The 72,089-nt window shown below is 46.8% G+C and overlaps 1 protein-coding gene across 1 annotated transcript; it reads right to left on the bottom strand.

Annotated features, from left to right (window-relative positions):
- Window positions 1–15,671: 15,671 nt before the first annotated feature.
- On the bottom strand, window positions 15,672–45,353 carry LOC123435585 (xanthine dehydrogenase). The gene is made up of 14 exons (XM_045115581.1): window positions 45,020–45,353; window positions 42,884–42,983; window positions 42,136–42,244; window positions 36,601–38,103; window positions 35,840–36,082; window positions 35,409–35,723; window positions 34,005–34,244; window positions 28,446–28,730; window positions 28,150–28,371; window positions 21,392–21,553; window positions 21,128–21,262; window positions 17,216–17,452; window positions 16,940–17,113; window positions 15,672–16,100 (listed from the first exon to the last, which is right to left on the bottom strand). The coding sequence occupies exons 1-14, from the start codon at window positions 45,159–45,161 to the stop codon at window positions 15,858–15,860; spliced, it is 4,110 nt and encodes a 1,369-aa protein (XP_044971516.1). The 5' UTR covers window positions 45,162–45,353; the 3' UTR covers window positions 15,672–15,857.
- Between the last annotated feature and the right edge of the window lie 26,736 nt (window positions 45,354–72,089).

Below are 72,089 nucleotides of genomic sequence, written 5' to 3'. Positions count from 1 at the left end.
GGTCTATTTTGACAGATTCTGTTTTTGTTGAGTTGGTTCCTTGTTTTGATGAAACTATGGTTAGTATCAGGGGGTACTAGCCATGGAAAAGTGAGAATACAGTAACCCAACACCAATATAAATAGAAATCAAGATTTCTACAGTACCTAAAGAGGTGGTAGTTTGTTTTCTTGTGCTAATGTTATCACGAGTTTCTGTTTAAGTTTTGTGTTGTAAAGTTTTCAAGTTTTGGGTGATGTTCTCATGGACAAAGAGATAAGGAGTGGAAAGAGCTCAAGCTTGGGGATGTCCAAGGCATCCCAAGCCAAATTCAAGGACACCAAAAAGCCTAAGCTTGGGGATGCCCCGGGAAAGCATCCCCTCTTTCGTCTTCAATCCATCGGTAACGTTACCTTTAGAGAGAGACATGCACTCATCGTGATTTTGCTAGAATGCTCATTGTGCTTCACTTATATCTTTTGAGCTAGATAGTTTTGCTCTATGTGCTTCACTTAGATCTTTTAGAGCACGGCGGTGTGTGACTTGGTACTTGTCTTATGCTATGAAAGTAGTCCCAAAGGTGATAGGTACCCAAAGAGGATACAAAAACCTCCATCTTCATGTGCATTGAGTAGAAAGAGAAGTTTTGATTCCTCTCAATTAGTTTTGAGACGTGGATTTGCTAATATTAAGAGTTATGTTAGTAGGGTGTTGTGAATCTAGAAATACTTGTGTTGAAGTTAGTGATTCCTGTAGCATGCACGTATGGTGAACCGCTATGTTAGGAAGTCGGAGCATAATTGATCTATCGATTGTCATCCTTTTTGTTGCGGTCCGGATCGCGCGATGGTTAACGCCTACCAACCCTTCCCCTAGGATTATGCGTTTTGCACTTTGTTTTGATTACTAATAAAAACTTTGGCAACAAGTATGTGAGTTCTTCATGAGTAATGTGAGTCCATGGTATAGATGCACTTTCACCTTCCACCATCACTAGCCTCTCTAGTTTCGTGCAATTCTCGCCGGTGCACAAACCCACCATATGCCTTCCTCAAAACAGCCACCATACCTACCTACTATGGCATTTTTATAGCCATTCCGGGATATATTGCCATGCAACTCCCACCATTCCGTCTCATGACTTGTGTCGTCACTCTCATATTGCCACTGCATGATCGTAAGATAGCTAGCAAGATGTTTCAACGTCATACGCCAAGCTAGATCGTTGCACATCCCGGTACACTGCCGGAGGCATTTCCTATAGAGTCATTTCTAAGCTTTGAGCTGTGGGTAAATAAAAGTGAGATGATCATCATTATTAGAGCATTGTCCCATGTGAGGAAATAAAAAATAAAAAAAGAGGCCAAAGAGCCCAAATAAAAAAAAGAGGCCTAAGAGCCCAAATAAAAAAAAGAGAGAGAAAAAGAGAGAAGGGACAATGCTACTATCTTTTTCCACACTTGTGCTTCGTAATAGCACTATGTTCTTCATGATTGAGAGCCTCTCCTTTCGTCACTACCATATGCTAGTGGGAATCTTCATTATATAACTTGGCTTGTATATTCCAAATGATGGGCTTCATCAAAATTGCCCTAGGTCTTCGTGAGCAAGCAAGTTGGATGCACACCCACTAGTTCTCCTTTTGAGCTTTCACATACTTATAGCTCTAGTGCATCCTTTGTATGGCAATCCCTACTCATTCACATTGATATCTATTAATGGGCATCTCCATAGCCCTTTGATATGTCGAGTCAATGTGACCATCTCCTCCTTTTTTGTCTCACAACCACCACCACACTCTATTCCACCTATAGTGCTATATCCATGGCTCACGTTCATGTATTGCGTGATAGTTATAAAAAGTTTGAGAAAGTAAGAGTGCGAAAACAATTACTTGGCCAATACCGGGGTTGTGCATGATTTACATTAGTTGTGTGAGGATGATGGAGCATAGCCAGACTATATGATTTTGTAGGGATAACTTTCTTTGGCCTTGTTATTTTGAAAGTTCATGATTACCTTGCTACTTTGCTTGAACTATTATTGTTTTCATATCAATAGCAAACTATTGTTTTGAATCTTACGGATCTGAACATTCATGTCACATGAAAGAAGTTGCAAAGGACAACTATGCTAGGTAGCATTCCACATCAAAAATTCATTCTTTTTCACTTCCCTACTCGAGGACGAGCAGGAGTTAAGCTTGGGGATGCTTGATACGTCTCCAACGTATCTATAATTTTTATGGTTTCATGCTATTATCTTGTCAAACTTTGGATGTTTTGTATGCCTTTTATATATTTTTTGGGACTAACTTATTAACTCGGTGCCAAGTGCAAGTTCATGTTTTTACCCCTTTCAGAGGAGGATTTCAAACGGAGTCCAAACGGAACGAAACTGCCAAAAAGGTTTTTTCAAAACAGAAAAAGATCGGGAAGCCTGAGAATCACGGCAGGGGGCCACCAGGGACCCCACAAGCCCCCTAGCCGCGGCCAGGGGGGCCGCGCCTCCTAGGCTTGTGGGCTCCGTGGGCCTCCTCTGCCCTAGGTCTTTCGCCTATAACCCTAAAATCCCAGAAAAAATCAGGAGATCATCGAAAGTACTTTTCCACCGCCGCAAGCTTCTGTCTCCGGAAGATCCCATCTGGTGCACGTTCTGGTGCCCTGCTGGAGGGGGGGGTTGGATACGGAGGGCTTCTTCATGAACACCATGACCTCTCTGATGATGCGTGAGTAATTCACCATAGACCTTCGGGTCCATAGCTAGTAGCTAGATGGCTTCTTCTCTCTCTTGGATCTTCAATACAAAGTTCTCCATGATCTTCATGGAGATCTATCTGATGTAATCTTCTTTTGCGGTGTGTTTGTCGAGATCCGATGAGTTGTGGATTTATGATCATATTATCTATAAATCTTATTTGAGTTTCTTCTGATCTCTCTTATGCATGATTTCATATCCTTGTAATTCTCTTCGAGTTGTGGGTTTTGTTTGGCCAACTAGATCTATGATTCTTGCAATGAGAGAAGTGCTTGGTTTTGGGTTCATACCGTGCGGTGACCTCACCCAGTGACAGACGGGGTAGCGAGGCACGCATCGTGTTGTTGCCATCAAGGGTAAAAAGATGGGGTTTTCATCATTGGTTTGAGTTTATCCCTCTACATCATGTCATCTTGCTTAAGGTGTTACTCTGTTCGTCATGAACTCAATACACTATATGCATGCTGGATAGCGGTCGATGTGTGGAGTAATAGTAGTAGATGTAGAAAGTATCGGTCTACTTGTCTCAGACGTGATGCCTATATGTATGATCATTGCCTTAGATATCGTCATGACTTTGCGCGGTTCTATCAATTGCTCGACAATAATTTGTTCACCCACCGTGATATTTGCTATTTTGAGAGAAGCCTCTAGTGAACACTATGGCCCCCAGGTCTACTCCACACCATATTTTCAGCCTTACACTTTTTCTTCGTTTCACTTTCCGCCTTCAGATCTCACTTTGCAATCAATCTTGAAGGGATTGACAACCCCTTTATAGCGTTGGGTGCAAGCTCTTTGTGTTTGTGCAGGTACTCTGGACTTGACGAGATTCTCCTACTGGATTGATACCTTGGTTCTCAAACTGAGGGAAATACTTACTGCTCTTGTGCTGCATCACCCTTTCCTTTTCAAGGGAAAACCAACGCAAGCTCAAGAGACGACAGAAGGTTTCTGTCGACGTAGCACTCCTCAATGTATTTCTTGCCCTCAGTGGCAATAGACATGATTTCCAAGAAGTTGGAACAAGCAAGTTTATTCTTATAAAGATATTTAAAAATAATTTCACCCTTAATTTTTAAGGATGCAATAATATCACTCTCTTCATCATTATTCTCATCCTCATTATCATCAACATCATCATGATGAGATACATTGGGATTCAAAGTAGGAGATACCTTTGAAGCCTTAGCCATAAGGCAAAAGTGAGTAACAATAGATGATGACGTAGGATCCCTTGAAGCATCATTCAAGGCCACATCTTGTTCCATGGAGTGATGAATTTCCTCTACATTGTTAGCACAACAATTCGAGGAAATATATACATTTTTATCATGGCAACAAGATATAGGAAGCATATCATCATGAGATTTAGTCAAGCAGTTTTTACATGATATGCAAGGACTATCAACACAAGCATGTAAAACATTTAGAGTGGTCAAAGTGTTAATGCCCAAAGATGAAGCATTGCAATAATATAGTGAAGAAGGATCATCAACAATAAACCCACTATCATCATTGCAATGATCACCACTACTCACCATATCATTATCTTGTGGCAATCCACATGTAGGTGAAGTAGATGAAGTTGAGAAGAGCACACGACCGGAGGTGGAGGGAGAACAATCATTCCCTCAAATCTTGGACGTACCATATTTATCTTGAAGCTTTGTCCACAACTCATGAGCATCCCGGAATGGCATGAGTTGAAATATAACTACATTGCTCAAAGCATCAATAAGCACATTAGAAGCTTGAGCATCGAGATAAGAGTTTTTCTCATCCTCGAAAGATATATTTTGAGAATCCTTTGGAGGAGAAAAACCCATATCTACAGTTCGCTCTAAATTTGGGTCCAAGACCCGAAAGTGATTAAGCATGCGAATTACCCAAACATCAAAATTTGTGCCATCGAAATTAAGAGTGTCAGTGAATCCTAAACCCCTAGTCGACATCCTTACTCTCTAAGTGGTTAAACCTAATAAAGAGATACCTAGCTCTGATACCAATTGAAAGGACGTGGATGTCGCCTAGAGGGGGGTGAATAAGCGCTTTAAAATAATTACGGTTTAGGCTTGAACAAATGCGGAATAAAACTAACGTTTAATTTATCAAGCACAAAACCTAAAACAACTAGGCTCACCTATGTGCACCAACAACTTATGCTAAGCAAGATAAACAACTAAGTGATAGCAAGATATATGACAATAAACAATATGGCTATCACAAAGTAAAGTGCATAAGTAAAGGGTTCGGGTAAGAGATAACCGAGGCACGCGGAGACGATGATGTATCCCGAAGTTCACACCCTTGCGGATGCTAATCTTCGTTGGAGCGGTGTGGAGGCACAATGCTCCCCAAGATGCCACTAAGGCCACCGTAATCTCCTCATGCCCTCGCACAATGCAAGATGTCGTGATTCCACTAAGGGACCCTTGAGGGCGGTCACCGAACCCGTACAAATGGCAACCCTTGGGGCGGTCACCGGTACCCGTACAAATTGCTCGGGGCAATCTCCGCAACCTAATTGGAGACCCCGACGCTTGCCCGGAGCTTTACACCACAATGATTGAGCTCCGAGACACCACCAAGCTTCTAGGACGCCAAAGCATCCACGAAGAACAATCTCTAGGGTACTAAGTACCAAAGGGTAATAGGCTTCTCAACTTCTCACTTCCACGTATCACCGTGGAGAACTCAAACCGATGCAACTAATGCAATGGTAAGAACACACGAAGTGGTCAAGTCCCTCACACTCAAATGCCTCCACAACAACAAAAGCTATGGAGAAATATGGGAGGAAGAACAAGGAAAGATCTAGATCCAAGGGGTTCCCCTCACATAGAGGAAAAGTGATTGGTGGAGATGTGGATCTAGATCTCCTCTCTCTTTTCCCTCAAGAACTAGCAAGAATCATTGGAGGGATTGAGAGTTAGCAAGCTATAAGAAGGTCAACAATGGGGGAAGAACACGAGCTCAACGGATAAGAAAAGACCAAGGGGGAAGAAGGGCCCCTTTATATAGTGGGGGAAAGAATCAGACCGTTACCTCCACTTACAGCCCGAGCACAGCGGTACTACCGCTGCCCCCAGTGGTACTACCGCTCAGGGAGGAGCGGTACTACCGCTAGCTCCTGGCGGTACTACCACTAGCGCTGGAGGTACTACCGCTAGCCCCTGGTGGTACTACCGCTAGGACTGGAGCGGTACTACCGCTAGAGAAAGTCTTCGCAAAAAGTCCGACGGAGAACAACCGCTCAGAGAGAGGTACTACCGTCCCGAAGCGGTACTACCGTCCACCCGAAGCGGTACTACTGCTACCCTTGGCGGTACTACCGCTAGGCCCCTGGCGGTACTACCGCTAGGACTCGAGCGGTACTACCGCTCGCCACTAAAACAACCATAACTTTCGCATACGGACTCCGAATTCCACGAAACAAAGTTTGTTGGAAAGATAACGACATGGGCTAACACAATATTGATAGAAATATCAGTAAGAAGCAAGTGAGAAAAGTCCCATAATAAAATGGTGAGAACCCTTCTTCTAATAAGACCGGTAAAAACTCCCAACATCGAAAACATCATAGAAGATGCATATGGACTCCGTTTTCGATGAACTCGAGCTTGTCATGAAGATGACCATAAGCTCTAAAACTCTCAAAGAGAAACACCAAACAAGAACCAAGAAGTATGATGAAAGGATGCAAATGGTTTGAGCTCTCAACGAACGATACGATCAAGCTACTCACTTGAGAACCCCCCTTGACAGTACGACAATCTATCCTAAAACAGAAAACCTATCAAGGGCAAACCTATACCTTGCACCTCGTCCTCTTGAGCTAGATGACGATGATCTTGGCTTCCTCAAGATGGACCACCTTCTTGATTGCGTTGGCTTGATGAAGACTAGTTGATTGCTCCCCCATACACAACATGGGTGAGCCTCTCTTCAGCATATCTTCACAAGTCCATTGCCACCACAATGGACGGCAAGCTTCAAGCATGATATCTTCGTGCTAATCCACTTGAACTTGCACGCCGCAATCTTGATGACGATCACCACTTGACGTCATCCTTCATGGGTTGTATGAGATCTTCCTCTAGACGCAAGCCCATGGAAACACACCTAACCCCACATAGAACTCTCATGAAGACCATGGGTTAGTACACAAACACGTAATGGACAATGCTTACCATACCATGGGATCACTTGATCCCTCTCGGTACATCTTGTACGCTTTATGTGTTGATCATCTTGATTTACTCTTTGTCTGACGATCTTGATCAACCTTGTGTCTCTATGACCATTCTTTGAATAATACCTTGAATGTCATCTTGGTCATCATATAAACTCCTTGAACCCAAGAGATGGACTTCAAGAAGTGCCTATGGATAAATCCTATAAATATAACTTAAGGCAACCATTAGTCCATAGGAATTGTCATCAATTACCAAAACCACATATGGAGAAATATGCTCTAACAAACACGAAGCTTCACGACAATGGCATATGGCTTCGAGGTGACCACAAATGCTCGGGGCAATCCCCACAACTCAATTGGAGATCCCCATGCTTGCCCAGAGCTTTCACCACAATGATTGAGCTCCAAGGCACCACCAAGCTTATAGGATGCCAAAGCATCCACGAAGAAAAATCACCAAGTACCCAAGGGTAATAAGCTTCTCAACTTGTCACTTCCACGTATCACCGTGGAGAACTCAAACCGAAGCAACTAATGCAATGGCAAGAACACACGAAGTGGTCAAGTCCCTCACACTCAAATCCCTCCACAACAACAAAAGCTATGGAGAAATATGAGAGGAAGAACAAGGAGCTCACAAAGAACTCCAAGATCAAGATCCAAGGGGTTCCCCTCACATAGAGGAGAAAGTGATTGGTGGAGATGTGGATCTAAATCTCCTCTATCGTTTCCCTCAAGAACTAGCAAGAGTCATTGGAGGGATTGAGAGTTATCAAGCTCTAAGAAGGTCAATAATGGGGGAAGAACACGAGCTCAACAGATGGATTAGATTCAGTGGGGAAGAAGACCCCTTTTATATAGTGGGGGAAAGAATCCAACCGTTACCCCCACTCACAACCCGAGCAAAGCGGTACTACCTCTGCTAGGAGCGATACTACCGCACGGTAGGCTCACCAACCACGGTAGTAAAAAATTACTACCATGACTACCACCGTGCATACGAGCTCCGAATCGAACAAACTCAAGCTTGTTGGATTTAGGACGACAAGAGCTATCAAAACTTCCAACATCTACAGTTGGATTCAGAAAATCTTAAGAACATGCAGTTGTGCAAATGCCAATGATATAGAGATGTGAGACCTCTATGAATGAAGAACCAGCAAAAACTTCCAACATCGAAAACATCATAGAAGATGCATATGGACTCCGTTTTCGATGAACTCGAGCTTGTCATAAAGATGACCATAAGCTCTACAACTCAGAGAGATAAACACCAAACAAGAACCAAGAAATATGATGCGAGGATGCAAATGGTTTGAGCTCTCAACGAACGATATGATCAAGCTACTCACTTGAGAGCCTCCCTTGACAGTACGACAATCTATCCTATAATAGAGAAACCTATCAAGGGCAAACCTGTACCTTGCACCTAGTCCTCTTGAGCTACATGACGGTGATACGGTGATCTTGGCTTCCTCGAGATGGACCGCCTTTCTTGATTGTGTTGGTTTGACGAAGACTAGTTGATTGCTCCCATATACTCACTATGGGTGAGCCACTCTTCGGCACAGCTTCACAAATCCATTGCCACCACAATGGATGGCAAGCTTCAAGAATGATATCTTCGTGATGCTCCACTTGAACTTGCACATCGCAATCTTGATGATGATCACCACTTGATGTCATCCTTCATAGGTTGAATGAGATCTTCCTCTTGACGCAAACCCATGGAAACACACCTAACCCCATATAGAACTCTCATGAAGACCATGGGTTAGTACACAAAAGCGTTATGGACAATGCTTACCATACCATGGGATCACTTGATCCCTCTCGGTACATCTTGTACACTTTGTGTGTTGATCATCTTGATTTACTCTCTGCTTAGTCTTCATCAACATTGTGTCTTTATGACCAATCTTTGGATAATGCTTTGAATACCACCTTGATCATCATATAAACTTCTTGAAACCAACAGATCGACTTCAAGAAGTGTCTATGGACAAATCCTTCGAATATTACTTAAGACAACCATTAGTCCATAGGGATTGTCATCAATTACCAAACCCACATATGGAGAAATATGTTGTAACACCATCACTGCAACTATATTCAAATATGTTACATCTGAACTACAGAGCTTCAACTCTAACCTGTCAGCAGCATCAAAATAGATCCTAACCTCCAAAATGTCATCATACAAACTGCAAAATGAAATAACACAAATAATGGTTAACAATTTAACCTAGGCTAATAAAAAATTACTTAACACATAACAGATAGGTTACAAAGGATATATCAAATATTTAGTACCCAAGTTTAACATAAGCCCTAATCCTAGTTACAAAAAATTAGTTAACAGAATAATGCTACCTAGTTAGGTTACACCTAATCCCAATTTAGACTACCTAGCACTAATCCTAATTACAGAATAATTTAGTAGCAAACTGAATAGTACATGAAGGCAGGAAACCTAATCCTAGTCCCTAATTTGCGTTTGCAAAAAAGAACTTACAACACTCTGGCAGCCCGAGACCAACGTTCCAGAAGATTCCCCTCTCTTTCCGTTTTCGTCGTGTGTCTATTTATATTTGTCGCATCATCATCGCATCATGCGCATCATCAGCATTGCATCGGCATCTCCGTTGCCACCCGTTTTCGAACTTGCATGCGTCGTTAGTTGCCGGTTCTCGTCGTTGTCCGTTCTGAGCCCGACCGCACACGCACGCGCCCGCGGCACCGTCGTAACTCTGTTTTTAAAGCGTGTATAAACCTTTCTCCGATTGAGCTGGAATTTTTCGTGCGGTATTATTTTTATATAGGTAGGCCGCCTGTCGAGTTTCGTCGCGATCAGAGACCGTCTGGTACCCGAACGGTTGCCCGTAGCGGCACCGTATTCGGTCTACCGTCAGACGTCTGATGGTGTTTTAAAAATTCGTCCTGCGCCGCCCGTTCTCCCTCTCGTCTCCGGATATCCCCTCTACACGGCCGCGTACCCATTCCCTCGTGCGGAATCGTCCGAATCCGACCCCGATGTTGGATCCGGAGCGCGATTCCGGTTAACCGAGCCCCCGTTTGTCTATATATAGCCCCCATGCCATTAATTAGAGAGCCACTCCCTCCTCCACCTCGAAATCCGTGCCACCGCGCCCGAAACCCTAGCCCCCTCTCTCGCTCGTCCCTATCTCCCTCCTCCAGCCATCGGCCCGCGGAGCCCGCGTTGGGCCCGCCCGAGCCCATCTGGGCCCGAGCTCCCCGCAGCCTCAGCCGCCACCAGCAGGGGGCGAGCTCCCGTGCCCGGCCTGGATCCGCGCTGCCCCCAGGCGTCCATGTGCCCCGCCACCGGCTGCAGCTCGCCGGAGAGCCAAGCCGCGACGCCTCATCGCCGTTCGCCGCCTTCCCGTGCGCCAGCGCCGCCGTTCGCTCCTCCCTGCCCCGACCTGCTCCGCCGCCATGGATGCGCCGCCCCAAGCTTCGTCCGCTGCGGGAACCGCTTCCCGGGGCCGCTTTCGCCCGAGGCCAGATCCAGCCAGTCGCCGCCCGGATCCGCCGCCTGCGCCTCGCCCCGCTCCTCCTCCCGGCGCACGCCTCCCCTGCAGAAGCGCCGCCGTTGCCTCCTCTCATTTCCCAGCGGACGGGACGAGGGGACGAGCTCGTGCGCCAGCGCCAGGCGTGCCGCGGAGCCCAGCGCCCGAGCGGAGGCCCAGGAGCCGGCCTCCAGCGCCGCCTCGGCCCAGCTCCTCCTCCCCACCAGGCCGGCCGCAGGGCCCAAGGTGAACAGCCCGAGTCTATCCCCCACCCCAGGCGCGACTTAGCTAAGTTGCGCCCCAATTCGGCCCGGTAGTTTTTTTTTATTTAGGTTTTTTTTCGATTTAGTTGTATTCCAGGAAATAGACGAATTTTATTTCGCCCGTAACTTTTAATCCGTATGTCGGATCGCGATGATTTTTATATGTTTTTCATGTAGTTTTGCGAGTAGAACACGATTCCCCAACTTGAATATTTAGTTGACATTGTATAGCGTGCCAAACGCCTAGTTTAGCGTGCTGTCCCAATAGGGGAACGTCCCGTATTTATTTTTCTTGCGGTCCGGATTGATCGAGTGCCTTAGGTAAAATGCCTATGTTTTAGGGATCATTTTTCCATGCATTTTAGAGTGGTCATTGGTATTTTTGCGTGTAGGATTTGCCGGTAGTTTATTTTCCCGTATATAGGTGTTTATCTCGCATTAATGTGTGGCATTATTTTGTGTTGCAAACCCCACATATTTTATATGTTTCCGGGGTAGAAAAATCTCATGGATTTTTCTGTGTAATTAGTTTTAGCTTTAGAGTAAGTTAGTTCGCGAGATATTTTGCTATGTTGTCCTTTTGTTTAATTCGTAGGATTTATTCCGTGCCTCGTTTGAATTAGTTGTCAACTAGGGAGTTGATCTTGGATGTTTTGTTTAGCCCCTGGTATTTTTAGTTGCAATAGATATGCAGGTTTAGGTGTGTTTTGATTGCCATCAAGTTGCTAGAAATAGTGCTGTTTTAGAGGAGCTGAAATATTTCTAAGTCTGGAATCTGTTATTATTTTGTTGCTGTCTTGTCTTGCTTGCATCTTGTGATCGGTAGCTCTTTTGAGGTTGGTCCAATGGAGTAAGTTGTAGCCCTTGTGTTTCTCTAACATGCTGTAAATTTTCATGCCATTTGGAGTCCTGTAGCTATAGGTTTTGCTGCTGTCAATATGGCTTCAGATCGAAAACTGCACTTTCATGAAGTGCTATTTTCACTAAGTCTGAAATAGTGTGTGCGATGCCTTTTTGTGACTTCTTTCCCTAGTGTTCCTTGCTGCCATGCTAGTTGTTGTTAGTTGTTTGTAGTAGTGCGTCTTGCCCTCTTTCATGTCATGCCTTGCTTGAGCCTATTGGGATTTTGTAGCTCGTAGTTGTGGGGCGTAGAAAATGCTATGTGGCTGATTTTGGCAGATTGTAGTGATTTCTTGTTTTGCCCGAAGTTGTTGAACCGTAGCTCCGTTTTGATCGTGTCCTACATGAAACTTGCTTAGAATCTCGTGTAGTTTTCATGTTCTCTTGCTGTTTATATGTTTTGAAGTGCTCGTGACCGTCGTTGCACACATATTGCATTCATGCCATCATATCTTGCGATACTTGTAACTTTTGACCCGTAGCTCCGTTGGAGATGTTCTTTATGTGTAGATTGCTTGTCTTGACGCGTAGAACCACGGGAACCTATTTGTTTTGCTGTTTAACAACTAATGAAATGCGTTAATTCAGATCTGGACAGAATTGTAAATTACCATGTGAGGTCGTTTCGGAGGTGCTATATGTCATTTCCGACCTCATTTAAAATGTCTAGATAGGTAGTTTAATTTCCGCTTCACCTCTTGCATGTTTGACAACATTAACATTGCCGTGTAAATAATCAGGATAGAACTAAATAGATAAACGTGGAGTTTCGTCAATATGCAAACTCGTTGCATATTGAACTTCACTTAATGTGTAGTGTTTGATTGCGTGAATTGTCATGCCGTGACTTGCATGTTTTCAGCTGCTCATGCATCATTTGTGTTGTTGCATCGTGTGGTGAATTTCGTGTGTTGATGCTTGTTTACGGTTTTCCCCGTCTCGATAGAGTTCCGCAAGCGTGTCGGATGTGAGGACCCGTTCGACTACGTCGGTTCGTCTGCTTCATGGAGGCATTCTTCTTCCAAGCGGGATCTCAGGCAAGATGATCATTTCCCCAGATACCATTACTATCATTGCCATGCTAGTTTTACCGTTGCTATCGCTTATGTCTCGTTGCCTACCACATGTTAAATACCAGCCTCTCAACAATGTCATGATAGCCTTCAACCAGTTCGACCTAGCAAACCACTGATTGGCTATGTTACCGCTTGCTTATCCATGTTGTTAGCGTTGCTAGTTGTAGGTGCAGTTGCTTCCATGTGAAAACATGGGTTCCTTGTTATATCACCCTATTAATGCTATTGAATTTAATGCACCTATATACTTGGTAAAATGTGGAAGGCTCGGCCTTTCTAGCCTGGTTTTTTGTTCCACCTTTGACCCCTTCGTTTTCGGCTACCGGTGTTATGTTCCATAAACAAGCGCTCCTAACACGATCGGGGTTGTTATGGGGATCCCCTTGATAATTCGTTTTAGATTAAAGCTGGTCTGGCAAGGCCCAACATTGGTTTTACATTTGCAACATAATAATTTGATAATACTGAAATGCATAGGGAGTTAGCGCTATCCGAGGAGTAATTTTACATAAACAGGAGGGGCCAGTGCTGATGGTGTTGGTCCCAAACGGTCTTCCTGCGGGGCCACCGCGGGGAAACTCGAGGTTTGGCACGTGTAGCTAGTTCCATCCGTCGTGTCCTGAGAACGAGATACGCGGCTCCTATCGGGTACGTCGACACGTCGGGCGGCCTTGCTGGATTAGTTTTACCTTGGACGAGATATCTTGTGCATCGGGATTCCGGTGATGCTTTGGGTAATCTCAGAGTTGAGGTTTTCCACTAGGGAATCCGACGAGATCGCGAGCTTCGTGATTGAGGATTTCTATGCGGCTTGTGGTAATTTGTGATGGACTAGTTGGAGCACCCCTGAAGGGTTAAATCTTTTCGGAAAGCCGTGCCCGCGGTTATGTGGCAACGTGGATATTTTGTTTAACACTGGTTCTAGATAACTTGAAATTAACTTAATTAAAACTTGCCAACTGTGTGCGTAACCGTGACTGTCTCTTTCGCGAGTTCCTTCTCCGATGAGGACACGGTGGGGTTATGTCTGACGTAGGTAGGTGTTCAGGATCATTCATTTGATCATCTGTAGTTCACTTCCGTTATGCGTAGATCTTCCCCCTCTTATTTCTGGTACTCGTAAGTTTAGCCACCAAACATATGCTTAGCCGCTGCTGCAACCTCATCACTTAACCATGCCTCACCCATTAAGCTTTGCTAGTCTTGATACCTTTGGAAATGAGATTGTTGAGTCCCCTGTGGCTCACAGATTACTACAACCCCAGTTGCAGGTACAGGTAAAGGTTACTAGACGCGAGCGCGTTGATTGTTCATTTGGAGTTGCTTCTTCTTCTTCTTCTTCTTCATCGATCTAGGATGGGTTCCAGGCCGGCAGCCTGGGATAGCAAGGATGGACGTCGTTCTTCTTTTGTCGTTTGTTTTCGTCCGTAGTCGGACCCTGCTCTTACTCTTGTTGATTATGTAATGTACTGATGTGACTCTGATGTAGCTTGTGGCGAGTGTAAGCCAACTCTGTATGTATATCTCATCTTTTCAGTACATGTACTTGTAACGATATCCATTCTTGCGACACGACGAGATGTGCTTCTATCCCTGACGAGGCCTTCGTGCCAAATTGAGGATAGAGTCGCATCTTGGGCGTGACAAACACACCATTGATTCCATGAGTCCACTGATGGGCGGTGCTAGGGTTCGCCACCCAAATATGCACCAGCCGCAACCTCTGCTTCGTCGACAACGCCGGCTTCGCAAAATCTTCGTCGTCGCTACAGTTCTCCAAGGTGGAGTAGGCGCCATTGTCGTCTATTCCTCATGTCGAGTCGTTGACGCTTGAGCGGGGGGGTGCCGATGCCGCCGTCCTCGCCGCCAACCGGAGTCGTTGCCACCATCACCACACAGAGCAGAGCAGCCGCGACGGAGAGGAGGGCTCGAGGGGAGGGAAGAGACGACCCGGCCGGACGAGAGACCGAACAAGTAATGGTTCGAGCCAGGCCTCGTCCGAGTCAGCACGCGGGCACGCGCCCATTGGCCAGGATGGCACCTGACGGACGGGCCCAACCGGTCAGATACACCATCAACTCCTGTCAATACGTATAAACTTCGGTTTTAGTCATTTTGCAACGTATAGCCCCAGACATGGTATTGACACGGAAAAACTACAAATCTTCATACCAATCTGCTTTCAATGCCCCAATTGTGGTACCTCCATACAATTTACTTACTTGGAATAGTTGCTCGGGCGACACATGTGTGAGTACAAAACATCAACAACAATTTTGGAGGTTTTCCACGGCTGTTCCGGCAGCCATCCTTAGGTAAATACTCCATCCGTCTTAAAATTCTTGTCTTAGATTTGTCTAGATATGAATGTATCTAGTCACGTTTTAGTATTTTTATACATTCATTTCTAAACAAACCTAAGACAAGAATTTTGGGATGGAGAGAGTAATTTTTATTATGGCCTTATGGGCAACAAAATTCGCCTCCCTACGAACCTAAGTAACATCAGACTCGACGAAAGTTTGGGGCAGGCCCTTGACGTCTTCAACAACCGGACCTGAGGGCGATCGGTTCTACTCTTCTGAGTTGAGCTTGCTCACCACTGTCTTGCAGTCGGACTCCAGCATGATTCTCTGGAACCCAACTTCCTTTCCCAGTGTTACAGCTTGATGAACGCCGTGGGAATTTGATACCACCTCAGCCTGACAGCAGACCCCACCGGCTAGAAATGATGTCAAACTGTGCTTATGCCATATTAGTGCTATTTAAAATTTAAATTTACTTTCTCTGTATCTAAATAATTATAGTTGGGGAGAACTATACTAATCTCTCCAACCATAATTATTTAGGTACAGGAGTATTACACAATATTGGCGCTTTCTTGTGAAAAAAAAGGCAGTTGTTATTTGAAAATCAAACACTAAATACAGTGACCTTTCAAATTCCCCCTCGCAGAAATGAACCCAAATTTTGAACTAATTGTTTTTGCTCGTATTCCAGGTTATTTGAAGTACAGTGGTATTCGTAATCCTATATCAACACTTCATCTGTACTTTTATCATGCACACAGCGTGTCCGGACTGTACAGTATAGTGCACCACATAACAGGTATACACATTTACGTTGCATGTATCGGCTACTCTGGCAGCAACCACTATACGCTAAGCTTGGGACGGTAATACACACTCGCAAATTTCTTCGTAATGGAGTCAACACACGCCATCCTTATCCTTTCAGGCGTTGCCGGGTTGTCGAGGGGGAACCAGTCGAGATGGCCCTCCTCCGCCCTAGCCGCCGCGATCGCGTCTTTTATCGCAAACAAGACGGCGGAAGCGAGGAAGAACGGTGGCTCTCCGACAGCCTTGGATGAGTGTATGGCCCTTGGATTTGGAACACCCTGCAGTGAAGAGAATAGCATGCAGGTTAATCAAGAGACACCAAGCAAATTCAGGAACGCCCTGTGAGAAGACAGCTAGGAAGTTAATATGTAGAATGCCTATGGCCGCTGGACTGGTAGAAAACACATCCTGTCTGGTATCAATTTCCTTTCCTTTTCACAGAAAGCATTAGTTCTGTTCAGGTCCTAAGATACTATTTTCATTTATCTTGATTTCTTCAACTTTTTACAATTTCATTCTTGATTTCTTTTGCACTTTGGGCTTTTGAGCTCTGTGGACCTAAGATACTATTTTCATTTATCTTTAATAATATGGCTGGCTGCATGCATCGATTGATGCAGAGGCCGGGGGCTCGTTTCCTCCTTATCAAAAAAAAAAATAGTTCTGTTCAGGTCCTAGTTACCATGATTCAATGATAAATTAGTTATTTATAGCAGAGTTGCATTTAAACACCGAAGGCAACACAAAGCATAATAGCAACAATTAACTGCTACGGTTATGGTTAATATAAGACTGATTAACTGGTAACAGGAAAGAAAAAGATGAAGGGCCAGATGTCTTCATTTTAAGATGATTTTTGCAGTAGTTTCAATGAACATTTCTTGCGAGGACTGGTGAGCGTGTTCCCAGTATGTGTATAACAATTTCAGATATGTCAAACCAACTGATGTTGTAGCAGCTCACTCCTACTGTTGCAGCACAAAACAACAGTTTTGTCAAAAACGCTCTTATATTATGGGACCAAGGGAGAAGTATTTTGAATCCAACTTCTTCAACCAGGTCTAATATCCCCCTTCAAACCATAAAGACATAATGCGTTTATATATTGGAATCTTACCTTCAATAGTGAAACCTTGAAATTGAGAGGTATATCATTTATAGAGGGTATTTTGTAAGAGCCAGGACCACAAGTGAAAAGGTGTCCAGGTCGAATCCACTTGTGGTTGTCATCCCCCCATTTTAGCTCTTCCATGGCAGCCCAACCCAGACCTTGAATGAAAGCTCCTTCAATCTGAAATAAGGCATCGAATCTGAAGAACAATCGAAAAGAAATTTATGGGAGAAGGATATCACCAGCTCCAGAATCATAATCCATCATATACTGTAAACATACCTGGCCAATATCAATTGCTGGATTAATCGAATAGCCGAGATCCATGACAATATCAGCTGTCCTTGTGTGGAAATCCCCAGTTAGGGTGTCAATCTCAACTTCTGCAAATGCGGCTCCATACGTGAAATAATTAAATGGACTCCCCTTGCCAGCAATCCAGTCAAACCCGATATCGGGGGTGATATAAAACCCATGAGCAGAAAGATCTACTCGTTCCATGTAGCATGCTTGAGCTAACTGAAAAACAAAAGATAGAAGGTCACACCAAAATTAATGGGACTGCTAATTTTCTAGTCATAATACAATATATTTTTAATTACGTTAATTATCCATAAGCATACACCTAGGTTAGGTGTGATATCAGAAAGCATAATCAAACCAGCTGCATCAATCAATCTAGACGGTGCAGCAAGAGTATTGTTTGCTCACATGCTCACAGCTGACTATTAAATGGAGGATAGGGAGGCAACTATAGCAACAGAGGTGCCAAAAAGCTTGAGCTCAGAGAAGCTACCAAGATCATATTGGCTCGAGCTACAACCCAGATGAGCTTGAGCATGGACTTAGTTGCGAACTTGAAAAGTTTGAATAGCTCGACAAGGTTTGCTTATATGTATAGCCCTGTAATTTTCACAACTTGCCAGGTTCAGCTTTAGCCTTTATCAAATGTCATATATTTCATACAAGTGAACATTATTCTTTTGATGGCACACTCACATAGTCGAATTTTTACCAAGCACGATCTCAAAGGGGGAGAGCTAGAGCTTGACTAATTGTCAGCACTAGTTGTGAGTTATCAAATGTCATTACAGGGAAAATATGACATCACTGCCACTTCCTTGGATGAAGGAGAAATTCAGTACCTACAACAAAGAAATGGATTGTTGTACCGCCACGGCCACAACCATCGGTTCCTGGCCGTTAGGCCTGGCGAGATCTAGACTAGCCCCACAGACCAACACTAGTCTTTCATGCACACTTTGTCCTCACTCGTGTGCACCGGGGATGATGACCCATCCTCAAATCGCTCCATGCCAAGCACGCTTAACTTTGAGGTTCCTTTGGGCTCCCAGAAAAGAAGAAATTCCTTGTTGATATGAGTAGTGCATTCATATTAAGCCAGTATCTCACATACACCCCCACTTAAAGCCGGTGTCATCGTCGGCCCAGCAGGAATGTTCCCTCTTAGCACACGTCCGTACGTTCAGTCCGACACATGTGCCATGCCGTGTGCCATGCGCCACATGACGGGGGAATAACCCCGGGGTAGGCCAATTCAGGCACTTCCCTCGCCTTATTTCGAAAACAATACGAGGCGAACAGTTCTCCCCAGAAGGTCGGCTGCTTCCGGTCAGCTACGCGGCCAGTCCGGCTCGGGGCAAAGCCACCCGCCATCCGACTCGGATACAACCCGTCCGCCTGCCGATTGACCCTAGTCACATCGCTCTGACAGGCGCGTCAGGGATGCATCATCAAAGGCATGGCTACAGCGGCCCAGGTACCGCTGACCTACCCACACGTGGCTACAGTGGAGGCGGTCGTACCACTAACCATCGCCGACTGCGATCAGACGAGGCGGCACAGTGACGACACGCCCCCATCCACTCCATTACCTGCCCCGGCGTGGCTACAGTGCAGTCGGCCGTACCGCTGACTGCAGCCGGCTGCCGCAAGGCGTCGCCGCACAGTGCGGCCCGTGCCGCTGCGTGATGAGCACACGCCAATAGCGGCGACTGGCCGGCGGGCCCCGTCTCCCGATGGGACCCTGCAGTCGGCGGGCCCTACATGCGACAAGACTCCTCAACCGGTGGGCCCCCTAGCCGGCTAGAGAGGCTGCCAGCCCCCCCCCCCCCCCCGTATCATTTATGCTTATTGTAAGCAGGGGGTTGGCCTATAAAACCGCCTGGTAGCGCCCCACGCAAGGAGTCGACCGATCACACGCGCACACACTCATATAGGAGAGGTAGAGAAAGCTTCCAGCTTCTTCTTCCTCCTCCGTCGCATAGCTCAAGGAGCACCATTGTAACTCCATCCAGTTCATCAACCAAACCAGCAGGACTAGGGGTGTTACCTCCCACGGAGGGCCCCGAACCTGGGTACATTGTGTGTCTCGCACTGCTTGTCCCCAATCCCGTTTCCGGAGCCCACTGGCGTACTTACGGCCCCAACCACTCTCGATAAGCCACCCCATGGCATCTGTCATGAGAAAACGCCGACACCACATGCCCACGCACCTGACCCGCACACGCCGGTGTAACCGTGAGAGTCGGCTCTGATACCAACTGTAACGCCCCAACCACAGTCACCGGTTTCTGGCCGTTATGCCTGACGGGTCTAGACTGACCCCACAACCAACGATAGTATTTCCTGTGCACTTTGTTCTCTCTCGTGTGCACCTAGGATCAAACTTCTCAATCGGTGACCCATCCTCAAAACGCTCCAAGCCAAGCACGCTTAACTTTGAGGTTCCTTTCGAATGGGCTCCCGAAAAAGAAGAATTCCTTGTTGATATATGAATAGTCTATCATTCCTATTAAGCCAGGATCTCACGATTGTATACCCCAATCTGGAGGTGGCAACTTCATGGCAGTAAGCACTCTCACAAAATGCAGCAAAGTATGCTAGGGAAGCACACAAAATTCTACAATATGATGAGAGAACATATATTTGGGTTTCTGGCTCAGAAACCAACAGCCTTTGGTTCTTGGCGATCAAGGTGAGGGACTGAGGGTTTCAAGGGATTTCCCAAAGGGGAAAGGATGATTTTAAGTGGCTAGATGGAGTTGCAACGTCAAGTGCACTTTGTGACACTTCTTTACGATTTTATTTTCAGAGTTAAAAGTCACTAGATGAAGGGGAGCCTTGGCGCAGTGGCAAAGCTGTTGCCTGACCATGAGGTCATGGGTTCGAGTCCTGGAAACAACCTCTTGCAGAAATGTAAGGAAAGACCGCATACAATAGTCCCAAAGTGGCTGGACCCTTCCCCGGACCTTGCGCAAGCGGGAGCTACGTGCACCGGACTGTCCTTTTTTAAGTTAAAAGTCGATAGATGTCAAGAAGATCCGATACCGCCGACGTGCTTCTATCTGTTCTCTCTGTCGCATTCATCTGAGTCAGCTATGCACCTATTTGTGAACTGCTCGTTCTCATGGTCTGTATGGACAGACTGCTTGCTGCACTTCGGACTGCACTACGCCCCTCGGAGCACAGGGCACAACCTTGATGATTAGTGGTTCCGTTCCATCGGCAATACCTGACACTGCAGCGACAATCTCTGGAGCAATGTCAACGGCACAGGCTCTATTTATCCATCCGTCCTTCCAGAATATGGCCACCAATCCGTCACCAACAGTGCATATCATGGAATAATGAAACAGCCTCGGAGGAGATGGGAACCTACAGACCAACTCATGGATGGCCACTGTCGAGGCACGAGCCAGGACCAGCAAACGAGGAGAGCAACATTCAGCAGATGCATATTATGGATCTTTTTCCTACTTTGTTTTGCGGCATGAATCTTTTTCATACTTTATGGTATCAGACGTTAAAAACTATTATGTGTGCTTACACTTCATTATACTGACTCCTGATGGTTTTACTAGTCCAAAGTGGTCTATTACCTGTACTTGTTACCCTGTCGTTGGTCCCAACATTAGATCTATACACCGGCAATATCACTAAAGATAATACGTTGTACAAGTGGAAAGAGCCATGACCAAAGGATTGCTAGGATAGCATAACAAGGTAGTAAGCATTACGAGGTGTCAATATAGCCCAATGAAAGTATTGATCATATTTAGTTGTCTCCGAAATAAAATAATCAATTCATACAGTTCACTAAGATTCTTCAAGCAAGAACCAATAATGTTGCCCAACTACTAAAGACACAGAACAGGATATTGATAGAATTACCTCTGCGAAGGACATATGATTCCCCCTACTAGCAATGGGTTCCATCCGAGCCTTTATTTGCTGACAAGCATCCAAAACTGCAGCACCATACAAATCTGAACTGGCAGAGGCTGCTGTCGGTGAAGCATTCGGAACCTAAGCACATGAAATATGTGATCATCCCATCGTTGCTAACAGAAATAGTATAATTAAAATAAGTAAAATATATCTTGTGTAGAGGGAGACTTGTTGGCCCCCTTACCACAAATGGGTTCCAAATCTCACCTTATCGGTACTTGTCTCTGAGATAAATACACAGCTTAGAGGGATATCTAGTGATGAGGCAGCAACTTGGGCTACCTTTGTGTGTAAACCCTGTCCCATCTCAACCCCGCCATGTGTTACCAGGACAGTACCATCAGTGTAAACTTGGACAAGAGCACCAGCCTGCAATTGTTTATACATCAAAACTTATGTTATATTGAATTACGATGTGAACAAACGCAATGCAACCCATAGCTAAGTTTTTTACATGTTTAATATTTTTCAATGGAACATCTATAATTAAACAGGGATTCAGAATATCGTCATGGTACTGGCAAGAAATGGCACAAAATACAGCATATCAATGAAATTTCGTCCCAATTCACAATACACACTGAGCAAGGTATATAGTCCTGCAAATGCTTCCTAGTCCAAAACCAGCAACTACGATGGGCTTGTGACATGGTACACACTGTTGGCAGGTGTTCTGCGTGATGGATAAGTCTCTCTACTAAGGTCTTTGTGGGCCTGTAGCACATGGTCCTTGTGTCCTTGTGGCTGTTAGGATAGCACCCTTGACCATCAAGGACTGGCAGTTAGGATAGCATCTTAACAGCATCTTAGCATATGCTTGGCTGGCTAGCAGCCTATAAATATGTATCCCCAACCCCTCAGGTTGGCATCGCATTGTGTGAGAAATAAACCAACGAAAATTATCCCAGCTATTCCAGTGTCATCCACAACTAACAATGCTCAGGCTGAAACAACTAACAAGTGGTATCAGAGCCTCGTTGTCTTGTACCCTGAGCATTTCCTGCTCACCTCTCTCACCGGGAGCTAAGCAGCCCAAGCCGGTAGCAGCAGTTGTTCCGACTGCCCCTGGTTACCTCCCTCCCTCCGGACTGTCGAGCAGCAGCTCGTCAGAAGCAGCCTCTTCTTCATGCAACAGCCCCCTGCAGTGAGCCATGTCTGGAGGTCACTCTCAGCACACGGCTGCCTCGAGCACACGACGCCGGCAGGAGGCCGAGCGCGCCGTGCCAGAGGAGCGTGAGCGAGCGGCTGCAGCAGCCGCTGCTGCGGCAGCAAGGGCGTCGAGGCTGGCTGCGGCGGAGCTGGCAGCAGCCAGAGCGGAGGTAGAAGCAGCCCGGGCAGTGGTAGAAGCAGCAGCAGCACTGCAGCGCACGCAACACGTGAGGCTACGGCGGATGCCAAGGCACTCCGTGGCGGCTCCGGCAGCTCCAACGGCTCTGCGCCTGCAGACGACGACGCGCAGACCGCGCTAATGTGACGCGAGAACGGACAGCGCAGTGGGCAGCCGAGCACGCCCGCGCACATCGCGACGGCGCTCCAGGTGGAGGTGCGCACAGCGACGGCGGCTGCGACGACCAGGTCCGCGGCCTCTACGAGGTCCGGACTGTGGTCAGGGATGTTGGTCCCGGTGTTGGGTGGCCTACCCTCACCAAAATCAACTACGTCGAGTGGGCCGCGATCATGAAGATCAGGCTCCAGGTGCGGCACATGTGGGAGGCGGTCCAAGACGGCAACATCGACCACCATGAGGATCGACGGGCGCTGGACGCCCTCATCACCGCAGTCCCGCCCGAGATGCAGTTCTCGCTTTCCAACAAGCGGACTGCCAAGGAGGCTTGGGACGCCATCGCCGCGGCACGCATCGGCAGCGACCGTGCTCGCAAGTCCACACTACAGGCACTTCGTAAGGAGTGGGAGAGCCTGGCCTTCAAGCCAGGTGAGGACATTGATGACTTTGCTCTCCGTCTCAACACTCTGCTGCAGAAGATGGTGAAGTTAGGCGATGCCACCTACACCGCGCTATGGAACTCCATCATCAGCTTGGGACAGCTGGATGAGAACGGCTCACGCATGTTGATCTAGCATGGGGTCCTACGCATCTAGGATCGCCAGCATCGCCTTCTCGCCAAGGTACCCAGAGGAGAAAATCGACTCTACGTCCTTGACGTGCAGGTGGCACAACCCGTCTGTCTAGCTGCCCGTCGGGACGACGAGGCGTGGCAATGGCATGAGCTCTTTGGGCACCTTCATTTCGAGGCCCTGAAGAGTCTAAGTGCCAAGGAGATGGTGCGAGGCCTGCCGTGCCTCGACCATGTGGAGCAGTTCTGCGACATCTGTGTGTTGACGAAGCAGAGTCGACTCCCCTATCCCCAACAGGCGAGTTTCCGGGCCAAGGAGAGGCTTGAGCTCGTGCACGGGGACCTGTGCGGTCCGGTGACGCCAGCCACACCAGGAGGTCGACGCTACTTCCTGCTGCTCGTCGACGACCTCTCGCTACATGTGGGCGATGGTCCTCGGCAGCAAGGGAGAGGTGGCAGACGCCATCAGGCGTGCGCAAGTTGCTGCGGAGGCGGAGAGCGGCCGCAAACCGCGCGTGCTGCGCACTGACAACGGCGGCGAATTCACGATTGCTGAATTCGCATCGTACTGTGCCAATGAGGGCATCCAGCGTCAGTACTCCGCGCCGTACAGCCCGTAGTAGAACGACGTCGTCGAGCGACGCAACCAGAGGTTGTCGGGATGGCTCGGGCTCTCCTCAAGCAGAGAGGGATGCCAGCTGTTTTCTGGGGAGAGGCGGTGCTAACAGCCGTCTACATCCCCAACCGCTCGCCTACTAAGGCACTCGACGACAGGACGCCATACGAGGCCTGGCATGGGCGGAAGCCGGCGGTCTCCCACTTGCAGGTCTTTGGCTGCCTCGTGTTCGCCAAGGAGCTCGGCCACATCGGCAAGCTCGACGACAGGAACACTCCTGGAGTTTTCATCGGCTACGCGGAGGCCTCGAAGGCCTACTGCATCCTCGACCCAAAGACACGGCGTGTGCGCACGGCGCGAGACGTCGTGTTCAACTGAAGGCGAGGGTGGGCATGGGACACGGTGAACGACGGCTCGACTCCGACGTATGACGACTTCAATGTCGAGTACGTCCACTTCAAGGAAGCGGGGGGAGCAAGCAGCTCCTCTTCGCCGAGCACGTCTACCTCAGTTCCCAAAACTCCATCAACCCCGGGGTTTGCTACGCGGATGGCACCGTAACCGGCAAATCACGTACTCCAGCACCGCAGTCACCCCTCCGGGCACGTCTTCACCAGCACCAGCTCATGCCGAGCACAGTCCGGTGGAGTTCGCTTCCCTACTCTCTCACGACAAGGAGCGCATCGACGCATATCATGGCGGCGAACCGCTATGGTATAGTACGATGGAAAACCTACTCGGCGACCAGCCGGTGTTGGGACTGGTGCCACGCGACCTGGAGGCGCAGCTACAACTCGCGTGTGAGGACGGCGAACCTCGGTCCTTTGCAGAGGCCGAGAGAGACGTGCCATGGCGCGCCGCAATGCAGTTGGAGATGGATGCGGTCGAGCAGAACCGCACCTGGGAGCTCGCTAACCTCCCTCGTGGTCATCGCGCGATCACCCTTAAGCATAGTTGCCATGTTTTCGGTACGGTGGGAACGAGGAACGGGAACGGGGGATGAGAGTCGGAGGCTGGAAAAAATAGGGTACAACGGGGGTATACATCTCTAGAACGATTTTTCTAAAACGGAAACGCGATCCAATCAATTCCGGTACGATGAATCCGGTAAGGTATCATGAAACGAGGAACGTGAATCTTTACTAGCGGGGAGCAATTGGCTGGGAGGGAGATGGACCGAGGGAGTACTTATACAGGGAACTGGTTGGGCTGGGAGCAACTGGCTATGTCGTCGATCCATGAAGACTAAAATAAATCATCTCCTTCCCAATGGAAAATTTATTAGCAGCCTTGGAGTAATTGGAGAGCAGAACAAAGAGTTATTTAGGAAAATGGAAAAGAACGAGGCAGAGAGTAAAAGGAGGAGTTCGTGATTGATATGGCTGACCTTTTGCTTACTCGATCGATTCAAGAACCAAGGTTGTCGAGTCACCGAAACTGAATCGACGATCCGGCTGCGGAAACGCTGAATCCGCATCGAATCTTACCGAATCGACCCTCGTTTCCGAATCTGATTCTGGGACAATGAATCCGGGTCGAGGGACGGCCCACCGTTCCCCGTTTCCGGCTACTATGCCCTTAAGTGGGTGTTCAAGCTGAAGAGGGATGAAGCCGGCGCCATCGTCAAGCACAAGGCTCGCTTGGTGGCCCGAGGCTTCTTGCAGCACGAAGGAGTCGACTGCGACGACGCTTTCGCTCCCGTGACACAGATGGAGTCCCTGTGACTTCTCCTTGCGCTAGCTGCCCACGAGGGTTGGCGTGTCCATCACATGGATGTCAAGTCGGCGTTCCTCAACGGCAACTTGAAGGAGGAAGTCTACGTGCATCAGCCGTCGGGATTTGCGATCCCCGGCCAAGAAGGCAAGGTACTTCACCTGCGTAAGGCTCTCTATGGCCTACCACAGGCACCTAGGGCGTGGAACGCCAAGCTGGACTCCACGCTGAAGAAGATGGGCTTCAAGCAAAAGCCCGCATGAGGTGGCCGTCTATCGACGGGGCAATAGAGGAAATGCCCTGCTGGTAGGCGTCTATGTTGACGACTTGGTGATCACCGGCATCAAGGATGCAGAGGTGGCGGCGTTCAAGGAAGAAATGAAGGCCACCTTCCAGATGAGTGATCTGGAGGCTCCTCTCCTTCTATCTAGGGATCGAGGTGCACCAGGATCACTCCGGGATCGCGCTTCGACAGTCTGCCTACGCCAAGCACATCGTTGAGCTAGCTGGGCTCACCGACTGCCACCCAGCCCCCAGTCCGATGGAGGAGAGGCTGAAACTGAGCCGCGACAGCACGACGGAGGAAGTGGACGCTACGCAGTACCGGCGCCTTGTGGGGAGCCTTCGCTACCTCGCCCACACACGGCCGTACTTGGCATTCTCCGTCGGCTACGTTATTCGGTTCATGGAGCGACCGATGATGGAGCACCAGCAGGCAGTGAAGAGGATCATCCTCTACGTGGCGGGGACCCTCGACTACGGCCTCCACTACCCTAGGTGTCCGGGGGCGGCACACTTCGTGGGGTACAGCGACAGCGACCATGCCGGATACATCGACATCAGCAAGAGCACGAGCGGGGTCCTCTTCTTCCTCGGCAAGTGTCTCGTGAGCTGGCAGTCGGTCAAGCAGCAAGTGGTGGCCCTGTCCAGCTGCGAGGCCGAGTACATAGCAGCCTCCACCGCCTGCACTCAGGCGCTCTGGCTCGCTCGACTGCTTGGTGATCTCCTCGTCCGAGACACCAGAACAGTGCAGCTCGTGGTGGACAGCAAGTCCGCCCTGGCTCTAGCAAAGAATCCCGTTTTCCACGAACGGAGCAAGCACATCCGACTGAGGTACCACTTCATCCAAAGTTGTTTGGATGAAGGGAGCATCGAGGCGAGCTACATCAACACCATGGACCAGCTCGCAGACCTGCTCACAAGCCCCTTGGTGGGATCAAGTTCCTCGAACTTTGGTCCAGGATCGGGATGATTCAACCCTCCCACAAGACAACGCACAAGACTTAGGGGGAGAATGATGGATAAGTCTCTGTACTAAGGTCTTTGTGGGGCTGCAGCACATGGTCCTTTGTGGGGCTGTAGCATATGGTCCTTGTGTCCTTGTGACTGTTAGGATAGCATCCTTGACCACCAAGGACTGGCAGTTAGGATAACATCTTAGACTAGCATCTTAGCAGCATCTTAGACTAGCATCTTAGCATATGCTTGGCTGGCTAGCAGCCTATAAATATGTATCCCCAACCCCTCAGGTTGGCATGGCATTGTGTGAGAAATAAACCAACGAAAATTGTCCCAACTCTCCCAGTGTCATCCACAACTATCAATGCTCAGGCTGAAACAACTAATATTACGATACATATGAGATGACTACAACACCACCCACACTGGGGATGCCTGTTATCCTATTATCCGTTTAGCTATTAGGTGGAGGGCCCAACGAGGACCCAAATTCGAACGAATTTGCGCTAAAATCCGTACCTTTGTACAATTTTGTTTTAACTTGCTTTATCATATATCTAAGTAGAAATAAGTATAGTTGCTCATACAAATGATGCTGACATGATAGAAAATGAGTTCTAGAAAGATTACACAAATGCAAGGTTAGAACAAAAATTCATGCTTTTAAAGTTTAGGCAGACAGGCGCACCAATAGCATGTACTGCAAGTGTATATCAGGAGCAAATGACGAAAAAGGGTTTCCCCCCACTTCATATTATAAAGCAACTATCAGGAGCAAATCAGGGAGCGGGGTTAGTGAAAGCATTACCATCCATATCGACAGCAAGAACAAATCATCCCAATGTGCTAGACATGTTTGTCATCCCTCGCCAAACATTCACCACAAAGCAAATAATGTAGTACTACATCGGCATTGGGAACAAACCATCACAATACACTAGACTCGTTTGCCATCCCTCCCCAAACATTCACCACAGAGCAAATAATGTAGTAGTACCTCGACAGCGGGAATAAATCATCACAATGTGCTAGACTCGTCCGACATCCTTCCCCAAACATTCACCACAAAGCAAATAATGTAGTACTATATTGACATAAGCTCAATAAACATTTAAGCAGAAAAACACGAAAATATGTGCTCAGAACAGACATCATATATATGGTATTTGCAACTGGAAAAACAGAGCATGTGGCCTGTATAGTTTTAACCTATGTTGAATAACTTGTAGTCTTATGGAATTCCCAAACATTAAATAGCCAAAACTGATATCACAAATCTAGCAGATCTTTCTATGTGTAGTCTGTGAGGGGAAGCTATTTACCTGATTCATAAATTTTGCAGTGAAGGATATGCCAAATTTTGTGGGAACCATAGCAATGCCTCGCTTCCTCCAACGATTTTCATTGTTGAAAACATTTACAGCTTTGCGAGCCTCCAAAAGATTACAAGATGCCTTCAGTTCATCCCAAACCGAATGCATTGTACAATTACGGAGCAACTGGCCATAATAAACCTCAGTTCCCTCACTTTGGAAATTAAGTTCCTGTAAACAGTATATTAGTTAACGAACAATGGTGAGACAAGGCTAGCACCATCCACAAAGCTGTGCATGCTTACTTTTATCTCCTCTGGACTCCGCTTGAGTTCTGTAGCCATGTGATGAATCCAATTCTCTGCAATCAACATACCCTGTGGACCACCAAAACCTCTAAAAGCAGTATTGCTTGGGAGATTTGTAAAGCATACTTTCCCACTGACTCTGATATTTGGTATAGCGTACACATTTTCCGAATGGAAAACAGCACGCTCCAAGACTGCAAGGGACAGATCTAGTGAGTTACCACCGTTGTTGTAAATTTCGAGATCTAAGGCCAGTATCTTCCCGTCATTGGTAAATCCAACCTGAAAGATAACCATAGTTAGGTAGAATACAAAAAAGCAAAGTGAAGATCAGTATTAGTCATATCAGAGCTAAGTATCCACTTGTTATTTTCCCCCAATTGACCTCAACATTACGTGACACTGGTCCAGTGTATTCACTGGTTATCACGTTGCATTCAGATTTATCTTTCAAATCTCAAGAAATGGTGCACATGGTGGTAGAGGCTAGGGTTCTACCAGGTCTCGGAAGGAGGCGGCCATCCGAAGTAGGAGGAAGGGCCGGCGTCGCTGCAGGAGGGTCCCCGCGGTAGGCCTTCAATAAGCCGACATGGAAGACGTCGTGGAGGCGAGAACCAGCTGGCAGCTCCAAGCGGTATGCGAGTGTGCCGACACGCTCCAGCACACGAAAGGGCCGGCGTAGCGAGGTCCCAATTTGCGCTTGGAGCGCGGGTCCAAAGACTGCGTGGTCCTGTGGAGGAGGCGCAGCCACACCCAATCGCCCACCGCGAACTCCGCCTCGCGATGATGAGCATCGTAGTACTTCCGAGCCAGCTGCTGTGCTTGGAGAAGACGCTGGCGTGCCTCAGCCAGAATGTCGTCACGGGTGCGGAGTAAGTCGCCCGCCGTCTCGGACCGAGCCGTCCCAGGCTCGTAAGGGAGCATCGCCGGAGGTGGGCGCCCGTAGACCACCTCGAAAGGCGTGGTGCGCAGGGCGGAGTGATAGGAGGTGTTGTAGCAGTACTCCGCCCACGCCAACCAGTCCACCCAAGCTCGTGGACGATCACCAGTAACACAGCGCAAGTACATGGCGATCACCTTGTTGACCACCTCGGATTGGCCGTCTGTCTGAGGGTGGAACGCCGTGCTCATGCGGAGCTTCACGCCCGCCAGTCGAAAGAGATCCCGCCAGACATGTCCCGTGAACACGGGATCACGATCGCTGACGATGGACAACGGAAAACCGTGGAGGCGGACGATGCCGTCGAAGAAGGCCCGCACCACGGAGGCGGCTGTATATGGATGACCCAGGGCGATGAAGTGCGCGTACTTGGAGAAGCGGTCAACCACCGTGAGGATGACGGACTTGCCGCCCACCTTGGGAAGGCCCTCGATGAAGTCCATGGAAATATCCGCCCACACCTGGGAGGGTACGTCCAGCGGCTGCAGTATTCCCGCGGGTCGTAGTGTCTCCGTCTTGTTCCGCTGGCACGTCACGCACGACCGCACCCAGTCGCGGACCATCGCGCCATCACCGAGGATGTAAAAATCAGCACGGAGACGATGGAGAGTCTTCTGCACGCCCTCGTGCCCTGCAGAGTGCGCCAAGGTCAGGACCTGGTGGCGCAGGTCGCCATGGTCGGGCACGAAGATGCGGCGGCCATGTAGGAGCAACCCCTCGTCCAAGCGCCAGGGCGCGTCCAGCTCGCCGGCGTCAAGGCGCTGGCGCAGGCCCTGGGCGTCCACGGCCGTCGAAGTTGCCCGGCGAATGTCGTCGATGAAGGCGAAAGATGGCCCAGAGCGAATGCACATGATAGTGCCAGCCATGGCGACATCGTCCGCGACATCCTCAGTTTCGCGGCGGGACAAGGCGTCGGCAACCGTGTTGAGACGGCCGGGGCGGTACTCAACGGTGAAGTCGAAGCCAAAGAGCTTGCTGATCCACTGGTGTTGCGGAACTGTGGAGAGGCGCTGGTCCAACAAGAACTTGAGGCTGTAGTGGTCTGTGCGCACACGGAATGACCGGCCCCAAAGATAAGGCCGCCAGTGGCGCACCGCCTGAACCAGCCCAATAAGCTCGCGCTCGTAGGCCGCGAGCTTGTGATGGAGAGCGGCGAAGGGGCGGCTGAAGAAGGCGAGCGATCCCTCGCCCTGGTGGAGGACGGCGCCGAAGCCGATGCCAGAGGCGTCGCAGTCCACCAAGAATGGCATATCAAAGTCCGGCATCTGGAGGACGGGTCCCGTCGTGTGCGCCCGCTGGAGAGCCTCGAATGCCGTAGTCGCCTCCTCGTCCCAGGAGAAGGCGTCGCGTCGAAGGAGACGCGTCAGTGGCGCGGCGATGAGGCCGAAGTCCCGAATGTACTTCCGGTAGTAGCCGGCGAGGCCCAAGAAGCCGCGGAGCGCCCGCGGTGACCGCGGGATCGGCCACGCGTCCATCGCTACCCCGTCCGCCGAGATGACGTGCCCCAGGTACGCGATGGAGGTCGTGCCGAACGAGCACTTCGAGCGCTTGAGGTGAAGACGATGCGCTCGAAGCTCGTTGAAGATGATGGCCACGTGTTGTAGGTGCTCCGCCCAAGATGCGTTGTAGATGAGAATGTCATCAAAGAAAACAAGCACAAAGCGGCGCAAGTATGGGCTGAGCACGTCGTTCATCAAGGCCTGGAAGATCACCGGCACGTTGGAGAGGCCGAACGGCATCACCAGGAACTCAAAGTGGCCATGGTGAGTGCGGAACGCCGTCTTCTCGATGTCGTCAGGGTGCATGCGCACCTGATGGTAGCCCGAGCGAAGGTCGAGCTTGGTGAAGAAGCGAGCTCCGTGTAGCTCGTCCAAGAGCTCATCCACGACGGGGATGGGGAACTTGTCCTTGGACGTCAGGGCGTTGAGGGCGCGGTAGTCGATGCAGAAGCGCCATGTGCCGTCGGGCTTGCGCACAAGGAGCACCGGGGCGGAGAACGGCGATGTCGAAATCCGGATGATGCCCTGCGCGAGCATGACCGCCACCTGACGCTCGAGCTCGTCTTTCTGCAGCTGAGGGTACCGGTACGGATGCACGGCTACAGGTGCCGTGTCCGGCAGCAGGTGGATGCGGTGGTCACAGGGCCGCGCGGGAGGGAGGCCCTGTGGCTCGTCGAAGATGTCGCTGTGCTGCTGCAGGAGGTCGGCCAGGAGGGGATGCGCCTCGTCAAGTGCGGCCGCCATCAACTAGAGCTGTGGAGTCACGGCGCCGGAGCCGCCGATGCCTGTCCACTGAACGCGATGGCCGCCCTCGCGCCAGAAGATGAGGGACAGCACATCGAGGTCCCAAAGGATGGGGCCGAGAGTGGCCAGGAAGTCGATGCCGAGGATGAAGTCGTAGTAGCCCAGGTCGATGCCGACGCAGTCGATGGAGAACGGCTCGTCGCCGATGAGGACGGGAACCTGCCGCGCCACTCCCTGGCAAGCAAGGCGGTCCCCGTTGGCGACGGTGACGCTGAACTTCTCCGAGCCCGCCGGTTGGAGTGCGAGGCGGCGCATGGCGTCCCCGGACAGGAAGTTGTGCGTCGAACCCGTGTCCACGAGCGCGGTGAGACGCTCCCCGTTGATCGTCACCGGAAGCAGCATCGTCTTTGCCGTCTTGATGCCAGCCATGGCATGAAGGGAGACGACGAAGGCGGTCGCGTCGACCGGCCCGTAGGTCGTGACGTCGGCCTCGGAGAGTGTGGTGGCGTCGAGCTCCGCGGTGAGGGCCTCCACCTCCGCGTCGTCGACGGTCTCCAAGTAGAACAGGCGGGCACACGTCTGGCCCGGCGCATACGGCTCGTCGCAGTTGAAGCACAGGCCCTTGCGGCGCCGCTCGAGCTGCTCGGCCAACATCAAGCGCCGGAAGGTGCATGTCGGCGCGGGGGCAGCCGCAGTAGCGGCCGGCAGGGCGGGGCGTGTCGGGGTGGCGGCCGCCGGGGCGGGGCGGGTCGGGGGACGCGTGCCGCGGCCCGGGAACGCGTGCTGCAGGGCGTTGGCGCGCTGCTCGTACGAGCGTGCGTAATACATGGCCTTCTGCAGGTCCTGGGGGTCGCGCATCTCGACGTCGATGCGGATGTGGTCAGGAAGGCCGCCGACGAAGAGATCAGCGCGTTGGCGAGCCGTGACGTCAGGCGCATGGCAGGCCAACGTTTGGAAGCGGTCGGCGAAGTCCTGCACCGAGGTGGTGAAGGGAAGGCGACCGAGCTCAGCCAAGCGGCTCCCACGTATGGGGGGGCAAACCGGAGGAGACACAGGTCGCGAAAGCGCTCCCACGGAGGCATCCCGCCCTCGTCCTGCTCGAGGGCGTAGTACCAAGTCTCGGCGTCGCCACGGAGGTGGTAGGAGGCGATCCACGTGCGGTCGGACGCCATGGTCCGCTGCCCCCTGAAAAACTGGTCGCACTGATTGAGCCAGTTCAGGGGGTCGACGGTGCCGTCATAGGTGGCGAACTCCAGCTTGGTGAAGCGGGGTGGCTGCTGAACGTGTGGCGAGGCCGCGTAGGTGCCCTCGTAACGACCCAGCGCGGCGGAAGGAGAGTGTTGCGGCACCACAGAGCTCCTGGCATACGGATCAGTGTACCCGCCGAACCCCCCGAAGGTGGGGGCGGGTGGCTGCAACACCGTCGGCTGTAGTGGCGCCGTCGTGTAGGTCGGCGTGTCAATCCACGTCGGTAGCGGGGACGGCGACGGCGGCCACCGGACCTGGGTGATCGGCAGGCCCTGGGGCGCGACAGTGGCCGGGGGCAGTGGCGCGAAGGGCGCCGCCGGCGGAGGCGGTGGTGGCGGGGTTGCGTACGGAGCCTGGAGGAAAGTCCGAAGGTTCGAGACCGCCAGGTTGAGGTCGCGGATCGCCAAGGACATCTCCGCCGGGGAGAGGACGGGGGCGGGTTCGGCCCCCAGGGCCGCGGGACCGGAGGCGGCCGGACCTGAGGTGGCCGGCGGCGGCGAGTGGTGAGGCGACGGCGGCTGCTGCGAGGTGGCGGGGAAGGCGGTGGTGGCGGCGGCGGTGGTGGTGGGAAGGTCCGACAAACTCATCGAACCCAAGCTACCTGATACCAAATTGGTAGAGGCTAGGGTTCTACCAGGTCTCGGACGTAGGTTGTAGGGGTGGAAGTGCGGGCTACGAGGTTGGGGACGCCGGCGCCGGCGGTTGGGCGCCGTCGCGGCGTGAGAGAGAGAGAGAGGCGGCTAGGGTTTGGGGCTCTCGTCTCCTGAGGGAGACGACAACAGAATATACTGTTTATTGTCTGCTTAATATCGAAGGGGTACATGTGTTTATATAGGAGGACAGCCTCCACTAAACCCTGGATAACTTGGACTCTAACTTGGACTCTAATATAACTTGGACTCTAAGATAGGTAAGATAACTTGGGCTAAGCCCGTAATTAACCCTGCCCATTGGGCCTCCTCCGTTGGTACGTTGTACCGGTCATAACACATGGAGATATTGAGTCCTCCAGAACCAATCAACCAAGTTGCTGGGATTATTTGCTATAAACTCAGCAAACTCCAGTCATCAAACTCACAGTATTAACGATCGGACAGAAACGAATGTACTATTTCAACTCCATACCTTATATTTCCCTAGGAAACTGTGCCTCTGTCCAGTCGTCATCATGTCAACGTCCCTGTCCAAAACAATCTTTACTGGCCTTCTTAGACAATAGGAAGCTACAGATGCCGCAGCAGCAAATATTGCTGATCTAGTTTCTTTTCCACCAAATCCGCCACCAATACGCTTAGTCTTGCAAACAACTTTTGATAGTGGAAGACCAAGAGCATTTGCGACATACTTCTGATGCTTCTGGGGAGCCTTCACATAAAGAACATTTAGTCAAATAAGAGTACAAGACCAACTACACATGTAATGTTGAACAAAACATGATATAAGACACCAGTAGCAAGAGACAAGTGACTAACAAATAAGGGCAGGAAAGGCAATACTACCAACATACGAACTATAGCGAAATATACCCATTTTATATTCATTTAATATGACATTGTTATGTTAGTGCTCCACATCCATCTTATTAAATAATGTCACACTTGTTTCTTGTATTTGTTTTGCATGTTCCCCATGCATCTATACCACACGCTGACAGGTAACACAAAAAATTGAAAAAAATAATTGTCAGCACCACCGTAACCAGCTAGGCAACTTCCACGTGGCCTGGATGAAAGGTGGGTGACGTATTTGAGACCTACGTAATAGCTAGCAGAAGCATGTTGTGTTCACACTGAAAGAACATCAAGCTGAAACTTGGCAAGGTCTGAACCAAGGCAGCACTCAACCTTTGGACACGCTTCTCTTCGACGAAAGAACGCAGGGATGGAACCTTGGGTAGATGTGATGCACATGAGGCTTAATTTCTACTCCCTCTGTTCGGTCGTGTTAGGCTGGTAAGCACATCCAGGTAATCCCGGTTTGTAAGGTCGTAGTTACGATACTCTCACCCTTCCACGTGGCAAGATTTCGTCCCCCCTATGGGCTGAAAAATCCAGGCCCAGGTCGATTTGGTTCCACCGATTTGGCCACCAACAAACCCGAACGGAGGGAGTACTGAAGATTACTGTGATTGAGTCATTAGGTGATTAGAGACTAGATAACATATAAATTCTTAGAAGTGAAGACTACTGTGAAAAGAAAAGCAAAGCCTACTACAAAAATTGACTGCACCAGATACTGGGTCATAGTCTACAATAAGCAGAAACACTAGTTGCAGTGGATCCCACCACCTCTACCCCTGCCTCTTAACCTGACATGTTACAAGAGTAACAGGTTAGATGTTTCCCCTGCCCCGCATACCGCTGTCCAGTAGGGTATTACTTTGCAATATCTCCAGGCAAGAGAAAGGTTTATACTCCTTTCATTTTTAGAGTACTTATATTTGTGAAGAGGCTATAACTCTGGGAGCACGAAACATACTATCAGTATGCAATTCACGTTGTAAATTTGAAACTAAAGAACAGAGCATACTTGAGTAGATGAGATCATATGAATTTCATTTCCAGAATCAACTGGCCAGACAAAAGTGCATTGAGGTTCCATGTAGAAGTGCTCTTGACCCCCGACTCGAATTTCTCCTTCTATAATTTTATCGCATGTATTGGATGAAAAACATTGTTCAACATCCCCATTCGAAATGCATCTCGTGGTATTGGGATGAAAGCTACCGGCTTTGACAGCTTCCGCTATTGAGAGGATTGCTGGCAGCTCAGAATATTCAATATTTACTTTATTTGCAGCAGCTTTTGCGTTATCATGGGTATCTGCCACAACAATTCCAATAATCTGCCAATGAGAAGAGAAAGGTGTAACTGAAGAATTAATAAAAAAATGCGGGATTCCCGACCTCCCAAGTCATATCAAAACTTGTATGCCTAAAATATCAGATCCAGCAGATATACCTGGCCAACACAAGTAACAATATCAGATGCAAAAACCTCCTCATCATGGATAATTGGCCCAATATGGTTAGAACCAGGCACATCTTTTGAAAGGAACAGACCAGCAAACCCAGGGGAACATTTGGCAACTGAATCGTCGATAGACAAAATGCGAGCATGAGCCTTCTTACTCAGCACCAGAGCAGCATGCAAGTTATTCGGGGGTGTTGGTGTGTCATCAACATATTCTGCCTCACCAGTGACCTAGCATATTGGATTGAGAGATCAAGCAAGTCAAGAAAATAAAATGTATGTTTCTTTTCTTTCTTTCTTTTTGCTCAATTTGGAGTTTGGCTGTATTTTTGCGTCACTTCTAACAAAAAAAAGGCGCACATTTAACGTTTGCTCCAAAAAAACGTTACTGCATAGGACAATTAGTTATCCAGTAGTGTAGGAAGCTAGGACACATAGCACATTTTGGAGTTCAAGGCTTGTCCCTATTTATTTATTTGTGCCCTTTTACAAGAGGGTTGATCCCAAGTGAGTAAGAGTATGTGCTCACTTATACCTTCTGCAGCTAGTTCTACATATGAGTAAGTGTGCAAACGTACGTGTGCCTCTTGCAAGAGTGATGGTCCCGCTTGAGTATAGTGCATTTATAAGTTGCGACTTATACAAGATTCTCAGCCTCATGTGTAAGTAAGAATGCAGACAGGAGTGAACTCACCACCAACTCCAATCTTTATAAGCAGGAAAGACAAATACTACAAGGTTAACAATACCTGAAGCATAGCTGACATATGAACCATTGATTGTCCCACGGCAGTTCCTTGCCCCACTGATTCATAACCTTGTGTTCCAATAGAAACAGGTCTAGTGTAAGACTGTATAGCTGACATATTAGCTGCATCCAGCCCAACCTTCCATAACCCTTTAATGTTCATCTCATGCATAACATGAAGGAAAAATTTGAAGAAGAAACTCAACGTGAGCGAACTGCGAAATTCAACCATTCCACCTGGTGCATTCTCTGCTAGTGGGATGTCCTCTTTTAAGAAATTAAAGGTCTCATCCAGCAATCCATCATCCAACTTCTTTCCAACAAGGAATTTTTCAGTTTTTGCAGCAGTAAGTGGAACAGCAGCTACCCCTCCGTAGACAATAGAGACATCAGATACTATCCAGTTTCCTTCAGCTTCTGTTATATGCATACGCATTCCAGCATTCACCAAAGCAATGTCATCCTCCCTTCTATGTGCCTGTTTAAATTCTTTTATATACTCATATGGTCTTGTCCATGGTAGTATAACAGAGAGCAATATTTCATCAGCCTTTAAATCAACTTTGCGATAGCCAAGAAAGAACTCTTTTGCGGCAATAGTCCTAACATTATTGTTGACATCAATTATCTGGAAATTTGCACCAGTGGCCATCCAAAGTGGGTTTAGATCTGATATTGGACTAGCAGTACAAATATTACCACCAACAGAAGCAACGTTCCTGATTTGTGTTCCTGCAAACCATTTTAACTGCCGTAGTATTGCGTGGCAGGACGAAGTTTCATGAGAACCACGCTCCGCAATAACATTTTTGAGGAACTTCTGGAGCTGTGCAAGTCTAACTGCAGAACCGATGTGTAAGCCATGTTCTTCCACTTTGAGGGTATGAAGTTCTGGAACATGGGTAACTGAGATCATGACCTTATATTGAGCATTCTTGAACTTTGTTTCAACTCCCACTTCGGAGTTACCAATGATAAGTTTCGCATCTGGGTAGCAAGATCTCAAATGCAATAGCTGCTCTAATTTAAGAGGTCTATACCATCTGATCCCATTAAACCCATTCAATTTAAGTGGCATAATTTTTCTTAACTGCAGTTCTGGGGGAAAAATGAGCTCCTTCTCGCTGTATGAATTTCCATCGATTTCGTTGTATGAACAAGGTAAGTAGATTTTCACGGAAGAGGATGTTGAAGATTCATTAGCATTGACATCTGTCTCATTTCTGCATGAACATGGCTTCCCAGTTGAAGGGCAGATAGCTTGGCCATTAGCATTTTCTGAAGGTGAAGCTGTGTACAAGGAATCATCCGTTTTTGCAAACACACGGAAGGCATCTATTATTGGTCTGTAGCCAGTACAGCGACACAAATTTCCTGCAAGGCTATCTTCAATCTGCTCTTCAGTAGGAGGATGTTTACTCGATCTCAGCAGTGCATACATGGACATCACGAAACCAGGGGTGCAAAATCCACATTGTGAACCATGTGCCTCGGCTAAACGTTCCTGTAATGGACATACAGTGTTACGAGAAAGGCAAATAGATACAGACAGATGTAGGGAACTGATGAAAGTAATGTTGCTAAAAATATCACTTAATTAACACAGCACAAACATGTGACAGCTTTATAGTTTATACATGACTACATTTTCAATAAATGGATTTCAAGTAATAAACTCTGAGCCAGTAAACTCGTTTCGTGAGAGGGTAGGGTTTTTGTTAGGGCGTGTATAATGATGCTATTTTAGCAATGCCACCTAGGATAATTGCTCAGTTGGAGAAGAGAGAAATGAGAAGAAAAAAAAAAGACTTCCTTTCCCTTAGCTAAGAGCATCTCTAGCCCATCCCCAAAAGCTAAATGTGCAGGGAAATTTTCTGGTTGAGGATTAAGCACTAGCTAGCCCATCCTCCAAAATCTACATCTCTAGCCCATTTTTGCTCAAAGAAGGGCAAGTCTCAGCAAATTGGGGCAGCCACTCGTCCCTCTCGGCCATTGTACCCATTGTACTGTTATGGATGCAACTTCATTGTATTGCAACTTGAATATATTACACAAGACTTGGGGTACAAGGAAAGGAAACATAGTCTAATAGGACTCCTAGACCTAATAGGCTAATACTAATACTAATACTCCTTAACATGTACAAGGTGTCATCTCTTAGTTACATATTTTCTAGTATAATCCCATAAATTTAGGAGTAACACTAACATACAATCACTAACATACAATCCATTGTATAATATGTTTGTTTGTCTTCTCTAAATGATATGCAAGGTATAAGATAAGGCTGTCTTATCAACGATTGTACATGCCCTTAGTCTACTTGACATCTTTGGAGAGTGGAGAGAGTTGACCTGATTGCACAATATTGTGTATTATATAATAACAAACATAACCTATCAAAATAGAACAATATATTTTTCCTGTACTAAGCGTACCTAATTCATCATTTGATCTACTCAATATCACTACCATGCCAAATTGGGCTACTTTAGTTGGGCTTGTTGGATAATGAGCAACTGACTTTCATAGAGGGCCAAAGGCCAATACATGTACATGTGAGGTAAAATGCAGAAAACCCCTTATACAATGGGGATATACCCAAAAGGAGACTATACACATCTAACAGGGGTCACCAAGTTCTGCAACGTTTGCTGGTCATATGTTACCTGTATTAGTCTTACAGTAAATAGTGTCAGAGTATATATAATATAGCCATGTACCCCTTCGTACTTATCCCATTGTATAAGGGGTTTCCTGCATATAGTCCACACCTGTACATGTATATATATCGGCCTATGGCCTCATGGGAATACAAGTTGCATATTCCTAACATGGTATTAGAGCTAGGTCAATCTTTTGCACGCCGCAACTCGTGCGATTGATCCGGCGCCGTCGCTGCTTTTTTCTTCTACCCATCCTAGCAGCCGATCAACCCACCCTCCTCTCCTCCCCGATCATGTAGATCGCCGCCGCTGGCCCCGCTCGAAGCCACCGGTTCTCAGGTTCCGCTCGTTCCGCTCGGGAGTCCCCGATTGAAGCCGCCGGCCTCGATTCTGCTCGTCCTGCTCGAAGCTGCCGACCCTTGTCTTCAGATCCCGCTCGTCCCGCCTGCTCCCGCTCGTCCCGCTGGAAGCCGCTGCTCCCGCTCGTTCCGCACGAAGCCGAGCCGCCGGCCCTGTCTCCAGGTCCTGCTCGTGCCGCCCTCAGCTTGCTGCTTGTCAACCGGATCAAGCCGCTCTCTCGCAGGATTCCGCCGCTGCCCTTGCCGGATTTTGCTGCTGGTGGTTCCAGTTTCCGCTGCTGATTCTGTTCGTTGCTGAGAGCTGTTAAAAAAAAAGGTGCCTTCCGCTTGTCCATCCTGGCGTTTGAGGGTGTTTCCTACCCTGCTTCCGTCTCGCCCATGCGTCGTCTCTCGGTTCAGCATGGTGCTCGTTCGTCTGTGACGCCCTTCTGTTTGCGGTCTTCCGCTGACTGTGTGGGTCGCTCTTCTACGACTCTTGCGACTTCCACACAAGGTGATTATCGATCTACATCGACTCCTCCCGTGACTTCTACCGGTGATTGTCACTCCGCCGACTGTGTAGGTCGCTCTTCTACGACTCCTACGACCTCCACACTTGGTGATTATCGATCTACATCGACTCTTCCTGTGACTCCTATCGGTGATTGTCACTCTACATCGACTCTTTCCGTGACTTCTACCGGTGATTGTCACTCTACACCGACTCCTCTCATCGACTGTATTGGCGCATATGACTTCATCGACACGCGCCTTCCCTTGGCGCTTGGGGCTTGTTTGTGTGCGCCCTCGTCTCCTTCATCGGCTCTTGTGGGTGCTACTGGTTATGCTACACGGCGACATCTAGCGGCTTCCAACCACCACCTGGGTATTCTGTTCCCGATGGCATTATATGTCGTCTTCGTCGCTCTCTCTATGGCCTTAAGCAAGCCCCCCGCGCCTAGTTTGAGCGTTTTGCCTCTATGGTAACTGTCGCTGGTTTTTCGCCAGTGCTCACGATCCAGCGTTGTTTGTCCACCTTTCTCCTCGTGGTCGGACTCTTCTTCTCTATGTTGATGACATGATCATCACTGGTGATGACCCCGAGTATATTGCCTTTGTAAAGGCCCGTCTTAGTGAGCAGTTTCTTATGTCTGATCTTGGACCTCTTAACTACTTTCTTGGGATTGAAGTCTCTTCTACCTCTGATGGCTTTTTTATATCCCAGAAAAAGTATATCTAGGATCTTCTTGCTCGTGTTGCTCTTAGTGACGAGCGCATTGTTGAGACTCCCATGGAGCTCAATGTTCACCTCCGTGATGCTGATGGTAACCCCCTGCCTGACCCGACGCGTTATCGTCATCTTGTTGGCAGTCTTGTCTATCTAGCTGTCACTCGTCCGGATATCTCTTATCCGGTTCATATTCTGAGTCAGTTTGTCTCTGCTCCCACCTCGGTTCACTATAGTCACCTCCCTCGTGTTCTCCGATATCTTAGGGGCACGATCTCTCACCGTCGATTCTTTCCTCGCTCCAGTTCTTTACAGCTTCAGGCCTATTCGGATGCTACGTGGGCTAGTGATCCTTCAGATCGCCGTTCACTTTCTGCTTACTGTGTTTTTCTTGGTGGTTCTCTCATTGCCTGGAAGACGAAGAAACAGACCGCAGTTTCACGTTCGAGTGCGGAGGCTGGGTTGCGAGCAATGGCTCTTTTGACGACAGAGGCGACTTGGTTACGATGGTTACTCCAGGATTTTGGTGTTTCTGTCACTACACCTACTCTGCTCTTATCTGACAGTACAGGTGCTATCAGCATTGCGCGTGATCCTGTGAAGCATGAGCTCACCAAGCACATTGGTGTTGATGCTTTCTATGTGCGTGCTGGTGTGCAGGATCAGGTTATTGCTCTTCAGTATGTGCCTTCCGAGTTACAGTTGGCTGATTTCCTGATGAAGGCCCAGACTAGAGCGCAACATGGCTTCTATCTCTCCAAACTCGGTGTTGTTCATCCACCATGAGTTTGAGGGGGGGGGGGTGTTAGAGTATATATAATATAGCCATGTACCCCTTCGTACTTATCCCATTGTATAAGGGGTTTCCTGCATATAGTCCACACATGTACATGTATATACATCGGCCTATGGCCTCATGGGAATACAAGTTGCATATTCCTAACAAATAGTATATCGGTGAGTCCATTATTTTATGACATTGTCGTGCTATCAAGCTAAATGGGTTAATGTCACATGTCAGAATCAGACCTGATGATGTTCACGAAAAAAGAACCAGACCTGATGTAAAACCACACCTGACCTACTGCAGTATACATGGACAGGTTTTACTGCTTTAAAATCTTAATCTTTTTCAGTACGTTTTAACCAAAGGAATACAGTATTACCATAAAAGAACTTAAATATTCCATATTCATCATTTCACTAGCCAGCATGGGAAAAAAATACTACCTTCTACCTTGGTAGTAAGGATCATATCGGTAACAGATGTAGCTGTCACAAGTCATACAAAAACAGTGCATCACCTGGACTGGGTGCAAACCTCGCTGGCGATCTCCAATTCCCTCTACTGTGATTATGTGCATTCCTTCCAAGGAATAAAGTGGAGCCAGGCAGGCGTTTATTGCATAATGCCTACATAAAGTAAGTAAATTATTTGGGCCAAAATGGAGCTCAAATTCAAGGAATAGGCAATAACCACGAAAGATACATGACAGTTAATATACATGATTTACATTCGCCCCTCAAAAATGGCTCATTAGCAATGCACCCCACTATACCATTTAAACACCATAGGTTAAGACATGCATGCAAGCTACAGTCTGCAAATGCATGTTGTGTTTCAGCTGGAAGAAAACAGAATGGATAAGGGTGAATGTACTGCAGAATCTATTTCCATTGCCATGTGACCCACAGTTTTTTTAGGATTGTTTGGTTGGCGGAACAAGTAGAACGGAATGGAATGGTTCCACCTTAGTGTTTTCCATGAAGAATGGAATTATTCCAGATTTTGTTTGATTGGAGGGATGGGATGGAACGGGATGGTTCAATTATGTATTTGGTTGGAGGGATCGGATGGAATAAATATGGTTCAAGTCTCCTCATGTATAGAAATGGCAAGGTTACCTCTAGCATTTGCAATTTTGCATATGTATAAATTTCAGCAACAGCTCATTTGCATTGTCAGGAACATTCATTCGGTTTTCCAGAAACAGCAACTCAAATTAGATAGAATGAGTATGACATGACTTGCTGAAGAAATATGAGTCTCACTCTGATTTCTTTGTAGTTTGATCATAGCATGAGACCATGACAGTGCAGGCACCACAACCGCCTTCACCACATCCAAGCTTTGTTCCTCGAAGACCGATGTCTACAATACATAGCTACAGAGAAATTAGGAAGTAGTTTGCAAAGCACCAAATGTAAATGATGCAAGTACTATGTGTTATGTTATATCTTGAAGGCTTGAAGCTGACAAATGCAGCAGTCTACGACGCCAACGGATGCTCTTGAACTGCTCACAAGAAGGTGGTCGTTGACTATGATGACGCTATCGCGTCCATCGAGGCTCAGTTCGCTGCTTACAAGACATGCGTGGAGGAGGATAGTTGTGCCTCCATTATTCTCGGTTTCTTGGCAAGGTGGTTGTTCTTTTTTAGGCACAGTTGATGTGGGCACGTGTTCATGATCACTACGAGCCCCCTCTATGTACCTCGCTGCTATGCGACAGGGGCAGTGGTTGAATCAGAGTGAGGCAATGGTTGATGACTTCTTATTACCCAGCTGTCCTCGGCGTGGCATCAGATTGACTCTTTTGGACCGGAGGTTGGACAAATCTACCAGTGCTCTGAATGTCAGCACTCTCACTTGGAACTTCATTGCATCTACAATTTCTTGACACATCTTTGGGCTGAGTTTCAGCAGCTTCATGCTAGCTGCTAGCTCACCACCCTTGTGAGTATGTTGGAGGCCCTTGAAGCTATTCACAAGCAGACCAGGCTTTATGGAGTGAGTCTACTTCTATATTCTTCAGTTCTGGCTGTCTGGGCTCCACCTCCTGCATCTAGTACAACACCCTCCACTCTCCGTTCACCACCGGCCCTTGGTGGTGGTTCTCTTTAGCGCTAGAAAGTTTGTCTTGTGCAACGTCATTTTCATCAAGAGAATGGTTACTACTCGAAGAGCTGGGCCCACGACATTGAATCGAATGCATGGGCGAGATATCCAGCTTGAGCATGGCACGCGGCTCACCTAGCCGGTGCAGCTATCTTGCCGTTTGCTGAACCAACATGAAATTATCATGTATGCAGCGTTTTCGGGTGAAAATGCATTGGTTCTCCTCTACCAAAACCCCCAGCCTAGGCGACAACCTGGTGGCCAACGCCTTCGCCACCAACATGGAGAAGATGTGTATGAGACTGAAGGCGTTGGTAGTCCGTAAGGACCAAGGCAGCCGATCGCTTGGGATGGAGAATTAACAAGGCATATCCAGTTCATGGAGCCCCCGCCCACAACGAATGCAGCTTGGGAAAGGCAGCCATAACATCGGCCTTCACAGACCCCGTGAAACCGTCCGTACCTAGTGCCTTCCCGCATAGCAATCGACGCGCCAGTCTCACACTTCCTTCTCCGTAAAGGGTTTGCCGAGACTGGCCAAGTCCTCTGAGCGTGAACCTTGAAAGTCAAGGTCCAGCAAGAACTCGCGCCCATCGGCCATACCAAGAAGCATGGTGAAGTGGACAAAGGCAGCCTCGGCCATGGTGGCATGGTCAGAGACCACCCAACAATCGACCGTGAGGCTATGGCCTATGGATAACCTTCTTCTGCTTCCTGTAGGAGGCGTGCTGGTAGAAGAAGGCCGTGTTGGTGTCACCCTCCCCTCACTCATTATGGGTTCAGGATTTTGATCAGTTTAACAAGCTTACACATTTCATATTTTTTTTTGGAATAATGGCACCCACTCATCCTGCTGGGCTTTTAGTGGCAATGAATCGCTTATGGTAGATTAAGTACATCATGTCTGTTTGTCAGTTCAGTTTCATTTCTACATTAGCAGCACGCTCCAAAATCAACCGTGTTCAGAGAACATTTTGTGTTGATTCCGTGTCCCACTGTACGATTTCTGTATAAGCAGTATCTGTCGTGTGATTGCATGAACAGAGCAAAAACATTATTTTAAAGCATACCCGGCAAGTTTTCAATTTGCTATAGTGACAACGACCTCACGCCACCGATTCTACGATTACAAAAAGGTCTTCGCGCCAGCCACAACAATGAAACGGAGTCTGAAAGTACCACAACACAGAGGTGCACGGAAAAAGAAACGACAAGTTCAGGCTGGGTGCAGCAGCACAACCGATTCAGGTGCACACGATACAAGTTATGAGAGCGGGAAGGGGGCGCGACCTCTGAGGTACTGGAGGAGGGTGAGGTGGGCGAGGCCGTCGGGAAGCACGCGGCGGACGCCGTTGACGTAGATGACCGCCTCGTCGGACCAGTCCACCGCCGCGAACGCCCCCTCCTCCGCCGCCTTCGTGAGCGAACCCATGGATGGGCAACAATCAATCACCGCGGGCGCCGGATGAGAGACGGGGCCGCGGGGGGGGGGGGGGGGGGGGGGGGGGGGGGGGGGGGTGATCCCGATTTGGATCAAAGTGTTGTGTAGAAGGGTTGTTTGCGGCCGCGGGCCTCTTCTCCTCTGGGAATCGTTCAGAGACGGGTCGAACTGGACTCGTCGAGTGATGCAGCGGCGAGGTCAGGATGATGCAGCACATGCGGTGGTAGTGAGCAAGGCGGTACTTCCACCTGCAGCTGAGTCACGATTCACTCGACAACGACAAACCGCCAAAACCGACATGATTAACACACACTTTACTTTTTCAAAATGCGAAAATAATTTTTAAAGTGTCTTACAAAATTCCAACAAATTTTTCATGAAGGTATAATCACATCCAAATGATACCTGGAAAGTTTTAGACAAAAATATTAGACACTTTGGCCTCTGTAAAAAAACAATTGAATACCAAATATTATCAGAAAATTGTTTTTTACCAATGAAATACTTGTTGGAAATATGAGCAATTTATTATAGGATTTTACTAAAAGAAAAGCTAGGAAAAACATGACTATCATAAAATAGATGAAACAAGACATGGAATATAAAGATGAGACGACGAAAGACATGTGCACATATGATCTAGAAGAGAACATATGTAGAGCCGTACTATATACACAAGGCATCATATGGAGTAATGAGCAGAAACGGAACATATCTAGAAGTGAAACTATAGCAAAAGGTTGTGATAGAAACTCAACAAAAAAGAACATGAGTATATACTGTGTTGCAGCAGCAGTAGGGTTGGTGTTGGCGTTGTCGTTGGCCATGTTACCGAAGAGGTGGTCGACGTCGGGGAAGTAGTCGTCGTCCGGAAAGAGATCGTCGGTGTCCGTGATGGAAGCTAGTAGTCGCGCTGAGCGCTTCCCAAAAACCTTATCGCCCTTCTCTCGTACAGGACTCGAAGAGACGTAGTTTCAGAGGCCTACTATCCCGACCTACGGTGCACGCCGTAAGACGGGATGGGGAAGAACGTAGCAGCAGCATAGAGAAAGGAACTGGTGACGAGAGGGAAGTTCTGATGCGTCTACTCTGGAGAGGAGCAACCTCTCTTTTATAGGCGCAGGAGAAGGAGGCGAGAGACCAGCGACGGGAGCTGAAAAGAGCGAGGGATACGAAACGAACGGACAGCAGCGTTCGCTTTCAATATCCACTACAACAACAAAATGTTCAGCTTCTCCGAGTGACCTTTCGTATACCAGTCGTGCGTGGCAAAAATTTAGTTCGGCGCGGCGCGGCGTGACGAGGCGGGCGGCGGAGGAGGAGGAGCGCGAGTGTATGTCTCTCTTGTTCTCAAGCTCATACATGTGTGAAAATATCCTCCCTTATAAGGAGGTCCAACTCTCACTAAACTAGCAATGTGGGACTAAACATTTCCACCTCTTGCCTTGCACAAATGGGCTGCATGGGCCTCTAGGATTTATTAGGAATTTTTTGAAATTATATATTGGGCTGGCCCATAAGTAGACAAAATTCCAACAATCCCCCACCAGATCCCAGAGGCATACAAAATTTGCCTTTGGTTCCAAAACACTGTTTTATATACCGATACTGCAGTGGGGACTGTTAAGTTGAACTTCCACCTAGAACTCTATGCTACACTAGTAAGCAACTTGAACAGTGGACTAGGCTTGAACTGCAAGTTTTCTGCGAATCTAGCTTCACACAGATCCTTGACCGATACTAGGTTACCGTGGGACTTCCCTGCGGATGGAGCTTATGCGTCATACTCCGAGACCTTTCGTGAGTATACTAGAGAGCACCCTACTCTCATAGATTGCGACGTTTAACAATCTGACTCATATAAGTATGTTCTTCAAAAGATGTTTTGCACGACAACATCTCTGCTTCAGTAAGCCACTTAGAACATATTAAGATGTATATGAACCTGCCATGCAGTTTACGAAAGTATTGCATCTTCATGGAGTGGTATTATTAATGATAAGGATACTTTCCTCTCACTTGACCAACAGCTTGTCTTCCACATCTAATTCACGAGATCTCCGATCACAAAGAATAGGTTACCACTGTGAACAACTCGAATTGTGGGTCTCATACCCATCTCCCTCGATGCATTATCTATCACATTACGTGATAGACCCTTAGTAAAAGGATCCGCCAGATTTTTAGATGTTTGGGTATAATCCAATGCAATAACTCCGGAGTTTCTCATTTTCCTGACAGATTTTAACATTCTCTGAATGTGTCTTGATGACTTCATGTTATCCTTTGAGCTGCTCACTTTCGTGATCATAGTTTGATTGTCGCAGTTCATAAGGATACCCGGTACAGGTTTCTCGACAACCGGCAAGTCACTCAAGAGCCGGCGAAGCCAATCTGCTTCGACCATAGCTGTATCTAGTGTTGTGAGTTCTGCTTCCATTGTTGACCTTGTTAAGATTGTTTGCTTGCAAGACTTCCAAGAAAGAGCGCCACCTCCATGAGTGAATAAATATCCGCTCGTGGCCTTTATCTCATCAGCATCAGAGATCCAGTCTGAATCACTATACGCTTCAAGCACCTTTGGATGTCCAGTATAGTGAATTCCGTAATTTGCAGTGCCTTTCAAATAACGCAAAACTCTCTCTAGAGCTTTCCAATGCACATCTCCTGGTTTTGAGACAAACCGACTCAGTTTGCTAACAACAAAAGAGATGTCAGGTCTTGTAGCATTGGCTAAGTACATAAGCGAGCCAATAATCTGAGAATATTTCAATTGGTCTCTAGCGATTCTTTGATTCTTTCGAAGCAGCACGCTTGCATCATATGGTGTGGGAGAGGACTTGCAGTCACTATACCCAAAGCGACTCAAGATCTTTTCCACATAATGAGATTGAAGCAACGTAATCCCACCATCTTCGTCTCTCAACAACTTGATGTTCAGAATGACATCAGCCACTCCTAAATCCTTCATCTCAAAACAGTGAGATAGGAAATCCTTGACCTCTTTAATAACATTCAGATTTGTTCCGAAAATCAGTATGTCATCAACATACAAGCGAAGGATAACTCCCTCGCCCCCACCATGGCGATAGTACACACATTTATCAGCTTCGTTTACTACAAAGCCTGCAGTTGTTAGAGTTCTTTCAAACTTCTCATGCCACTGCTTGGGTGCTTGCTTGAGTCCATATAAAGACTTCAGCAACTTGCATACTTTCGCTTCCTGACCATCTACTACAAACCCATCTGGTTGTTCCATGTAAATTTCCTCATCCAACACTCCATTTAGGAAAGCAGTCTTAACCATCCATTTGATGAACGAGAAGACCATGTGAGGCGGCTAGTTAAAGTAGTACTCGAATAGTGGTCAATCGAGCCACGGGTGAGTAAGTATCAAAGAAGTCTTCACCTTCCTTTTGGGTATAACCCTTAGCCACGAGTCGTGCCTTGTACTTTTCGATAGTACCATCAGGCCTAAGCTTCTTCTTGAATACCCATTTGTATCCTATAGGTTTGCACCCATAAGGACGATCAGTGATGTCCCAAGTTTCATTTGCCAAGACGGAATCCATCTCACTACGGACTGCTTCCTTCGAGTAGTCAGCATCTTCAGACGCATAGGCCTCTGAAATAGAACTCGGAGTGTCATCTATGAGATAGACAAGAAAATCATCACCAAAGGACTTTGCAGTCCTCTGTCTCTTGCTCCTGGTAGGAACTTGATACGTCTACAACGTATCTATAATTTTTTATGGTTTCATGCTATTATCTTGTCAAACTTTGGATGTTTTGCATGTCTTTTATTTATTTTTTGGGACTAACTTATTAATCCAGTGCCAAGTGCCAGTTCCAGTTTTTTCCATGTTTTTTACCCCTTTCAGAGGAGATTTTGAAACGGAGTCCAAACGGAAGAAAATCCCCGAAAAGATTTTTTCTGGAACGGAAGAAGATCGGGGGACTTGGAAGCCAAGCCAGAAGAGCCCCAGGGGCCCCACAAGCCCCCACCCCACGGCCAGGGGGGCCGCGCCATGCAGGCTTGTGGGCCCCTGGAGGTCCCCTGACCTAGATCTTGCGCCTATAAATTCCCAAATATTCCCAAAAAAATATGGGGAGCATCGTAATCACTTTTCCGCCGCCACAAGCTTCTGTCTCCATAAGATCCCATCTGGGGCACGTCCTAGTGCCCTACCGGAGGGGGGATTTGGACATAGAGGGCTTCTTCATCAACACCATGACCTCTCCGATGATGCGTGAGTAGTTCACCATAGACCTACGGGTCCATAGCTAGTAACTAGATGGCTTCTTCTCTCTCTTGGATCTTCAATACAAAGTTCTCCATGATCTTCATGGAGATCTATCCGATGTAATCTTCTTTTGTGATGTGTTTGTCGAGATCCGATGAATTGCGGATTTATGATCAGATTATCTATGAATCTTATTTGAGTTTCTTCTGATCTCTCTTATGCATGATTTCATATCCTTGTAATTCTCTTCGAGTTGTGGGTTTTGTCTGACCAACTAGATCTATGATTCTTGCAATGGGAAAAGTGCTTGGTTTTGGGTTCATACCGTGCGGTGACCACACCCAGTGACAGAAGGGGTAGCGAGGCACGCATCGTGTTGTTACCATCAAGGGTAAAAAGATGGGGTTTTTATCATTGGTTTGAGATTATCCCTCTACATCATGCCATCTTGGTTAAAGCGTTACTCTGTTCGTCATGAACTCAATACACTAGATGCATGATGGATAGCGATCGATGTGTGGAGTAATAGTAGTAGATGCAGAAAGTATCGGTCTACTTGTCTCGGACGTGATGCCTATTTGCTAGATCATTGCCTTAGATATCGTCATGACTTTGCGCGGTTCTATCAATTGCTCGACAGTAATTTGTTCACCCACTGTATTACTTGCTATTTTGAGAGAAGCCTCTAGTGAACACTATGGCCCCCAGGGTCTACTCCACACCATATTTTCAGCCTTACACTTTTTACTTCGTTGCACTTTCCGCCTTTAGAACTCACTTTGAAAACAATCTTGAAGGGATTGACAACCCCTTTGAAGCGTTGGGTGCAAGCTTGTTTGTGTTTGTGCAGGTACTCTCGACTTGACGAGACCCTCCTTCTGGATTGATACCTTGGTTCTCAAACTGAGGGAAATACTTACTGCTCCTGTGCTGCATCACCCTTTCCTCTTCAATGGAAAAATCCAACGCAAGCCCAATCTCCGTCAACGTGTCAATTTATGGCGATGTTGTTTGAGAAGTAGCAGAAGGATTTCTGGCGCCGTTGCCGGGGAGGAAGATCAAGTCAAGAACTCATCCAAGTAAGTGTCGCAAACTCATCTCTTGCATTTACTTTGTTTGCCAGTTGCCTCTCGTTTTCCTCTCCCCCACTTCACCAATTTGCCTTTTTTGTTCGCCTTTTCGTTCGCCCTTTTTCTCGCCCGCTTTTTGTTTGCTTGTGTGTTTGCTTGCTTGCTGAAGTCACCATGAACGAAAACACCAAACTTTGTGACTTCTCGAATACTAATAATAATGATTTTATTAGTACTCCGATTGCTCCTGCCACTAGTGCGGAGTCGTACGAAATCAATGCCGCTTTGCTAAATCTTGTTATGAAAGAGCCATTCTCTGGCCTTCCTAGTGAAGATGCGACATCCCATCTCAATACCTTCATTGAGCTTTGCGATATGCAAAAGAAAAAAGATGTGGATAATGACGTGATTAAATTGAAGCTTTTTTCCTTTCTCGTTGCGAGATCGCACAAAAACTTGGTTTTCTTCTTTGCCCAAAAATAGTATCGATTCTTGGGATAAGTGCAAAGATGCTTATATATCCAAGTATTTTCCGCCGGCTAAGATCATATCTCTCTGTAATGATATCATGAATTTCAAGCAACTTGATCATGAGCATGTTGCACAAGCTTGGGAGAGAATGAAATTAATGATTAGAAATTGTCCCGCTCATGGCTTGAGCCTTTGGATGATTATTCAAATATTTTACGCTCGCTTGAATTTCGCTTCTAAAAATATCTTGGACTCCGCCTCAGGTGGAACGTTCATGGAAATCACGTTAGGAGAAGCCACAAAGCTCTTAGACAACATCATGACGAACTACTCTTAGTGGCACACTGAAACGTCACCTACTAGTAAGAAGATACACGCTATAGAAGAAATTAACTCGTTGAGTGCTAAGATGGATGAGTTAATGAATTTGGTTGCTAGTAGAAGTGCTCCTCTGGATCCTAATGTTATGCCTTTGTCTTCTTTGATTGAGAGTAGCAACGCTAGCTTGGACGTTAATTTTGTTGGTAGGAATAACTTTGTTCCTAGGCCTTTTCCTAGCAACTCCTCTAATAATTTTGGCAATAACAATGCTTTTAGAGGAAACTATGTTCCTAGGCCTTTTCCTAGTAACTCCTCTAATAATTTTGGCAACTCCTACAACAATACTCATGGAAATTACAATAGATTACCCTCTGATCTAGAGAGTAATATCAAAGAATTCATCAACTCTCAAAAGATTTTCAATGCGTCCATAGAGGAAAAACTTGTGATGTTGATGCTTTGAAAGTTATATGTGCTCCTCCGAAAATCAACATGGATGAAACTTTGAAAGCTATGCGTGTTTCCATGATTGAGAGCCAAGAAAGAACCGCCCAAATTCATGCTAGACATGAATGGCTTAAAAAGGTGTGTTCTCGTGATGAGAATCACGAAGATCTTAAAGTGCTTGGTGTGACTCCCATTGAATCTTTATTTTCTTGTGTCAAACCTAATGATTATGGGGTTGGATATGAATCCACTTTGGTTGAAAAGTGCCCCAATGATTCGGAGTCCATCTATCTTGATGCTAAAAGCATTAAAAGTGGAGTAGAAGACGTTAAAACTTTGAGTAGTAATGAAATTACTACCGTGGATTTCAAGGAATTAAATTATGATAGTTGCTCCTTGATTGAATGCATTTCTTTGATGCAATCCATGTTGAACTCTCCACACGCTTATAGCCAAAACAAAGCATTTACCGATCATATCGTCGAAGCTATGATAAAAGCTCTTGAAGAGAAACTTGAATTTGAAGTCTCTATCCCTAGAAAGCTTCATGATGAGTGGGAACCTACCATCAAAATCAAAATCAAAAACTATGAGTGCAATGCTTTGTGTGATTTGGGTGCTAGTGTTTCTGCGATTCCAAAGTCTTTATGTGATGTTCTGGGTTTTAATGAGATTGAAGAGTGTTCTCTTAATTTGCATCTTGCTGATTCTACTGTCAAGAAACCCATGGTAAGGATCGATGATGTTCTTATTATTGCAAATATGAACTATGTACCCGTGGATTTCATAGTGCTTGACATTGATTGCAATCCTACATGCCCTATTATTCTTGGTAGACCTTTCGTAAGGACTATTGGTGCTATCATCGATATGAAGGAAGGGAATATTAGATTTCAATTTCCTTTAAGGAAGGGTATGGAACACTTTCCTAGAAAGAAAATAAGATTGCCTTATGAATCCATGATGAGGGCCACTTATGGTTTGAGCACCAAAGACAACGATACGTGATTCTATCGTTTCTATGCCTAGCTAAGGGCGTTAAACAATAGCGCTTGTTGGGAGGCAACACAATGAATTTATCTTTTTTCTTTCTGTTTTGTTGCGTCCACACTTTCATAATTCTGTTGTGATTGTGTCTTTTGTGTTTCTTTTTGTGTTTGAGCCAAGAAAAGCCTTTATGATTAGTCTTGGTAATGGTTGTTTGATCCTGCTGGAAAAAGACAGAAACTTTTCGCTCACGAGATGATTTTTCATTTTTATTCAGAAAGAGATTTTGAGTTGGTTCTTTTTGCTGCTGATTTATATGCTTTTTTCCCAGACCTTCATAATTGTTCTGATTTTTTGAGGTAACAGAAGTATACGAAGTATACAGATTGCTACAGACTGGTCTGTTTTTGACAGATTCTGTTTTTGTTGGGTTGGTTGCTTGTTTTGATGAAACTATGGTTAGTATCGGGGGGGGGGGGGTACTAGCCATGGGAAAGTGAGAATACAATATTGTTGGGTAACGTAGCATAAATTCAAAAAATTTCCTACGCATGCTCAGATCTTCCTATGGAGAGACCAGCAACGAGAGAGGGGCAAGAGCATCTTCATACCTTTGAAGATCGCTAAGCGGAAGCGTTGCTAGAACGCGGTTGATGGAGTCGTACTCGCTGCGATTCCGATCTAGTGCCGAACAACGACACCTCCGCGTTCAACACACGTGCAGCCCGGTGACGTCTCCCGCACCTTGATCCAGCAAGGAGGAGGGAGAGGTTGGGGAAGAAGTCCAGCAACACGACGGCGTGGTGTCGGTGGAGAGACGAGGTCTCCCGGCAGGGCTTCGCCAAGCGCCGGCAGAAAGGAGGAGGGAGAGGAGCAGGGCTGCGCCGAGAGAGAGATGAAATGGTGTGTCAAACAGCCCCGAGTCCTCATCTATATATAAGGGGAGAGGGAGGGGGCACAACCCTTAGGGTTCCCACCCCCAAGGGGTGCGGCAGCCCCAGATGGGAGAGGGGGCGGCGGCCAGTGCAGGGAGGAGGGGTGGCGCACCCCTCTGGTGCGCATGGGCTGGGTGGGGGGGGGCGCACCAGCCCATCTAGAGGCTGGTTCCCTTCCCCACTTAGCCCATCTAGCCTCCCGGGGTCGTTGCCCCCCTTCGGTGGTCCCCCGGGACCACCTCCGGTGGTCCCGGTGGTCCCGGTACGTTACCGGTGACGCCCGAAACACTTCCGGTGTTCAAAACCATCCGTCCTATATATCAATCTTTACCTCCGGACAATTCCGGAGCTCCTCGTGACGTCCGGGATCTCATCCGGGACTCCGAACAACTTTCGGTAACCTCGTACAACAATTCCCTATAACCCTAGCGTCATCGAACCTTAAGTGTGTAGACCCTACGGGTTCGGGAGACAGGCAGACATGACCGAGACACCTCTCTGGCCAATAACCATCAGTGGGGTCTGGATACCCATGGTGGCTCCCACTTGCTCCACGATGATCTCATCGGATGAACCACGATGTCAAGGATTCAATCAATCCCGTATACGATTCCCTTTGTCTGTCGGTATAGAACTTGCCCGAGATTCGATCGTCGGTATACCTATACCTTGTTCAATCTCGTTACCGGTAAGTCTCTTTACTCGTTCCGTAACACGTCATCGTGTGACTAACTCCTTAGTCACATTGAGCTCATGATGATGTTCTACCGAGTGGGCCCAGAGATACCTCTCCGTCACACGGAGTGACAAATCCCGATTTCGATTCGTACCAACCCAACAGACACTTTCGGAGGTACCCGTAGTGCACCTTTATAGTCACCCAGTTACGTTGTGACGTTTGATACACCCAAAGCACTCCTACGGTATCCGGGAGTTGCACAATCTCACGGTCGAAGGAAAAGATACTTGACATTAGAAAAGCTTTAGCATACGAACAATACGATCTAGTGCTAGGCTTAGGATTGGGTCTTGTCCATCACATCATTCTCCCAATGATGTGATCCCGTTATCAATGACATCTAATGCCCATGATCAGGAAACCATGATCATCTATTGACTAACGAGCTAGCCAACTAGAGGCTTGCTAGGGACACATTGTGATCTATTCATTCACACATGTATTACTGTTTCCTGTTAATACAATTATAGCATGAACGATAGACGATTATCATGAACAAGGAAATATGATAATAACCATTTTATTATTGCCTCTAGGGCATATTTCCAACAGTCTCCCACTTGCACTAGAGTCAATAATCTAGTTACATTGTGATGTATCGAACACCCATAGCATTATGGTGTTGATCATGTTTTGCTCGTGGAAGAGGTTTAGTCAACGGGTCTGCAATATTCAGATCCGTGTGTACTTTACAAATATCTATCACTCCACTCTGGACATGGTCCTGGATGGAGTTGTAGCGACGCTTGATGTGCTTCGTCTTTCGGTGAAACCTGGGCTCCTTGGCTATGGCAATGGCTTCAGTGTTATCACAGAAGAGTGTCATAGGACCCGACGCGCTTGGAACCACTCCAAGGTCGGTGATGAGCTCCTTCATCCAAATTCCTTCATGAGCCGCTTCTGAAGCAGCTATGTACTCCGCTTCACATGTAGATGCTGCCACGACTTCTTGCTTGCTGTTGCACCAGCTCACTGCCCCACCATTCAACACATATACGTATCCGGTCTGTGACTTAGAGTCATCCGGATCTGTGTCGAAGCTAGCGTCGACGTAACCCTTTACGACGAGCTCTTCGTCACCTCCATAAACGAGAAACATTTCCTTAGTCCTTTTCAGGTACTTAAGGATATTCTTGACCGCTGTCCAGTGTTCCGTACCGGGATCACTTTGGTACCTCCCTACCAAACTTATGGCAAGGTTTATATCAGGTCTGGTACACGGCATGGCATACATTAGAGAGCCCACGGCTGAAGCGTAGGGGACAGAACTCATCTTCTCTCTATCTGCTGCCGTGGTCGGCGACTGAGTCTTACTCAATCTCATACCTTGCAAAACTAGCAAGAAGCCTTTCTTTGAGTTTTCCATATTGAACTTCTTCAATATCTTGTCAAGGTATGTACTTTGCGAAATACCTATGAGGCGTCTCGATCTATCTCTATAGATCTTGATGCCTAATATGTATGCAGCTTCTCCAAGGTCCTTCATTGAAAAACTCTTGTTCAAATAGGCCTTTATGCTCTCCAACATCTCTATATTATTCCCCATCAATAATATGTCATCTACATATAGTACGAGGAAAGCTACAGAGCTCCCACTCACTTTCTTGTACAGACAGGCTTCTCCGTAAACCTGTATGAACCCAAACGCTTTAATCACCTCATTAAAGCGAATGTTCCAACTCCGAGATGCTTGCACCAGCCCATAGATGGAGTGCTGGAGCTTGCACACTTTGTTAGCACCCTTAGGGTCGACAAAACCTTCTGGTTGCATCATATATAACTCTTCCTTAAGGTTCCCGTTAAGGAACACTGTTTTGACGTCCATTTGCCAAATTTCATAATCATAAAAGGCGGAAATTGCTAACATGATTCGGACTGATTTCAGCTTCGCTACGGGAGAGAAAGTCTCTTCGTAGTCAACTCCTTCAATTTGTCGAAAACCCTTTGCGACAAGTCGAGCTTTGTAAATGGTTACATTACCGTTTGCATCAGTCTTCTTCTTGAAGATCCATTTATTTTCTATGGCTCGCCGGTCATCGGGCAAGTCCACCAAAGTCCATACTCTGTTCTCATACATGGATCCTATCTCGGATTTCATGGCCTCAAGCCATTTGTTGGAATCTGGGCCCGCCATCGCTTCTTCATAGTTCGAAGGTTCACCGTTGTCTAACAACATGATTTCCATCACAGGGTTGTCGTACCACTCTGGTGCGGAGCGTACCCTTGTGGACCTTCGCGGTTCAGTAGTAACTTGATCCGAAGCTTCATGATCATCATCATTAACTTCCTCTTCAGTCGGTGTAGGCGCCACAGGAACAACTTCCTGCGCTGCGCTACTTTCCTGTTCGAGAGGGGGTGTAATCACCTCATCAAGTTCTACCTTCCTCCCACTTACTTCTTTCGAGAGAAACTCTTTCTCTAGAAAGGATCCGTTCTTGGCAACAAAGGTTTTACCTTCGGATCTAAGATAGAAGGTATACCCAATAGTTTCCTTAGGGTATCCTATGAATACACATTTCTCCGCTTTGGGTGCGAGCTTTTCTGGTTGAAGTTTCTTCACATAAGCATCGCAGCCCCAAACTTTAAGAAACGACAACTTAGGTTTCTTGCCAAACCATAGTTCATACGGTGTCGTCTCAACGGATTTAGACGGTGCCCTATTTAAAGTGAATGCTGCAGTTTCTAATGCGTATCCCCAAAATGATAGCGGTAAGTCGGTGAGAGACATCATAGATCGTACCATATCTAATAAAGTGCGATTACGACGTTCAGACACTCCGTTGCGCTGCGGTGTGCCAGGCGGCGTCAGTTGTGAAACGATTCCACACTTCCTTAGGTGTGTGCCAAACTCGTGACTCAAATATTCTCCTCCACGATCAGATCGTAGACATTTAATTTTTCTATCACGTTGATTCTCAACCTCACTCTAAAATTCCTTGAACTTTTCAAACGTCTCAGATTTGTGCTTCATCAAGTAGATATACCCATACCTACTCAAATCATCGGTGAGAGTGAGAACATAACGATAACCACCGCGAGCTTCGACGTTCATTGGACCACACACATCAGTATGTATTATTTCCAATAAGTCGGTTGCTCTCTCCATTATTCCTGAGAATGGAGTCTTAGTCATCTTGCCCATGAGGCACGGTTCGCATGTGTAAAATGATTCAAAGTCAAGAGACTCTAATAGTCCATCAGTATGGAGCTTCTTCATGCGCTTAACGCCGATATGACCAAGGCGGCAGTGCCACAAGTATGTGGGACTATCATTATCAACTTTGCATCTTTTGGTACTCACACTATGAATATGTGTAACATCACGATCGAGATTCATCAAGAATAAACCATTCACAAGCGGAGCATGACCATAAAACATATCACTCATATAAATAGAACAACCATTATTCTCTGACTTAAATGAGTAGCTGTCTCGCATTAAGCAAGAGCCTGATACAATGTTCATGCTTAAAGCTGGTACTAATTAACAATTATTAAGGTTTAAAACTAATCCCGACGGTAGATGTAGAGGTAGCGTGCCGACGGCGATCACATCGACCTTTGAACCATTCCCGACGCGCATCGTCACCTCGTCCTTGGCCAGTCTCCGCTTATTCCGTAGTTCCTGCTTTGAGTTGCAAATGTGAGCAACAACACCGGTATCAAATACCCAGGAGCTACTACGAGCGCTGGTAAGGTACACATCAATAACATGTATATCAAATATACCTTTAACGTTGTCGGCCTTCTTGTCCGCTAAGTATTTGGGGCAGTTCCGCTTCCAGTGACCCTTTCCCTTGCAATAGAAGCACTCAGTCTCAGGCTTGGGTCCGTTCTTTTTCTTCTTCCCGGCATATGGCTTACCGGGCACGGCAACAGCTTTGCCGTCTTTTTTGAAGTTCTTCTTACCCTTGCCTTTCTTGAAACTAGTGGTCTTGTTGACCATCAACACTTGATGCTCTTTCTTGATTTCTACTTCTGCAGATTTGAGCATCGAGTACAACTTGGGAATGGTCTTCTCCATCCCTTGCATGTTGTAGTTGAGCACAAAGCCTTTGTAGCTTGGTGGGAGAGACTGGAGGATTCTGTAAATTATAGCATCATCCGGAAGTTCGAATCCAAGTGAAGTCAGACGACCGTGTAACCCAGACATTTTGAGTATGTGCTCACTGACAGAACTGTTCTCCTCCATCTTACAGCTAAAGAACTTGTCGGAGACTTCATATCTCTCGACACGGGCATGAGCTTGAAAAACTAGCTTCAGCTCTTGGAACATCTCATATGCCCCTGTGTTGCTCAAAACGCCTTTGGAGCCCCGTTTCTAAACTGTATAACATGCCACACCTGACCAGAGAGTAGTCATCACTCCGCGCTTGCCAGACGTTCAGAATGTCCTAGGCTGCTGCGGGAGCGGGAGGGTCACCTAGCGGCGCATTAAGGACATAAGCCTTTTTAGCTGCTTCAAGGATGAGCTTCAAGTTGCGAACCCAGTCCGCATAGTTGCTACCATCATCTTTCAGCTTGTTTTTCTCTAGGAATGCGTTGAAGTTGAGGTTGACGTTGGACATCTACAATATTTATAAAGACAACTTTTAAACTAAGTTCATGACAATTAAGTTCATTTAATCAAATTAAGTATGAACTCCCACTTAAATCGACATCCCTCTAGTCATCTAAGTGATACATGATCCATGTTGACTAACCCGTGTCCGATCATCACGTGAGACGGACTAGTCACCATGGTGAGCAACTTCATGCTGATCGTATTCAACCATACGACTCATGTTCGACCTTTCGGTCTCTTGTATTCGAGGTCATGTGTGTACATGCTAAGCTCGTCGAGTCAACCTAGGTGTTTCGCGTGTGTAAATCTGGCTTACACCCGTTGTATGCGAACGTTAGAATCTATCACACCCGATCATCACGTGGTGCTTCGAGACAACGAACCTTCGCAACGGTGCACACTTAGGGGAACACGTTCTCGAAATTTTAAGAGGGATCATCTTATTATGCTACCGTCGTTTTAAGCAATAAGATGTAAAACATGATAAACATCACAATGCAATCATATAGTGACATGATATGGCCATTATCATCCTTGCTCTTTCGATCTCCATCTTCACGCATCGCATGATCATCATCGTCACCGGCGTGACACCATGATCTCCATCATCGTGTCTCCGTGAAGTCGTCACGCCAACTACTACTATCACTACTACTATGGCTAACCGTTAGCAATGAAGTAAAAGTAGTAAGCACATGGCGTTGCATCTCATACAATAAATTAAGACAACTCCTATGGCTCCTGCCGGTTGTCATACTCATCTACATGCAAGTCGTGAAACCTATTACAATAACATGATCATCTCATACATCATACATGCAACATCACAACTTTGGCCATATCACATCACATGTCAAACCCTGCAAAAACAAGTTAGACGTCCTCTAATTGTTGTTGCAAGTTTTACGTGGATGATTTGGGTTTCTAGCAAGAACGCCTTCTTACCTACGAGACAGCCACAACGATGATATGCCAAAGCTATTTACCCTTCATAAGGACCCTTTTCATCAAATCCAATCCGACTAGAGTAGGAGAGACAGACACCCGCTAGCCACCTTTATGCACGATGTGCATGTCTGTCGGTGGAACCAGTCTCACGTAAGCGTACGTGTAAGGTCGGTCCGGGCCGCTTCATCCCACAATACCGCCGGAAAAGAATAAGACTAGTAACGGCAAGCAAGATGATAAACCATCGCCCACAACTTTTGTGTTCTACTCGTGCATAGAATCTACGCATAGAAAACCTGGCTCTGATACCACTGTTGGGTAACGTAGCATAAATTCAAAAAATTTCCTACGCATGTTCAGATCTTCCTATGGAGAGACCAGCAACGAGAGAGGGGCAAGAGCATCTTCATACCTTTGAAGATCGCTAAGCGGAAGCGTTGCTAGAACGCGGTTGATGGAGTCGTACTCGCGGCGATTCCGATCTAGTGCCGAACAACGGCACCTCCGCGTTCAACACACGTGCAGCCCGGTGACGTCTCCCGCACCTTGGTCCAGCAAGGAGGAGGGAGAGGTTGGGGAAGAAGTCCAGCAACACGACGGCGTGGTGTCGGTGGAGAGACGAGGTCTCCCGGCAGGGCTTCGCCAAGCGCCGGCAGAAAGGAGGAGGGAGAGGAGCAGGGCTGCGTCGAGGGAGAGATGAAACGGTGTGTCAAACAGCCCCGAGTCCTCATCTATATATAAGGGGAGAGGGAGGGGGCGCAGCCCTTAGGGTTCCCACCCCCAAGGGGTGCGGCAGCCCCAGATGGGAGAGGGGGCGGCGGCCAGTGCAGGGAGGAGGGGTGGCGCACCCCTCTGGTGCGCATGGGCTGGGTGGGGGGGGGGGCGCACCAGCCCACTTAGAGGCTGGTTCCCTTCCCCACTTAGCCCATCTAGCCTCCCGGGGTCGTTGCTCCCCTTCGGTGGTCCCTCGGGACCACCTCCGGTGGTCCCGGTGGTCCCGGTACGTTACCGGTGACGCCCGAAACACTTCCGGTGTCCAAAACCATGCGTCCTATATATCAATCTTTAACTCCGGACCATTCCGGAGCTCCTCGTGACGTCCGGGATCTCATTCGGGACTCCGAACAACTTTCGGTAACCTCGTACAACAATTTCCTATAACCCTAGCGTCATCGAACCTTAAGTGTGTAGACCCTACGGGTTCGGGAGACAGGCAGACATGACCGAGACACCTCTCTGGCCAATAACCATCAGCGGGGTCTGGATACCCATGGTGGCTCCCACTTGCTCCATGATGATCTCATCGGATGAACCACGATGTCAAGGATTCAATCAATCCCGTATACGATTCCCTTTGTCTGTCGGTATAGAACTTGCCCGAGATTCGATCGTCGGTATACCTATACCTTGTTCAATCTCGTTACCGGTAAGTCTCTTTACTCGTTCCGTAGAACTTCATCGTGTGACTAACTCCTTAGTCACATTGAGCTCATGATGATGTTCTACCGAGTGGGCCCAGAGATACCTCTCCGTCACACGGAGTGACAAATCCCGATCTCGATTCGTACCAACCCAACAGACACTTTCGGAGGTACCCGTAGTGCACCTTTATAGTCACCCAGTTACGTTGTGACGTTTGATACACCCAAAGCACTCCTACGGTATCCGGGAGTTGCACAATCTCACGGTCGAAGGAAAAGATACTTGACATTAGAAAAGCTTTAGCATACGAACAATACGATCTAGTGCTAGGCTTAGGATTGGGTCTTGTCCATCACATCATTCTCCCAATGATGTGATCCCGTTATCAATGACATCGAATGCCCATGATCAGGAAACCATGATCATCTATTGACTAACGAGCTAGCCAACTAGAGGCTTGCTAGGGACACATTGTGATCTATTCATTCACACATGTATTACTGTTTCCTGTTAATACAATTATAGCATGAACGATAGACGATTATCATGAACAAGGAAATATGATAATAACCATTTTATTATTGCCTCTAGGGCATATTTCCAACAAGTATACCATTATCAATATAGATAGAATTCAAGTTTGCTACAGTACCAAAAGAAGTGGTAGTTTGTTTTCTTGTACTAATGTTATCACAAGTTTCTGTTTAAGTTTTGTGTTGTGAAGTTTTCAAGTTTTGGGTGACGTTCTCATGGACAAAGAGACAAGGAGTGGAAAGATCTCAAGCTTGGGAATGCCCAAGGCACCCCAAGCCAAATTCAAGGACACCAAAAAGCCTAAGGTTGGGGATGCCCTGGGAAGGCATCCCCTCTTTCGTCTTCAATCCATCGGTAACGTTACTTGGAGCTATATTTTTATTCACCACATGATATGTGTTTTGCTTGGAGCGTCTTGTATCATAGGAGTCTTTTCTTTTTGTTGTGTCACAATAATCCTTGCTGCACACCTTTTTGAGAGAGAGACATGCACTCATCGTGATTTTCCTAGAATGTTCATAGTGCTTCACTTATATATTTTGAGCTAGATACTTTTGCTCTAGTGCTTCACTTATATCTTTTGAGCTAGATACTTTTGCTCTTGTGCTTCACTTATATATTTAGAGCACGGCGGTGCATGATTTGGTAGTTGGCTTATGCTATGAAAGTAGTCCCATGTGCTAGGTACCCAAAGAGGATGCAAAAACCTCCATCTTCATGTGCATTGAGTAGAAAGAAAAGTTTCGATTCCTCTCAATTAGTTTTGAGACATGGATTCGGGAATACTAAAAGCTATGTTAGTAGGGTGTTTTGAATCTAGAAATACTTGTGTTGAAGTTAGTGATTCCCGTAGCATGCACATATGGTGAACCGCTATGTTAGGAAGTCGGAGCATAATCGATCTATTGATTGTCATCCTTTGTGTTGAGGTCGGGATCGCTCGATGGTTTACACCTACCAACCCTTCCCCTCGGAGTATGCGTTTAGCACTTTGTTTCGATTACTAATAAAAACTTTTGCAACAAGTATGTGAGTTCTTTATGACTAATGTTGAGTCCATGGTATAGATGCACTTTCACCTTCCACCATTGCTAGCCTGTGTAGTGCCACGCAATTCTCGCCGGTGCACAAACCCACCAAATTCCTTCCTCAAAACAGCCACCATACCTACCTACTATGGCATTTTCATAGCCATTACGAGATATATTGCCATACAACTACCACCGTTCCGTCTCATGACTTGTGCCGTCGCTCTCATATTGCCATTGCATGATCATACTAGATCGTTGCACATCCCGGTACACTGCCGGAGGCATTTCCTATGGAGTCATCATCATTGTGATCTTTGAGCTTTGAGTAACTAAAAGTGTGATGATCATCATTATTAGAGCATTGTCCCATGTGAGGAAATAAAAAAAAAGAGGCCGAAGAGCCCCAAAACAAAAAAAAGTGAGAAAAGAAAAAAAGAGGCCTAAGAGCCCAAATAAAAAAGGAAAAGAGAGAAAAAGAGAGAAGGGACAATGCTACTATCTTTTTCCACGCGTGTGCTTCATGTTAGCACCATGTTATTCATGATTGAGAGCTTCTTGCTTTGTCTCTACCATATGTTAGTGGGAATCTTTTATATAACTTGGCTTGTATATTCCAATGATGGGCTTCCTCAAAATTGCCCTAGGTCTTCGTGAGCAAGCAAGTTGGATGCACACCCACTAATTTTCCTCTTGAGCTTTCACATACTTATAGCTCTAGTGCATCCCTTGTATGGCAATCCCTACTCATTCACATTTATATCTATTAGTGGGCATCTCCATAGCCTATTGATACGCCGAGTCTATGTGATCATCTCCTCCTTTTGGTCTCACAACCACCACCACACTCTATTCCACCTATAGTGCTATATCCATGGCTCGCGCTCATGTATTGCGTGATAGTTATAAAAAGTTCAAGAAAGTAAGAGTGCGAAAACAATTACTTGGCCAATTCCGGAGTTGTGCATGATCTACATTAGTTGTGTGAGGATGATGGAGCATAGCCAGACTATATGATTTTGCAGGGATAACTTTCTTTGGCCTTGTTATTTTGAAAGTTCATGATTACTTTGCTAGTTTGCTTGAAGTATTACTGTTTTCATGTCAATAGCAAACTATTGTTTTGAATCGTATAGATCTGAACATTCATGCCACGTGAAAGAAGTTGCAAAGGACAACTATGCTAGGTAGCATTCCACATCAAAAATTCATTCTTTATCACTTCCCTACTCGAGGACGAGCAGGAGTTAAGCTTGGGGATGCTTGATACGTCTCCAACGTATCTATAATTTTTGATGGTTTCATGCTATTATCTTGTCAAACTTTGGATGTTTTGCATGCCTTTTATTTATTTTTTGTGACTAACTTATTAATCCAGTGCCAAGTGCCAGTTCCTGTTTTTTCCATGTTTTTGACCCCTTTCAGAGGAGATTTTGAAACGGAGTCCAAACGGAAGAAAATCCCCGAAAAGATTTTTTCTAGAACGGAAGAAGATCGGGGGACTTGGGAGCCATGCCAGAAGAGCCCCAGGGGCCCCGCAAGCCCCCACCCCGCGGCTAGGGGGGCCGCGCCATGCAGGCTTGTGGCCCCCCTGGAGGTCCCCTGACCTAGATCTTGCACCTATATATTCCCAAATATTCCCAAAGAAATCAGGGGAGCATCGTAATCACTTTTCCGCCGCTGCAAGCTTTTGTCTCCGCAAGATCCCATCTGGGGCACGTCCTGGTGCCCTGCCGGAGGGGAGATTCGGAAATTGAGGGCTTCTTCATCAACACCATGACCTCTCCGATGATGCGTGAGTAGTTCACCATAGACCTACGGGTCCATAGCTAGTAACTAGATGTCTTCTTCTCTCTCTTAGATCTTCAATACAAAGTTCACCATGATCTTCATGGAGATCTATCCGATGTAATCTTCTTTTGCGGTGTGTTTGTCGAGATCCGATGAATTGTGGATTTATGATCAGATTATCTATGAATCTTATTTGAGTTTCTTCTGATCTCTCTTATGCATGATTTCATATCCTTGTAATTCTCTTCGAGTTGTGGGTTTTATCTGGCCAACTAGATCTATGATTCTTGCAATGGGAGAAGTGCTTGGTTTTGGGCTCATACCGTGCGGTGACCTAATCCAGTGACAGAAGGGGTAGCGAGGCACGTATCGTTTTGTTGTCATCAAGGGTAAAAAGATGGGATTTTCATCATTGGTTTGAGATTATCCCTCTACATCATGTCATCTTGCTTAAAGCGTTATTCTGTTCGTCATGAACTCAATACACTAGATGCATGCTGGATAGCAGTCGATGTGTGGAGTAATAGTAGTAGATGCAGAAAGTATTGGTCTACTTTTCTCGGACGTGATGCCTATATGCTAGATCATTGCCTTAGATATCGTCATGACTTTGCGCGGTTCTATCAATTTCTCGACAGTAATTTGTTCACCCACTGCATTACTTGCTATTTTGAGAGAAGCCTCTAGTGAACACTATGGCCCCCAGGGTCTACTCCACACCATATTTTCAGCCTTACACTTTTTACTTCGTTGCACTTTCTGCCTTGAGATCTCACTTTGCAAACAATCTTGAAGGGATCGACAACCCCTTTAAAGCGTTCGGTGCAAGCTTGTTTGTGTTTGCGCAGGTACTCTGGACTTGACGAGACCCTCCTTCTGGATCGATACCTTGGTTCTCAAACTGAGGGAAATACTTACTGCTCCTGTGCTGCATCACCCTTTCCTCTTCAAGGGAAAAACCAACGCAAGCCCAATCTCCGTTAACGTGTCAATTTCTGGCGCTGTTGTTTGAGAAGTAGCAATGCACGATACCGAAGAGGCTAGCAAATATGAGGAGGTGAGAGTGCGTATGTCCATGGTGTCACATTCCTTATGAAGTACTACCCGCATGCCCCGATGGATAGGGTTGGTAGGAATTAACCATCGCGTGACTTCAACTCAAAACAACACAAGGTTTTACACAAGGAATAGAAATGCTCACATATCATCACCATGCCTTTTTAATTTTTAAGGTGAACGAGAAGTTTAATATCTCTTAATGTCGACTCCTATTTGAATTAATAATAATACACTCACACCTTTTTCATATCACCACATGAATATCATTAATCCACAATTTCTCTATATGTGCTACATGATGGTTTTTATCATCATTCATTGGATACACATTATTTTTGATCTAGTCTTATGATCCATGAAAATTACCATCATTATTTTTCCAGTTGTCAAAAAAATATAAGTGAAGAATGAGAGCATAATATTCCCACAAAATCTACATGCCATCGTGCTCAAAAAGATATAAGTGAAGTACTAGAGCAACTGCTAAGCTCAAAAGATATAAGTGAAGCACATAGAGTATTCTAACAAATTGTGATGATGTGGTCTCTCTCTCAAATAGGTGTGTCCAAAAAACAATGATTGTGGTATATTGAAATTAAATGCAAACAAAATCAAACGATGCTCCTAGCAAAACTCATATCATGTGACGAATAAATATATAACTCTAAGTAACATACCGATGGATTGAGACGAAAAGAGGGGATGCCTTCCGGGGCATACCCAATCTTAGACGCTTGAGTCTTCCTAGAATATTACCTTGGGGTGCCTTGGTCATCCCCAATCTTAGGATTTTTCTGCTCCTCAATCCTTTGTCCCTCGTGACAATACCCAAAACTTGAAAACTTCAATCACATAAAACTCAACACAACTTTGTGATATCCGTTAGTATAAGCAACATATCAAATACTTTTAGGTGTTGATACATATTGATTATTATTTTATTTTAGCATAGTGTACCATATCTTAACTGCTCCATGGCTTAAACCCCCGATACAGTCCATAGCATCATCAAAACAAGCAAACTACACATGCAAAAACAGAATCTGACTAAAACAGAACAGTCTATAGTAATCTGTAATGAACCTATACTTGTGAAACTCCAACAATTCTGAAACATTATCAAGACCTAAGGAATTTGTATAGAAATATTTTGTAAGACATTTAGCTTAAAACAATGTTCCCATAAAATCAAAGAAATTCTGCACTATATGTCAAAGTTTCTATTTTTTGCATAGTATCAATTCTACCCATCATGCAAATCGACCCAAAGGATTTACTTGGCACAAACAGTAATCAAAACATAAAAACAAAATCATTACATAGGTAATAATCATGTTGTCACACCCTAACGGAAATAAAAAAGCAAAATTTAGATAACTATTGGGCTGCCTCCCAACAAGCGTTATTGTTTTACACCCCTAGCTAGGGATATTGCATGGTTTCAAGTGTTGTCATGTTTGTTCATAAGAGGTATAATATACTTCATAACTATGTTTCCCTAGCACAAAGAAAATCAATCTTCTACCTCAAAAAAACAACATCAATCTTTTGTTCTATGGTATCAAGCCTTCTATTGCATAGCATGACATTCCCGTGGATCTTAGAGGTAAATTGAACCCCCCCCCCCGAAAATTAGACTCCATACTAGTTGTAGCCTCTTTGATTAACTTAGTTTGGAGGTGTGATACGTATCCATCGTATCTCCTTTTCCAAACTCTTTTACCCTTGTTTTGGACTCTAATTTTCATGATTTGAATGGAACTAACCCGGACTGACGCTGTTTTCAGCAGAATTGCCATGGTGTTGTTTTTGTGCAGAAATGAAAGTTCTCGGAACGTCCTGAAAATTTACGGAGAATATTTCTAGAAAATATGAAAAATACCTACGCAAAGATCCACCGGAGGGGACGGGCCAGTGGGCCACAAGCCCTGGGGCCGCGGCCTCCCCCTTGGACGCGGCCACCAGGCTTATGGGGCCCACGTGGCTCTGCCACCCCCAATTCCAGCGCTATTTATTCCCTTTTGTCCCGGAAAAAACAGGAGAGAAGATTTCATCGCGTTTCATGATCCAGAGGCGCCGCCACATCCCGTTCTTGCCCTGGAGGGCAGATCTGGAGTCCGTTTTGGGCTCCGGATCAAGGAGATCGTCACCATCGTCATCATCAACCTTCTTCCCTCTCCAATTCCATGAAGCTCTTCATCATTCGTGAGTAATCTATTCGTAGGCTCGCTGGGCGGTGATGAGTAGTATGAGATCTATCATGTAATCGAGTTAGTTTTGACGGGGATTGATCCCTAGTATCCACTATGTTGTGAGATTGATGTTTCTACTACTTTGCCATGCTTAATGCTTGTCACTAGGGCCCGTGTGCCATGATTTCAGATCTGAAATTATTATGTTGTCACCAATATATGTGTGTTTTAGATCCGATCTTGCAAGTTGTAGTTACCTACTATGTGTTATGATCCGGCAACCCCGGAGTGACAATAACCGGAACCACTCCCGGTGATGACCATAGTTTGAGGAGTTCATGTGTTCACCAAGTGCTAATGCGTTGGTCCGGTTCTTTATTAAAAGGAGAACCTTAATATCCCGTAGTATCCATTTGGACCCCGCTGCCACGGGAGGGATGGACAATAGATGTCATGCAAGTTCTTTTCCCTAAGCACGTATGACTACACACGGAATGCATGCCTACATCACATTGACGAACGGGAGCTAGCCACATATCTCTCCGTGTTATAATTGTTGCATGATGAATGTCATCTGACAAATCACCGATCCATTGCCTACGAGTTTGTCCCACTACCATTGTTACTTGCTCTGCTGCTACTGCTGTTACTACTGTTGCTGCTACTATTACTTGCTGCTACTGTTAGTTGCTTTGTCCTGCTGCTGCTACCACTACTGTTACTTGCTGCTACTGTTACTTGCTTTATCCTGCTACTGCTGTTACTACTCTTGCTACTACTGTTACTTGCTACTATTGCTACTTGCTACTGCTGTCACTATTGTTGTTCCTTGCCACCGTTGTTACTCATTACACTGCTGCTACCTGCTACAATACTTTTCTGGCGCCATTGATACTTCAGTTAGGAATAATCTGCCGTCAACAGATCTTTTCTGGCACCGTTGGTATCATACTACCTTTGCTACTTATATCCTGCTTGCAGATACTAATCTTTAAGGTGTGGTTGAGCTGACAAATCAACTGCTAATACTGGATAATATCCTTTCACTCCCATCGTGTTGAACCAACAAATTTGGGTTGAATACTCTACCCTCGAAAACGGCGGCGATCCCACACGATGGTGGGCCATTGCAAGACAATTGCTAATTGTTGAGCAACTGGAAGCAACTCTCTTCTAGCGCTGTTGCCGGGGACTGCTAGCAGCTCTTTTCTGGCACCGTTGCCGGGGAGGGATAGCTATATTCTCTGAGTCACTTGGGATTTATATCTGCTAATCACTATGAAGAATCTGAAAGATCCAAGAACCAAAGTCTTGCCCTCAACTATGAGGGGAGGTAAGGAACTGCCATCTAGCTCTACACTTGATTCACCTTCAGTTATGAGTAAGTTTGCGACACCACCTCCTGCTAGAAATCTTGATATGTCGCCTGTGCTTGATGATGCTTATGATGCTACTGCTAGAGATACTATGCCTTATACTGCTATCCATGATGCTATGCTTGATATTGCCTTGCCTGATGATGCTAGAGATGCTACTATGCCTGATGATGCTATGCTTGATATTGCTAGAGATACTACTTTGCCTGATATGCCACTAGGGGTATTCCTTGATGCTCATATTGCTAGAGTTATTGCCAATGCTCGTGATGCTTCTGAAACTGCTGATACTATTGAGATAGAACCTGCTTTTGCTCCTGCTAGATCTAGCTCTCCTAGATATGAATTGCCTGATATACCTGAGGGTTATGTTATGGAGGGAGAGATAGCTGAGGATTTTCTTGCGTGTAAGGATGCCTATGACGCTGAGAAATTACTTCTCAAGTGGAAGGAAAAATCTCTAAAATCTAGGATGGAATACGACCCGAAGGTTGCCACCTCACCTATCTTTACCACCGATGAGGATTATGAATTCTCAGTCGACCCTGAGATAATCTCTCTAGTCGAATCTGATCCTTTCCACGGTTATGAGTCTGAGACGGTCGTAGCCCATCTTACCAAACTACATGATATAGCCACCCTTTTCACTAGTGAGGAGAAGATCCGCTACTACTATATCCTTAAGTTGTTTCCTTTCTCTCTAAAGGATGACGCTAAAGCCCGGTTCACTTCTCTTGCTCCTGGATGTGTGAGTAGTCCCCAGGATATGGTCTATTACTTCTGTGAGAAATATTTCCCTGCCCATAAGAAGCAAGCTGCCTTGCAGGAAATATACAACTTTGCTCAACTCAAAGAAGAGAGTCTCCCACAAGCTTGGGGGAGGCTCATCCAGCTACAGAATGCTTTGCCTGATCACCCTCTTAAGAAGAACGAGATGCTTGATATCTTCTATAACGGACTTACCGATGCCTCTAGAGACCACCTAGATAGTTGTGCCGGTTGTGTTTTTAGGGAACGAACTGTAGAACAAGCTGAGATCCTAGTGAATAACATCTTGATCAACGATAATGCTTGGACTATTCCCGAACCACCTCCTAAGCCAACTCCTAAGAAAAGAGGTATTCTATTCCTCAATCCCGAAGATATGCAAGAAGCCGAGAAATCTATGCAAGAAAGGCATTAGATCTGAAGAAGTCAAAAATCTACCGCCTATCAAAGAGATCAATGGTCTCGATAACCCGATACAAGTAGTAGAGGTGAATTCTCTGCGTAGATTCGATGAGAGTGATATTCCTTTTGACAAACCTGCTAGCCTATGCTTTGATGAATTTGACAACTTTGTTGCCAAACAACAGAGTTTCAATGATTACGTTAGCAGACAATTGGAACAAAGTACTCGTATGCTTAGTCATTGAAGTGCTTGTGTAGACAGAAATGTCAATGATGTGAAGCTTCTGAGTAAACATGCCTCTATGATTACTACTCAGGTAGAACAAGTACTTAAAGCTCAGAATGACTTGCTCAATGAATTAAATGACAACTCTGTCAGAGTCATTACTAGAGGAGGCAAAATGACTCAGGAACCTTTGTATCCTGAAGGCCATCCCAAGAGAATTGATCAAGATTCTCAAGGAATTAATGCTGATACACCCAGTCATCCTAAGAATAAGAAGAAGGATGATAGAAACCTACATGTCAGTTCACCAAATACTGTCACACCTGAAGAACCAAACGATATTTCCGCGTCTAATGCAGAAACACAATCTGGTGATGAACATGAACATGGTGACAATATGGACACCGATGTTCATAATAATCCTCAACCTAGCAATGATAAGGATGTGGAGATTGAACCTACGGTTAATCCTGATAACCCACAACCTAAGAGATACAATAAGAATGAGTTCACTGCTAGGAAGCATGGTAAAGAAAGGGAGCCATGGGTTCAGAGACCCATGCCCTTTCCTCCTAAGCCATCCAAGAAAAAGGATGATGAGGATTTTGAGCGCTTTATTGAAATGTTGAGACCCGTCTTTCTGCAGATGCGGTTAATTGATATGCTCAAAATGTCTCCATATGCCAAGTACATGAAAGATATCGCGACCAATAGACGAAAGATACCAGATCTTGAGATCTCCACCATGCTTGCCAATTACACTTTCAAAGGTGGAACTCCTAAGAAACTTGGTGATACCGGAGTGCCCACTATACCTTGCTCCATTAAAGGAAACTACGTAAGAACTGCCTTATGTGACCTTGGAGCCGGTGTTAGTGTTATGCCTCTCTCTCTTTATCGTAGACTTGAACTGGATAAGTTGACACCCACTAAAATTTCTCTGCAAATGGCCGACAAATCAACTGCTTTCCCTCTCGGCATTTGCGAGGATGTGCCTGTTGTGGTTGCTAACGTTACTATCTTAACGGACTTTGTTATCCTGGATATTCCTGAGGATGATGCCATGGCGATCATCCTTGGAAGACCATTCTTAAACACAGCAAGGGCTGTTATAGATTGCAGCAAAGGCAATGTCACCTTCCATGTCAACGGTAATGAGCATACAGTGCACTTTCGGAAGAAACGATATCAAGTACATTGCATCAATGCTATCGAAAAAACTTCATCGATTCTTATTGGGAGCTTTGAATGCCCCATTCCTCGTGTTAAGATGAAGTATGATTTGCTTGTTGGGGAGATACATATCCCCATTGAGGTGACTTAGTGGCTATTCAACAATTCTCCGTTTCCTTTTGCGATTCGAAAAAGTTTTGTCATGAGGATTTGATCAACCCC

This window comes from Hordeum vulgare, chromosome 1H (genome assembly GCF_904849725.1).
Source record: "Hordeum vulgare subsp. vulgare chromosome 1H, MorexV3_pseudomolecules_assembly, whole genome shotgun sequence".
Classification (NCBI taxonomy): domain Eukaryota; kingdom Viridiplantae; phylum Streptophyta; class Magnoliopsida; order Poales; family Poaceae; genus Hordeum; species Hordeum vulgare.
The sequence above is the reverse complement of the archived record's forward strand: the minus strand, read 5'-3'. Positions and strand labels throughout refer to the sequence as shown.

What these genes read in the sequence shown, in the direction of transcription:
- LOC123435585 (XM_045115581.1), bottom strand. Translation starts at nt 45,161, where the DNA reads ATGGGTTCGCTCACGAAGGCGGCGGAGGAGGGGGCGTTCGCGGCGGTG. An exon ending in GTTTCCTAGGGAAATATAAG is followed by an intron (nt 28,731 to 34,004) that starts GTATGGAGTTGA and finishes GTTATCTTTCAG; the next exon opens with GTTGGATTTACCAATGACGG. An exon ending in GGAGTCCAGAGGAGATAAAA is followed by an intron (nt 28,372 to 28,445) that starts GTAAGCATGCAC and finishes TACTGTTTACAG; the next exon opens with GAACTTAATTTCCAAAGTGA.